We start from the raw sequence: 72,089 nt of genomic DNA on the forward strand, positions 1-72,089 counted from the left end.
CACCTTTGTTCCTCGTTTCTTGTCTACAGGTGACATCCGTGACCGTTCCCGAGCTCCGTGATGCCTCTCCTATGCCCAAGCTCGCTCCAGCCACCTCGAGATGCGTCGGCTCGCGACCTCACCTGCCCAGGCCATGGCTTCCCCATCCCTTGCTGTGAGCAATCCTTCCCGTACTGAACTTTGTGGTGCTTTCAGATCTGTTCTGGCATATAAGGATATTTGGAAGCGCACGTATTCAATAGCACGATCAGATGCCTAGCCGAGTTGGCTATCTCAGTAGTTCTGCACCTGCGAGATCCTGGGTTCGAGTCCCATGCGACCCAATTTTTGCGTGTGGTATTCTAAATTTATTCATACGCACTACACTTTGCCCGCAGCCACACTTAGGCCATGATACAGGGTCTAGTCTAGTGGACAGCGCCACTCTATGCAACCCACGCGACCACGGGATTGAATCCCTGGGATCCCTTTTATTTTTTTACGTTGTTTCCATCTTTTTGAGGGAGTATAGTTCACCCAATGCACATCATAGTAACTCTGCACTCTTTGGACCGTGCCCTGTTTCGGCCCATGTAGGTATTTTTTACACTTCCGATTTATTTTCCTCGTCACAAAAGCATTGATTTTAAAACTGCCATAGATTTTAAACTGTGCGGCGGATCGGAGCAAGCTGTATATGTAAAAGATGTAGAATTTTGCGCAGGGTAATATTTTCCAACTCTCATGCATATTTAAAACTATTAGGTGTGTTGTTTGCTTCGATTTGCGTGTCGACATGTTGAAAACGGTTTAGGTCGTAACTATTTGTCCGTAGCTCCGCTGGAGTTGTGCCATATATGTAAATGGACCAGAACGACGAGTAGAATCACGTGACCCACTTTGTTTTTGCCGTTTAACAAACATAAAATGTGATTAGGACAAATCTGGACATAAGTAGAATTTAACGCGTGGGGTCATTTCGGAGATGTTATATGACGTTTCCGACCTCATTTAAAATGCCTAGCTAGGTAGATTAATTGTGCTTCACCCTCGTCCCATGTTCAACAACATTTAATATAGTCGTGTACCTGAACGGGAGTGAACTAAATAATTCAACGTGGAGTTTCGTCGATATGCAACTCGTTGCATATCGAGCTTCACTTAATGTGTAGTGTTTGATTGTTGTGATTGTCATGCCTCGCATTAGACCGTTCATGCATCATATGTGTCTTGCATCGTGTGGTGAATATCGTGTGTTGATTCTTGTTTTCGTTTTCCTCCGTCTCGATAGAATTCCGTAAGCGTGTCGGATTGTGAGGACGCGTTCGACTATATCGGTTCGTCTGCTTCACGGAGTCACGGAGTCATTCTTCTTCCAAGCGGGATCTCAGGCAAGATGACCATTTACCCATATACCATTACTATCATTGCCATGCTAGTTATTTCGATGCTGTCGTTATGTCTCGTTGCCTACCACATGTTAAATATCAGTCTCTCAACAATGCCATGATCACCTTCAACCTGTTCAACCTAGCAAACCACTGATTGGCTATGTTACTGCTTGCTTAACCCTGTGTTAGCGTTGCTAGTTGCAGGTGCAGTTGCTTCCATGTGATAACATGGGTTCCTTGTGTTTATCACCCTATTAAATGCTATTTAATTTAATGCACCTATATACTTGGTAAAAGGTGGAAGGCTCGGCCTTTCTAGCCTGGTGTTTTGTTCCACCTTTGCCCCCTTAGTTTCCGACTACCGGTGTTATGTTCCATAAATGAGCGCTCCTAACACGATCGGGGTTGTTATGGGGACCCCCTTGATAATTCGTTTTAGATTAAGACTGGTCTGGCAAGGCCCAACTTTGGTACTACATTTGCCTAATAACCTAATAATAATGCATAGGGACCCGCCGGCACCCGCGGACTATTTTAATCAACCCCCGGGCCAGTGCTCCTCATGAGAGTTGGTCCCACCTGAGCGATGTCCGGCGCCCCTCTGGTCACCCGGAGGTTTAGCGATCCCGACGTCTAGCTCATCCGTTGTGTCCTGAGAACGAGGTACGCGACTCCTATCGGGATCGTCGACACGTCGGGCGGCCTTGCTGGATTAGTTTTACCTTTGACGAGATATCTTGTGCATCGGGATTCCGGTGATGCTTTGGGTAATCTCAGAGTTGAGGTTTTCCACTAGGGAATCCGACGAGGTCGCAAGCTTCGTGATTGAGGATTTCTATGCGGCTTGTGATAATTTGTTATGGACTAGTTGGAGCACCACTGTAGGGTTAAATCTTTTCGGAAAGCCGTGCATGCGGTTATGTGGCAACGTGGAAGCTTTGTTTAACACTGGTTCTAGATAACTTGAACTTAACTTAATTAAAATATGGCAACTGTGTGCGTAACCGTGACTGTCTCTTTCGTGAGTTCCTTCTCCGATCGAGGACACGGTGGGGTTATGTCTGACGTAGGCAGGTGTTCAGGATCATTAATTTGATCATCCGTAGTTCCCGTCCGCTATGCGTAGATCTTCCCCCCTCTTATTTCTTGTACTCGTAAGTTTAGCCACCAAATATGTGCTTAGCCGCTGCTGCAACCTCACCACTTAACCATATCTCACCCATTAAGCTGTGCTAGTCCTGATACCTTTGGAAATGAGATTGTTGAGTCCCCTGTGGTTCACAGATTACTACAACACAAGTTGCAGGTGCAGGTAAAGGTTACTTGACGCGAGCGCGTTGATTGTTCATTTGGAGTTTCTTCTTCTTCTTCTTCTTCTTCTTCTTCTTCGATTTAGGATGGGTTCCAGGCCGGCAGCCTGGGATAGCAAGGATGGACGTCGTTCTTCTTTTGTCGTTTGTTTTCGTCCGTAGACGGACCCTGCTCTTAATCTTGATGATTATGTAATGTACTGATGTGACTCTGATGTAGCTTGTGGCGAGTGTAAGCCAACTCTATATATACCTCTTCTTTTCAGTACATGTACTTGTAACGATATCCATTCTTGCGACACGACGAGATGCGCTTCTAACCCTGACGAGGCCTTTGTGCCAAATTGAGGATAGGGTCGCATCTTGGGCGTGACAAGTTGGTATCAGAGCAAGGACCGACCTAGGAGCCCCCTTGATTGATCGAACTTGGTCGAGTCGAGTCTAGTGAAAAAACTGATTTGAGTCTAGTTATATATCGGAGAGTAGGATTCTTTTTTCTCCTCTTCTATGCTCTGGTGAGGAATCTTGACGTAATAATTTATTCTACTTCTCTTCTCACTCAAAAAAAAATTTAGGATCACGCGGATATTTTTGAGATCTATATGATGCCGATGTGACGGAGTTCTGTCTTGGTGCCTCCTATCTGCTCTAAGTCTCAGGGGAGTTGAGCTCCAGGGGATTCTTGAGCACATCGTTATCATTCAGATTTCTTAGTATCTCAGAACGAAGGATGTTCGTAATTGCTTCAATACTAGTAGTGGCGAGATAACCCCGATGTCCCCAGTACTGGTGCAGATTGTTCGGGAGTACTGCCATACTTTGTATCGTTGTGATCACGAGGGTCTGTTGTAGATGAAGGTCCGAGATTCTGGTTGTGTGTTGACGGATGTGATACAGGTGACGGGTTAGTATAGGAGTTGTGTGATATTACTCCTTGTATCCGTGTACCAGATTGCATGACCAGATATTTCGTGAATTCATAGGTGGGAATTCAAGTAGGTGCTTATAGGACAATCTTCGAACAAATGCATGATGTTAGGTTGGGGTTCGACATCTAGTGGATTCGTTTGTTCACGGTCGACTTACAGCGGTACACGTTGTGTCTTAAAGAGTCCTTGTAGCTTGCTACGACTCGGGGACGCTTCGTATGTCGGGTGCACTGCCTTGCACTTGATGGCTACTGTAAAATCGAGCCCGTGCGATCCTGTCCATGAAAATATCGGACGAAATCTTTCTCATGAGTTTGTTCTGGCTTGTTTCATAATCCTCACCCTTTGAGTTGTTGAATTATGGTAATTCGAGTTGCTTCGATGTCAATGGTGATTTCAGATCTTTCCTAATCTGTGTTCTCATATTTTTATGTGAATGCAATTCTTTGCTCAATCAGATTGTCTTATCATTTCTTGTCAACCGGAGTCGTCGTGCTAATTCTTTTTCAACCGGTGTATTTCTCTTCAAGTAATCATATCCTCTCCTATTTTGCAAGATCATTCTCTCATTTTATTCCGAAGTTCATCTCATCCGTCCCAAGTTGTCTTTGTTTTTCCCCGCCCTCCCGCCCTTTTTCTTCAGTGATTGGATTTCATCCAACTGCATTTCATTTCAGTGATGCTTCCGCTATCTCTTCTTTCTTTCGTAACCGGTGATTCATCGCGAAGATTCTCAGGAGCTTCGTGCTCATCTTTATTCAATCTTGTTATCTTTCCGGTGAATTTAATTCAGTTGTCCTTGTTCATCATATCCTATTTATCCTTGTAATTCTTTCCTATGTTAAATTCTTATGAGCCTATCTTGTTTTTCATTCCTCTCTTTTCATCCGGAGCGTTGAAGATATTTCAATAGTTCCTCGTTTTCAATTCTTTTAATTATTTCGAGGTGCTAACCTCATCTAGTTTTCTTATACTGGTGCAATATCTCTCGTTCTAGAAATTGTTTCAACGGTGATTTCTTTGAGTGGGCCCATAACCCACAGGTTTTCCTAGGATCTTGTCTGGCTCTTGTAATTATCCGGAGATCGTTAATTCTTTTCAACTATGACGTAAGTATGAATTTCATCAGTCATATTCTTTCTTTAAGATCTATTCGAATTATTCTCATATTTGGCTCAACCTTGCATTCTTCTTTATTCCAGAGTGTCTCAGTTATTCGTGGTGTTGTTTCTCGTCATCATTCTCAGTTTGGAAATCTGAAGGAGTGTTTCACTCAAATCTGGGTCCATTCTCTAGTAGATTCATCATTTCAGCTTGGTGCCATCATCTTAATTGTTCCAATCATGAGTAATCCCTTTCTTCCTATCCGGTGCATTTCTGAGTTGTTTTCATTCTCGATCCTGCGAAGGCCATCATTTTAGAAGATTCTTCGTTCTCAGCTTTCAGCTTCATCCTCAATTCTTCTTAATTGTTGTCTCTTCGTTCGTCTCTCGGTTATTCAGGCGCCTTTTTCAAGTTTTCTCTCAGGTGGCTCATGAACTCTTCATTCTCATGTATGTCCATTAATTCTTGGTTTTCCCATTCAATTGTGAATTCTTACCGGTGCTTCCTTCAATCATGCCTCAAGTGGTTCTTATCTCTCTGCTAGAATAAGTGGTATGCTAAATCTGTTGCTTGTCATCAATTAAACTTGATGAAGGATAAGCATAACTTAATTCTTATTCTTGTTCTTCCTTCTTCCAAGAGATTTCAATTCTTCTTCCGGAGTGCCTCATGATATCAATTCTTTTCTCAAGTGCCTATCTTTCTTTTCCGGAGTTCCAAGTTCTTTGAAGTATCTCTTTGTGAGGCTTCTTCTAAATCTTGGCAAGGTCATAATATTATTCTTTTCTACCTTCATATCGTTGCATCTTTCATTCGTATATGGAGGTCCTTCATGGTGGTTCATCAAGGTTTCAATCCATTCTCAGGTGTTCTTCAAGATTCTGTTGGAGTACCTCAAGTATTCTTTCTCTTGCGTCTCCAGTGCAATTGTTCTTCCTTTATCCTTTGAGGTGGTATTATAGCATTCTTGTTAGTGTAGGAGTTTCGAAGAGATTTCCTTTCCAGAATGAGATAATTAAATCCACCAATTCTATGGTCATGAGATATTTCAACCCATGATTTCTTCATTGAGCTATCTTGGTTTGGATTTCACCTAAAGCTTTTCCTATGGATTGTTGCTATCATGGTGCTTGTCATTAATCCAAGTTCTCAATGTATCCTCTTGGTGTAAGAAATTTTTCATATCTTGTTTCTCCCAATCAACCCTTGTTTCTTTTAGTGGTTGGTTGTCACCTCATAAATGTTGTGATGATTTCCATAAGCCCACTACTATCTTGTTCTTTTCGTTGTTGTTTTTCCAACAACTTCGTCCAATTCTTCTTGCAAGGATGCTTGCCAAGTTCTTTGGAGTTAGTAGTTGTCATTCTTTTCTTCATTCTCTTCTTCCGTATGAGCTAGTCCCTATTCTATTGTTCCGGAGGCTTTGTGATGTTGCTCTTTTGGGTCTATCATCTTGTTCTATCAAGATCATGGTGTTCCCTTGCTCTATTTACTTGTTTGTTGTGAATATTGTCTAATTCTTCCTTCTTATCGAATTTTTTGTCCCATTTTCCTACCGAAGTGCTGCCGAAATTTTTCGTGAATTCTTGCTTGTTTCTCATATCTGTCCTCATCTCTTTGCAACCTTCAAGGATCGTTGATTTCACTCGTTTGTCAAAGAAGCGACTAAGTTTTTACCTCTTGTTCTTTCTCATCCTCTCCCTCTTTCATTCTTGGATCTCAAGGCGAGATCCTCTTGTAGTGTAGGAGAGTTGTGACAACCTGATGCCGACGTTCCAGAAGATTCCCCTTTCCTTTCCGTTTCCATCGTGTGGGTATTTTAGTTTGTCGCATCATCATCGCATCATTCGCACCATCTGCATTGCATCGGCATCTCTGTTGCCGCCAGTTTTCAAACTTGCATCCGTGTTAGTTGCCGGTTCTCGTCGTTGTCCGTTCGGAGCCCGACCACACACGCACGCGCCCGCGGCATCGTCAAACACTGTTTTAAAAGTGTGCGTAAAACTTTCTCTGATTGGGTTGAGATTTGACGTGCGGTCTTATTTTAATATCGCTAGACCACCTGTCGAATTTCGTCGCGATCGGAGATCGTCTGGTACCCGAACGGTCGACCGTAGCGGCACCGTATTCGGTCTATCGTCGGGCGTCTTTCGGTGTTTGAAACCCGGATGCCGGGCTGCCCGTTTTCCCTCTCATCTCAGGCTAGCCTCTCTGCATAGTGCACCGACCTGCACGCAATCCAGTCCGAAAACCTCCCGGAACCCGAGCCCGGCGGTCGTGACCATTGGATCCGGATCAACCCCGTTTTACCGCAAATCGTCATCGGTTTGTCCATTGCATTCCCTAACCTATTTATCTCGACCATCCGATCTAAATCGGAGGGTCCAGATGCCCCTATATCTAACCACTAGCTATATATAGAGCCAAACCTAGATTTTAGGAGGAATGTCCCATCCAAACACCCAGCCACCGCCACCCCTTGTTCCATCTCCCTCCTCGGGATCGTCCCGGATCCAATCCAACCAACCAGCTCGCCGCAGCTCCCTCCTCCCTTGATCTGGGGATCCCCGCTCCTTCCCACTGCCGCACCACCTCGAGCAGTTCCACAGTCAAGGCCGCGCCTTGCCCGAGCCGCAGCTCCTCCGCCCCGCTCGCCACCGTGCTGCGCCCCGCCTGCATCCTGACCTCCCCTCCTACGCTCCCTCTCCTTCCTCTGTCCGTTTGTCTCTCTCTCACCTTGGTTCTCTCTTTTCGTTTGACAGGGAATGACCAGGGCCATGGACAGGAGCATGTCGCTGCCTTGGAGCTCCATCGCCGGCCAGATGTGGTGCCCCTGAGAGCCGGATCCTCCCTTCCCCACCATCACCGACCAGCAGGTCCCCTGCAGCCCCCCCTTCGCCGGAGCTGCGCAGGACCCAGTCGCCTCTCTCTCCCCTGATGTGTTCCCCCGCTGCTCACCCTCTCTGAACACCTCTCTTCCTCGTTTCTTGTCTACAGGTGACATCCGTGACTGTTCCCGAGCTCCGTGATGCCTCTCCTATGCCCAAGTTCGCTCCAGCCACCTGGAGATGCGCCGACTCGCGACCTCACCTGCCCAGGCCATGGCTTCCCCGTACCTTGCTGTGAGCAATCCTTCCCGTACTGAACTTCGTGGTGCTTTCAGATCTGTTCTGGCATATAAGGATATTTGGAAGCGCACGTATTCTATAGCACGATCACCTGACTAGTCGAGTTGGCTATCTCAGTAGTTCTGCACCTGCGAGATCCTGGGTTCGAGTCCCAGGCGACCCAATTTTTGCGTGTGGTATTCTAAATTTATTCATACGCACTACACCTTGCCCGCAGCCACACTTAGGCCATGATACAGGGTCTAGTCTAGTGGACAACGCCACTCTATGCAACCCAGGCGACCAGGGGATTGAATCCGTGGGAGCCCTTTTATTTTTTTACGTTGTTTCCATCTTTTTGAGGGAGTATAGTTCACCCAATGCACATCATAGTAACTCTGCACTCTTTGGACTGTGCCCTGTTTCGGCCCGTGTAGGTATTTTTTACACTTCCGATTTATTTTCCTCGTCACAAAAGCATTGATTTTAAAACTGCTATAGATTTTAAACTGTGCGGCGGATCGGAGCAAGCTGTATATGTAAAAGATGTAGAATTTTGCGTAGGGTAATATTTTCCAACTCTCATGCATATTTAAAACTGATAGGTGTGTTGTTTGCTTCGATTTGCGTGTCGACGTGTTGAAAACGGTTTAGGTCGTAACTATTTGTCCGTAGCTCCGCTGGAGTTGTGCCATATATGTAAATGGACCAGAACGACGAGTAGAATCACGTGACCCACTTTGTTTTTGCCGTTTAACAAACATAAAATGTGATTAGGACAAATCTGGACATAAGTAGAATTTAACGCGTGGGGTCATTTCGGAGATGTTATATGACGTTTCCGACCTCATTTAAAATGCCTAGCTAGGTAGATTAATTGTGCTTCACCCTCGTCCCATGTTCAACAACATTTAATATAGTCGTGTACCTGAACGGGAGTGAACTAAATAATTCAACGTGGAGTTTCGTCGATATGCAACTCGTTGCATATCGAGCTTCACTTAATGTGTAGTGTTTGATTGTTGTGATTGTCATGCCTCGCATTAGACCGTTCATGCATCATATGTGTCTTGCATCGTGTGGTGAATATCGTGTGTTGATTCTTGTTTTCGTTTTCCTCCGTCTCGATAGAATTCCGTAAGCGTGTCGGATTGTGAGGACGCGTTCGACTATATCGGTTCGTCTGCTTCACGGAGTCACGGAGTCATTCTTCTTCCAAGCGGGATCTCAGGCAAGATGACCATTTACCCATATACCATTACTATCATTGCCATGCTAGTTATTTCGATGCTGTCGTTATGTCTCGTTGCCTACCACATGTTAAATATCAGTCTCTCAACAATGCCATGATCACCTTCAACCTGTTCAACCTAGCAAACCACTGATTGGCTATGTTACTGCTTGCTTAACCCTGTGTTAGCGTTGCTAGTTGCAGGTGCAGTTGCTTCCATGTGATAACATGGGTTCCTTGTGTTTATCACCCTATTAAATGCTATTTAATTTAATGCACCTATATACTTGGTAAAAGGTGGAAGGCTCGGCCTTTCTAGCCTGGTGTTTTGTTCCACCTTTGCCCCCTTAGTTTCCGACTACCGGTGTTATGTTCCATAAATGAGCGCTCCTAACACGATCGGGGTTGTTGTGGGGACCCCCTTGATAATTCGTTTTAGATTAAGACTGGTCTGGCAAGGCCCAACTTTGGTACTACATTTGCCTAATAACCTAATAATAATGCATAGGGACCCGCCGGCACCCGCGGACTATTTTAATCAACCCCCGGGCCAGTGCTCCTCATGAGAGTTGGTCCCACCTGAGCGATGTCCGGCGCCCCTCTGGTCACCCGGAGGTTTAGCGATCCCGACGTCTAGCTCATCCGTTGTGTCCTGAGAACGAGGTACGCGACTCCTATCGGGATCGTCGACACGTCGGGCGGCCTTGCTGGATTAGTTTTACCTTTGACGAGATATCTTGTGCATCGGGATTCCGGTGATGCTTTGGGTAATCTCAGAGTTGAGGTTTTCCACTAGGGAATCCGACGAGGTCGCAAGCTTCGTGATTGAGGATTTCTATGCGGCTTGTGATAATTTGTTATGGACTAGTTGGAGCACCACTGTAGGGTTAAATCTTTTCGGAAAGCCGTGCATGCGGTTATGTGGCAACGTGGAAGCTTTGTTTAACACTGGTTCTAGATAACTTGAACTTAACTTAATTAAAATATGGCAACTGTGTGCGTAACCGTGACTGTCTCTTTCGTGAGTTCCTTCTCCGATCGAGGACACGGTGGGGTTATGTCTGACGTAGGCAGGTGTTCAGGATCATTAATTTGATCATCCGTAGTTCCCGTCCGCTATGCGTAGATCTTCCCCCCTCTTATTTCTTGTACTCGTAAGTTTAGCCACCAAATATGTGCTTAGCCGCTGCTGCAACCTCACCACTTAACCATATCTCACCCATTAAGCTGTGCTAGTCCTGATACCTTTGGAAATGAGATTGCTGAGTCCCCTGTGGTTCACAGATTACTACAACACAAGTTGCAGGTGCAGGTAAAGGTTACTTGACGCGAGCGCGTTGATTGTTCATTTGGAGTTTCTTCTTCTTCTTCTTCTTCTTCTTCTTCTTCTTCTTCGATTTAGGATGGGTTCCAGGCCGGCAGCCTGGGATAGCAAGGATGGACGTCGTTCTTCTTTTGTCGTTTGTTTTCGTCCGTAGACGGACCCTGCTCTTAATCTTGATGATTATGTAATGTACTGATGTGACTCTGATGTAGCTTGTGGCGAGTGTAAGCCAACTCTATATATACCTCTTCTTTTCAGTACATGTACTTGTAACGATATCCATTCTTGCGACACGACGAGATGCGCTTCTAACCCTGACGAGGCCTTTGTGCCAAATTGAGGATAGGGTCGCATCTTGGGCGTGACAAGTTGGTATCAGAGCAAGGACCGACCTAGGAGCCCCCTTGATTGATCGAACTTGGTCGAGTCGAGTCTAGTGAAAAAACTGATTTGAGTCTAGTTATATATCGGAGAGTAGGATTCTTTTTTCTCCTCTTCTATGCTCTGGTGAGGAATCTTGACGTAATAATTTATTCTACTTCTCTTCTCACTCAAAAAAAAATTTAGGATCACGCGGATATTTTTGAGATCTATATGATGCCGATGTGACGGAGTTCTGTCTTGGTGCCTCCTATCTGCTCTAAGTCTCAGGGGAGTTGAGCTCCAGGGGATTCTTGAGCACATCGTTATCATTCAGATTTCTTAGTATCTCAGAACGAAGGATGTTCGTAATTGCTTCAATACTAGTAGTGGCGAGATAACCCCGATGTCCCCAGTACTGGTGCAGATTGTTCGGGAGTACTGCCATACTTTGTATCGTTGTGATCACGAGGGTCTGTTGTAGATGAAGGTCCGAGATTCTGGTTGTGTGTTGACGGATGTGATACAGGTGACGGGTTAGTATAGGAGTTGTGTGATATTACTCCTTGTATCCGTGTACCAGATTGCATGACCAGATATTTCGTGAATTCATAGGTGGGAATTCAAGTAGGTGCTTATAGGACAATCTTCGAACAAATGCATGATGTTAGGTTGGGGTTCGACATCTAGTGGATTCGTTTGTTCACGGTCGACTTACAGCGGTACACGTTGTGTCTTAAAGAGTCCTTGTAGCTTGCTACGACTCGGGGACGCTTCGTATGTCGGGTGCACTGCCTTGCACTTGATGGCTACTGTAAAATCGAGCCCGTGCGATCCTGTCCATGAAAATATCGGACGAAATCTTTCTCATGAGTTTGTTCTGGCTTGTTTCATAATCCTCACCCTTTGAGTTGTTGAATTATGGTAATTCGAGTTGCTTCGATGTCAATGGTGATTTCAGATCTTTCCTAATCTGTGTTCTCATATTTTTATGTGAATGCAATTCTTTGCTCAATCAGATTGTCTTATCATTTCTTGTCAACCGGAGTCGTCGTGCTAATTCTTTTTCAACCGGTGTATTTCTCTTCAAGTAATCATATCCTCTCCTATTTTGCAAGATCATTCTCTCATTTTATTCCGAAGTTCATCTCATCCGTCCCAAGTTGTCTTTGTTTTTCCCCGCCCTCCCGCCCTTTTTCTTCAGTGATTGGATTTCATCCAACTGCATTTCATTTCAGTGATGCTTCCGCTATCTCTTCTTTCTTTCGTAACCGGTGATTCATCGCGAAGATTCTCAGGAGCTTCGTGCTCATCTTTATTCAATCTTGTTATCTTTCCGGTGAATTTAATTCAGTTGTCCTTGTTCATCATATCCTATTTATCCTTGTAATTCTTTCCTATGTTAAATTCTTATGAGCCTATCTTGTTTTTCATTCCTCTCTTTTCATCCGGAGCGTTGAAGATATTTCAATAGTTCCTCGTTTTCAATTCTTTTAATTATTTCGAGGTGCTAACCTCATCTAGTTTTCTTATACTGGTGCAATATCTCTCGTTCTAGAAATTGTTTCAACGGTGATTTCTTTGAGTGGGCCCATAACCCACAGGTTTTCCTAGGATCTTGTCTGGCTCTTGTAATTATCCGGAGATCGTTAATTCTTTTCAACTATGACGTAAGTATGAATTTCATCAGTCATATTCTTTCTTTAAGATCTATTCGAATTATTCTCATATTTGGCTCAACCTTGCATTCTTCTTTATTCCGGAGTGTCTCAGTTATTCGTGGTGTTGTTTCTCGTCATCATTCTCAGTTTGGAAATCTGAAGGAGTGTTTCACTCAAATCTGGGTCCATTCTCTAGTAGATTCATCATTTCAGCTTGGTGCCATCATCTTAATTGTTCCAATCATGAGTAATCCCTTTCTTCCTATCCGGTGCATTTCTGAGTTGTTTTCATTCTCGATCCTGCGAAGGCCATCATTTTAGAAGATTCTTCGTTCTCAGCTTTCAGCTTCATCCTCAATTCTTCTTAATTGTTGTCTCTTCGTTCGTCTCTCGGTTATTCAGGCGCCTTTTTCAAGTTTTCTCTCAGGTGGCTCATGAACTCTTCATTCTCATGTATGTCCATTAATTCTTGGTTTTCCCATTCAATTGTGAATTCTTACCGGTGCTTCCTTCAATCATGCCTCAAGTGGTTCTTATCTCTCTGCTAGAATAAGTGGTATGCTAAATCTGTTGCTTGTCATCAATTAAACTTGATGAAGGATAAGCATAACTTAATTCTTATTCTTGTTCTTCCTTCTTCCAAGAGATTTCAATTCTTCTTCCGGAGTGCCTCATGATATCAATTCTTTTCTCAAGTGCCTATCTTTCTTTTCCGGAGTTCCAAGTTCTTTGAAGTATCTCTTTGTGAGGCTTCTTCTAAATCTTGGCAAGGTCATAATATTATTCTTTTCTACCTTCATATCGTTGCATCTTTCATTCGTATACGGAGGTCCTTCATGGTGGTTCATCAAGGTTTCAATCCATTCTCAGGTGTTCTTCAAGATTCTGTTGGAGTACCTCAAGTATTCTTTCTCTTGCGTCTCCAGTGCAATTGTTCTTCCTTTATCCTTTGAGGTGGTATTATAGCATTCTTGTTAGTGTAGGAGTTTCGAAGAGATTTCCTTTCCAGAATGAGATAATTAAATCCACCAATTCTATGGTCATGAGATATTTCAACCCATGATTTCTTCATTGAGCTATCTTGGTTTGGATTTCACCTAAAGCTTTTCCTATGGATTGTTGCTATCATGGTGCTTGTCATTAATCCAAGTTCTCAATGTATCCTCTTGGTGTAAGAAATTTTTCATATCTTGTTTCTCCCAATCAACCCTTGTTTCTTTTAGTGGTTGGTTGTCACCTCATAAATGTTGTGATGATTTCCATAAGCCCACTACTATCTTGTTCTTTTCGTTGTTGTTTTTCCAACAACTTCGTCCAATTCTTCTTGCAAGGATGCTTGCCAAGTTCTTTGGAGTTAGTAGTTGTCATTCTTTTCTTCATTCTCTTCTTCCGTATGAGCTAGTCCCTATTCTATTGTTCCGGAGGCTTTGTGATGTTGCTCTTTTGGGGCTATCATCTTGTTCTATCAAGATCATGGTGTTCCCTTGCTCTATTTACTTGTTTGTTGTGAATATTGTCTAATTCTTCCTTCTTATCGAATTTTTTGTCCCATTTTCCTACCGAAGTGCTGCCGAAATTTTTCGTGAATTCTTGCTTGTTTCTCATATCTGTCCTCATCTCTTTGCAACCTTCAAGGATCGTTGATTTCACTCGTTTGTCAAAGAAGCGACTAAGTTTTTACCTCTTGTTCTTTCTCATCCTCTCCCTCTTTCATTCTTGGATCTCAAGGCGAGATCCTCTTGTAGTGTAGGAGAGTTGTGACAACCCGATGCCGACGTTCCAGAAGATTCCCCTTTCCTTTCCGTTTCCATCGTGTGGGTATTTTAGTTTGTTGCATCATCATCGCATCATTCGCACCATCTGCATTGCATCGGCATCTCTGTTGCCGCCAGTTTTCAAACTTGCATCCGTGTTAGTTGCCGGTTCTCGTCGTTGTCCGTTCGGAGCCCGACCACACACGCACGCGCCCGCGGCATCGTCAAACACTGTTTTAAAAGTGTGCGTAAAACTTTCTCTGATTGGGTTGAGATTTGACGTGCGGTCTTATTTTAATATCGCTAGACCACCTGTCGAATTTCGTCGCGATCGGAGATCGTCTGGTACCCGAACGGTCGACCGTAGCGGCACCGTATTCGGTCTATCGTCGGGCGTCTTTCGGTGTTTGAAACCCGGATGCCGGGCTGCCCGTTTTCCCTCTCATCTCAGGCTAGCCTCTCTGCATAGTGCACCGACCTGCACGCAATCCAGTCCGAAAACCTCCCGGAACCCGAGCCCGGCGGTCGTGACCATTGGATCCGGATCAACCCCGTTTTACCGCAAATCGTCATCGGTTTGTCCATTGCATTCCCTAACCTATTTATCTCGACCATCCGATCTAAATCGGAGGGTCCAGATGCCCCTATATCTAACCACTAGCTATATATAGAGCCAAACCTAGATTTTAGGAGGAATGTCCCATCCAAACACCCAGCCACCGCCACCCCTTGTTCCATCTCCCTCCTCGGGATCGTCCCGGATCCAATCCAACCAACCAGCTCGCCGCAGCTCGCTCCTCCCTTGATCTGGGGATCCCCGCTCCTTCCCACTGCCGCACCACCTCGAGCAGTTCCACAGTCAAGGCCGCGCCTTGCCCGAGCCGCAGCTCCTCCGCCCCGCTCGCCACCGTGCTGCGCCCCGCCTGCATCCTGACCTCCCCTCCTACGCTCCCTCTCCTTCCTCTGTCCGTTTGTCTCTCTCTCACCTTGGTTCTCTCTTTTCGTTTGACAGGGAACGACCAGGGCCATGGACAGGAGCATGTCGCTGCCTTGGAGCTCCATCGCCGGCCAGATGTGGTGCCCCTGAGAGCCGGATCCTCCCTTCCCCACCATCACCGACCAGCAGGTCCCCTGCAGCCCCCCCTTCGCCGGAGCTGCGCAGGACCCAGTCGCCTCTCTCTCCCCTGATGTGTTCCCCCGCTGCTCACCCTCTCTGAACACCTCTCTTCCTCGTTTCTTGTCTACAGGTGACATCCGTGACTGTTCCCGAGCTCCGTGATGCCTCTCCTATGCCCAAGTTCGCTCCAGCCACCTGGAGATGCGCCGACTCGCGACCTCACCTGCCCAGGCCATGGCTTCCCCGTACCTTGCTGTGAGCAATCCTTCCCGTACTGAACTTCGTGGTGCTTTCAGATCTGTTCTGGCATATAAGGATATTTGGAAGCGCACGTATTCTATAGCACGATCACCTGACTAGTCGAGTTGGCTATCTCAGTAGTTCTGCACCTGCGAGATCCTGGGTTCGAGTCCCAGGCGACCCAATTTTTGCGTGTGGTATTCTAAATTTATTCATACGCACTACACCTTGCCCGCAGCCACACTTAGGCCATGATACAGGGTCTAGTCTAGTGGACAACGCCACTCTATGCAACCCAGGCGACCAGGGGATTGAATCCGTGGGAGCCCTTTTATTTTTTTACGTTGTTTCCATCTTTTTGAGGGAGTATAGTTCACCCAATGCACATCATAGTAACTCTGCACTCTTTGGACTGTGCCCTGTTTCGGCCCGTGTAGGTATTTTTTACACTTCCGATTTATTTTCCTCGTCACAAAAGCATTGATTTTAAAACTGCTATAGATTTGAAACTGTGCGGCGGATCGGAGCAAGCTGTATATGTAAAAGATGTAGAATTTTGCGTAGGGTAATATTTTCCAACTCTCATGCATATTTAAAACTGATAGGTGTGTTGTTTGCTTCGATTTGCGTGTCGACGTGTTGAAAACGGTTTAGGTCGTAACTATTTGTCCGTAGCTCCGCTGGAGTTGTGCCATATATGTAAATGGACCAGAACGACGAGTAGAATCACGTGACCCACTTTGTTTTTGCCGTTTAACAAACATAAAATGTGATTAGGACAAATCTGGACATAAGTAGAATTTAACGCGTGGGGTCATTTCGGAGATGTTATATGACGTTTCCGACCTCATTTAAAATGCCTAGCTAGGTAGATTAATTGTGCTTCACCCTCGTCCCATGTTCAACAACATTTAATATAGTCGTGTACCTGAACGAGAGTGAACTAAATAATTCAACGTGGAGTTTCGTCGATATGCAACTCGTTGCATATCGAGCTTCACTTAATGTGTAGTGTTTGATTGTTGTGATTGTCATGCCTCGCATTAGACCGTTCATGCATCATATGTGTCTTGCATCGTGTGGTGAATATCGTGTGTTGATTCTTGTTTTCGTTTTCCTCCGTCTCGATAGAATTCCGTAAGCGTGTCGGATTGTGAGGACGCGTTCGACTATATCGGTTCGTCTGCTTCACGGAGTCACGGAGTCATTCTTCTTCCAAGCGGGATCTCAGGCAAGATGACCATTTACCCATATACCATTACTATCATTGCCATGCTAGTTATTTCGATGCTGTCGTTATGTCTCGTTGCCTACCACATGTTAAATATCAGTCTCTCAACAATGCCATGATCACCTTCAACCTGTTCAACCTAGCAAACCACTGATTGGCTATGTTACTGCTTGCTTAACCCTGTGTTAGCGTTGCTAGTTGCAGGTGCAGTTGCTTCCATGTGATAACATGGGTTCCTTGTGTTTATCACCCTATTAAATGCTATTTAATTTAATGCACCTATATACTTGGTAAAAGGTGGAAGGCTCGGCCTTTCTAGCCTGGTGTTTTGTTCCACCTTTGCCCCCTTAGTTTCCGACTACCGGTGTTATGTTCCATAAATGAGCGCTCCTAACACGATCGGGGTTGTTATGGGGACCCCCTTGATAATTCGTTTTAGATTAAGACTGGTCTGGCAAGGCCCAACTTTGGTACTACATTTGCCTAATAACCTAATAATAATGCATAGGGACCCGCCGGCACCCGCGGACTATTTTAATCAACCCCCGGGCCAGTGCTCCTCATGAGAGTTGGTCCCACCTGAGCGATGTCCGGCGCCCCTCTGGTCACCCGGAGGTTTAGCGATCCCGACGTCTAGCTCATCCGTCGTGTCATGAGAACGAGGTACGCGACTCCTATCGGGATCGTCGACACGTCGGGCGGCCTTGCTGGATTAGTTTTACCTTTGACGAGATATCTTGTGCATCGGGATTCCGGTGATGCTTTGGGTAATCTCAGAGTTGAGGTTTTCCACTAGGGAATCCGACGAGGTCGCGAGCTTCGTGATTGAGGATTTCTATGCGGCTTTTGGTAATTTGTTATGGACTAGTTAGAGCACCCGTGCAGGGTTAAATCTTTTCGGAAAGCCGTGCCCGCGGTTATGTGGCAACGTGGAAGCTTTGTTTAACACTGGTTCTAGATAACTTGAACTTAACTTAATTAAAATATGGCAACTGTGTGCGTAACCGTGACTGTCTCTTTCGTGAGTTCCTTCTCCGATCGAGGACACGGTGGGGTTATGTCTGACGTAGGCAGGTGTTCAGGATCATTAATTTGATCATCCGTAGTTCCCGTCCGCTATGCGTAGATCTTTCCCCCTCTTATTTCTTGTACTCGTAAGTTTAGCCACCAAATATGTGCTTAGCCGCTGCTGCAACCTCACCACTTAACCATACCTCATCCATTAAGCTTTGCTAGTCTTGATACCTTTGGAAATGAGATTGCTGAGTCCCCTGTGGCTCACAGATTACTACAACACAAGTTGCAGGTACAGGTAAAGGTTACTTGACGCGAGCGCGTTGATTGTTCATTTGGAGTTGCTTCTTCTTCTTCTTCTTATTCTTCTTCGATCTAGGATGGGTTCCAGGCCGGCAGCCTGGGATAGCAAGGAGGGACGTCGTTCTTCTTTTGTCGTTTGTTTTCGTCCGTAGACGGACCGTGCTCTTAATCTTGATGATTATGTAATGTACTGATGTGACTCTGATGTAGCTTGTGGCGAGTGTAAGCCAACTATATATATACCTCTTCTTTTCAGTACATGTACTTGTAACGATATCCATTTTTGCGACACGACGAGATGCGCTTCTAACCCTGACGAGGCCTTCGTGCCAAATTAAGGATATGGTCGCATCTTGGGCATGACAATATCCATATGAAGCGCGTGCTTCATATGGATAATGTTGAATCTGTCATAGTTGCTCTAAGCCTACCACATGTCGATAGCTTGTGACAAACAATGTCTATGAAGAAATATAAATTAAAATAAATTCAAAAGTGATCATGTTTTGTTATGAGACATATGACGAAACCCACTAGACGACAAATTACACACGTGTACTACTCCTGATTTTGTTTCACACTCAATTGAAATCCATCACCCCCTGGATGATTAGGGATGTAAATGGTAAATAAGTGGCACCCACAAGTTCCATTTATTTAGCTTTTTCTAGCTTCATAGTTCAGTTTTCTCGAAAAAAAACAAAATTTTGGACTACTACATAATAAGCGGGTTTAAATGAAACTAAATGTGACCCAGTTTCCATCCCTATGAATGATATAACCAAAGGCAAAGTGAACTACTTTGATGTACGTTATTCTCATGCCATTGAGGATGCCGAGGTTTGTTTATTTTCATGCTATCTACGTAGACGACTTAATATTTCTTAATGCGTGCCGTCAATGTTCCTCATCGGATCATTATAATTATTTTTCCACGGGTATTACATGGACGGACGAACATGTTTGCGCGCATGGTACATATACCACATACCAAGTTCCACTTCAACATTTTGACCAATTTACCTGTTGATGATTGATTCGGATCCACCTTCACGTATGATGGCCTAATTAAGGCCCCCTGGCACACCATCACCAGTACCCTAGGACCACCGCACGTCTCGTGTTATTATTTTAAAAGAGGAAAAAAAACAGGATCACGCGAGCGAGACAAGAAGCACGGCGAGCCATTTCGAGCTCTCGGTTCAAACGCGGGGGTCGCCCACCGAAAAACGGTCTCCAAATTTCGAACCCTTCCAAGCGGGGGCAGCCTCGCCCGCGATCCCATCGCAGCCGTCCATCTCGACCCCCGATCCGCATCCCGTTACTACCCTACCCATACCCCACCCACACCCCCTCGCGCAAACCCAAATCCTTCCTCCCCCCCCCCCGCCCTTCCTTCCCCCTCTAGCCTGCGTGTGCGAGAAGAGAGAGGGGGTCTAGAACCTTCTAGAACGGCGAACACTAGGCCCAGCTCGCCGCGCAGCCCTAGGTAGGTAGGTCCGGTCGGCGACACGATCCGCGACCTGCGCCGGGGCGACGTCGCTTGTTTCGAGTTTTTTTCCTTCTGCAATCTCCCCAGGTTTCGAAATCTCCCGCCCGCGGCGGGCGGCCCTGGATCTCCCCCGCGGAAGAGGGTTCTAGGGGCTGCGGCGGCGGCGTCGCCTCACACCATTCGCCGCCTCGCGGCGCTCCTCGCCACCGCCGCCGCCACGTCCGCGTCCGCCGCCTCCGGGCTCAGGTGCGTCCAGCTTCTCCGGGAAAGGCTTCGGCCCCAGCTCGTTCGGGCTTTCTTTTCTTTCTGCTACGGGGGTTTGAGCCAGGCCCGTGGCGTTTGCGCAGAATGATGCGGGATCTCGACGCCGCCCGCCGCACCCCGGCCAGGGCCTCCGCCTCGGAGGCCGGCAACGACGAGAACGCGCCGGGCGACGGCTCGGACGCCGCGGCCGCAGCGCTCCTCGGTGCCGCGGAGTCCCGCCCCCCTCTCCTCGTCATCCAGCCGCAGGTGTCGGGGCTGAAGCGGAAGCCGGAGTCGCCGGCGCCCACGCCCTCCAAGCTCCCGTTCCGGACCCCCGAGAAGGCCGCCGCGCGGAGCCGGTTCGGCTGGGCCCCGCCCCGCGCCGAGGAGCTGCCGCCGCGGATGGGCGCGACCACCATGACCACCCCCCGTGCGCATCGCGGTAAGGCCGTGCCGGCGGCTTCCTCCGAGGGCGGGTCCACGCACAGCACGCCCACGAAGAGCGTGTCGAAGCCGGCTTACAGTGTGGGGCCGAGGCCGGTGACGAGCGGTGGCGCCCGGGGCCCAGGATCGGGCTTGGGGTGCTCAATGGCCGTCAGGGGTGCGCCCGCGTCGTTTGGGCCGGCGACGGTGGTGAGTTCTGTGGAGGTGCCCCAGTTCGAACTGCGGGAAGATCCCTCCTTCTGGATGGACAACAACGTGCAGGTATGCACTCTGATTTTTGTTGTTCCCTAGTGACACCATTTATTCGTTGCTTGGTAATATGTATACATTGTGTCTACTCATCATTTAGCTCAAGTAGTACATTTGTGGCTAGTGATTGATAACTACAGAATTTCATTTGGTAGTCTGAGTCCCAACGTATGAACGGGGAAAAAGGAACTACCTTTTTGCTAGTTTTCTTCCGACTTAGGTATAGTAGAACTTGAATTTTTCCTCAGTTAACAGTTATGTACTAGATGACCGCAAGAGAAGTTTGTTGAGTTGTTTCTCTTTTGTTTCTTCCCTTTTGCGCTTTCTTGGACGATTATCCGTTCACATTTAAAACAAGGCATGGATGCATGTGAGCTTTAAATTGTGAATCAGTACATGTGTTGGAGAGTCAGCCTCACCATCCACATGATTCCAAATACAGAAAAACGTCACCCTACACCTTATTTACATTCATTCTTTATTCTCCAGGTTGTTATCCGTGTCCGCCCTCTAAATAACTCGGAGAAAACTCTGCATGGTTATAATCGGTGTTTGAAACAAGAAAGTGCCCAGACTATCACATGGATTGGTCAGCCAGAAACCCGTTTCACCTTTGACCATGTTGCTTGTGAAGGAGTGAACCAGGTCAGCTTGAGAACGATTTGATTTCATTCTTTGATTCTATTTCTCAGATTGTGGTTAACGGATGAATTTGAAATTGGCAGGAAGTACTTTTCCGTGTTGCTGGCTTGCCAATGGTTGAGAACTGTATGGCTGGATACAACAGCTGCGTCTTTGCATATGGGCAGGTAGTTCGCAATGTCTTTGTTTTATTTGTTGACCATGAGGATTTCATGCTCTTAAACCTTTTAACTGATTGCAGACTGGAAGTGGAAAGACGTACACGATGCTTGGTGAAATTAGTGATCTAGAAGTGAGGCCTAGTCCAGAACGTGGAATGACACCACGTATTTTCGAGTTCCTGTTTGCGAGAATTAGAGCGGTAACAGACTCCTCATGCATAACATATTCATTAGTGTCTACTGCATGAGCAAGTATCTCATCATGCTGCGAATGTTGAACCTGTTATGTGTGCAACCCAAAACTGTAGGAGGAAGAGAGCAGGAGGGATGAAAAGCTCAAGTACAACTGCAAGTGTTCTTTTCTTGAGATTTACAATGAACAAATTACAGATCTTCTTGACCCTTCGTCCACAAATCTTGCAGTACGCTTTCACGCTATTGTTAAAGGGAATACCTAATTAGTGCAACACTATTTTTTGTGATTTTGCTAAACATGAAACCTAATGTGCAGCTTCGGGAAGATACAAGGAATGGAGTATACGTAGAAAATCTGACTGAACTTGAAGTTGGCTGTGTCAATGATATCATAAAACTTTTGATGCAGGTAATATAGTTATTATTGATTTATTTTTTCTTGTGAATGTCTCATGGCATACTGCCAATGAATTTGAGCTAATCGGTTTTTTCTGAAACCTATTTCAGGGTTCTATGAATAGGAAAGTGGCTGCTACAAATATGAACCGTGAGAGTAGCCGCTCCCATAGCGTGTTCACATGTATTATTGAGAGTACATGGGAGAAAGATGCTACAACTAACTTTCGGTTTGCAAGACTGAACCTAGTTGACCTTGCTGGGTCAGAAAGGTAGGCAGACAATATACTCTCTTGTGTCACAGTTTATTGTGCTAAGTGAACTATCAGTTCCTTAATATATCTACCTGAAACAGGCAGAGAACATCTGGTGCTGAAGGTGAGCGGCTGAAGGAAGCTGCTAATATTAACAAATCGTTATCAACACTGGGGTTCGTATCTAACACTCAAAACTTTTAGTTGAATAATTATTTCAACATGGTGTTGCTATTACTCATCCAAGTGTCCTTAACTGAATTGTGAATTGCAGTCTTGTGATAATGAGTCTAGTTGATCTCACAAATGGGAAGCAAAGGCATGTTCCTTATAGAGACTCAAGATTAACGTTTCTTCTCCAGGTAGCAATCTTGAGATAACATATTATTGTGTTCATTATTGTTGCTTTCCCTTGTGTCCGAGTAATTATTCTACTCCCACTTTCACATATAGGATTCACTTGGTGGAAACTCCAAGACCATGATCATCGCAAATGTCAGCTCTTCATTGTGGTAATGAATTTTGGATTTAAACCCGACCTAACTTTGATAGAGCTTGAGATGCATTTTGGTATCCTCTTACTTTTTTTGCGTGTGTGTTTAAATAGTTCTGGCAATGAAACACTCAGTACCCTCAAGTTTGCTCAGCGTGCAAGGCTCATTCAAAACAATGTAATTATCTGCCCTTTAAGTCAATTTTCATTTCCAAAATATCTTCGGTGACTAGCCATTTGCAATTCTCACCTCTTAAAATTTGAAGGCTGTTGTGAATGAGGACGCTTCAGGAGATGTTCTAGCTCTGCAGCATCAAATTCGTCTTCTAAAGGTAATGTCTGCAGAATTTGAATCCCACTTCCAGTTCAATATAACATCACCCTAAACTAAAAGAAGGTCCTTGTTTCAGGAGGAGCTAGCTGTCCTCAAGCGCCAACATGTTACTAGATCTTTACCATTCAGTACTGATATTTGCGGAAGAACTGGAGGTCATGGTGATGATGGTAGTGATCAGATGAGTGTGGATGAGGAAAATGTCAGTGCCCAAGGCATAAAGTCTTTGGAAGATTTAAGAATTTCAAATAAGCAGGTAACCTGCCTTTGTCTGGATTTCCTTAAATTCTCTCTGTGCGTGCGCTTCTATGTCTCTCTGTGTGAAAATTGCTGATAAATAAATTACCTTGCAGATGAAATCACTGGAAGAAACACTAGCAGGAGCTTTGAGAAGAGAATCAATGGCAGAATCCACTATAAAGCAACTTCAAGCTGAAATTGAGCAGTTGAACCGATTGGTAAACTTTTAGCAACAGCAAACAAGTGTTGTAAAACCTATCTATACATTTCTTAAGGGGACATTCTGTAATGATTCTCGGTATATCTTAGGTTTCTCAAAGAGAGGAGGATACAAGGTGCGCTAAGATGACGTTGAAATTTCGAGAAGATAAGATTAACCGGATGGAGGCTCTTGTTCATAACAATTTGCCAGCAGAATCATATCTACTTGAAGACAACAAAACTTTGTCACGAGAAATAGAGTTGCTTCGTGCAAAAGTGGACAAAAATCCAGAAGTAACCCGTTTTGCACTAGAAAATATCCGTTTATCAAACCAACTCAAGAGGTATATATATTCTATACCAGCATGCACCCATATTTGTTGTACTGTACTAAAACGTTTTATTATGTACCTGTAGGTATCAGCAGTTCTGTAACGAAGGGGAGAGGGAGGTTCTGTTGGATGAAGTTTCCAACATTCGAAATCAGGTTTATATTAACCTTCATTTTGTAATTCTTATGAGTGCTGTAGCAGGTTTCTTTAATTAGCATTCCTTGTGCTGACAGGTCGCGCAAATGCTTGAGGGCAGGGTGTTGACTGAGCAGCAAAATAAACTTTCAGCTAATTTTGAGGTTTAGTACCTGAGTAGCTTTTCTCCCTACATGGATTTTTCCAACAAATCAGCTCATACTTCCATCCTTATTTATATGTTCAGGACGCAGAACATCACTCTAATCTACCAAGTGAGCCTGAAACTTTGCCTAAGGAGGTACCCATCCCCCTCTAGATAATAATTTCATCCTTTTCTTATGGTTATGTTGCTTGAAACTGCAATGGCCAAGCACACCATGTGTTAATGGTCTCAATCCCTTTTCAGTTGACAAGAGCCTGTCAAGAATTGGAAACCTGCAGGAGTGAGCTACAAGGTTGCTTGGAATCAAATGAAAAACTAACTAGGTAATTGTACAGTCAATAAGTGCTAGCATGCGTTTTCCATGCTGCAATTTCTTTTTTTGAGCAACTAAATTGCTTCACAGGGAAATAGCTGATCTACAAAAAGAATTGAGTACCATCAAAATGACAAAGAGGGAGGAATGCCATAATGTATTTGAGGTATGAACAATAGCTTCTCTGATGTATCTGATCTATGCTCTCATCATATTCTACAGAAATCATGCTATCCATTATGCTTATTGAGAAAATGAGAAAAACTGACATTATGTTTTTTCATTCTATATGGGCACACTAGTATGGTTCTAATGCACGTGCAAAAGTGGAAGATTGTTCTGATGAGGCTTTCATGGCCAACACAGACGATATATTAAACCTGCAGCTGGAGTTGGACATACTTAAAACAATTCTTGCAGAAGAGAGGACAGTTCGTGGAGAGGTAGAGGAAAAAACTACTACCTTAAGTGATGAGCTGAAAGCAGCAAATTTACGTATCCTTCAAGCTTGCAAGCAGAGTGATGCCATAGAAAGTGAACTGAACGATGCAAGATCTGTTATTGAAGCTCTTGAGTCGCAGCAGATTTTGTTGATAAATGAACTAGATGAATTGAGAAAGAATAATCAGAAAAGCTTCGAGATTCTAAAAAAGAGGGGCAGAGAAATCTCAAGATTAAATACTGAGATTGACAACCACCGTAGACAGGGCCTGGTGGCTAGCGGAGAGCCCAAAACACAACTTTTGAAGTGTATTGAAAATGAAGATTCACCTCTGCAGAGAAAGCTGAAAAGGATGCAAGCTTCACTTGAGAAGGCAAATGACTTAAATACAAGGTACCAAAGAGATCAGGCGTCTGATAGTTCTGCTGAGCAAGAAATGGATGAAGTCCGTAGACAGGTTGAAGTTGAAACTACTGAGGTGATTATGTGCTTGCAAGAAGAGCTTATGTCGCTCCAACAACAGTTAGATGCTAGTAACAAAAATGAGTTGTTGGCCAAACAAAGCCTAGATGAGCTTCAACTCGAAAGGAAAGAGTTGAATGACAGGCTATTTGAGGTGATGAAAGAGAATGAAAGCCTTTCTGAACTAACTAAGGAAAAAGAGAAGAAAATTCATCTTTTGACCAATGACCAGGAGAACTTACAAGAAGATCTCATATCGCTCCAACAACAGTTGGATGCTAGTAACAAAAAAGAGTTGTTGGCCAAACAAAGCTTAGACGAGCTCCAACTGGAAAGGAAACAGTTGAATGATAGGCTACTTGAGGTGATGGAAGAAAATGAAAGATTTACTGAACTAATTGAGGGAAAAGAAGAGAAAATCCAGCTGTTGACCAATGACAAGGAGAGCGTACATGAAGAGCTTTCATCTCTCCAACAACAGCTAGATGCTAGTAACAAATACGAGTTATTGGCCAAACAAAGCCTAGATGAGCTTCAACTGGAAAAGAAAGAATTGAATGACAGGCTACTTGAGGCGATGAAAGAGAATGGAAGCTTTTCTCAACTATTTGAGGAAAAAGAAAAGAAAATTCAGCATTTGACCAATGACTGGGAGAACTTACAAGAAGAGTTTCTATCGCTCCAACAACAGTTAGATGCTAGTAACAAGAATGAGTTGTTGGCTAAACAAAGCTTAGATGAGCTTCAACTGGAAAGGAAACAGTTGAATGATAGGCTACTTGAGGTGATGAAAGAGAACGAAGGCTTTTCTGCACTAACTGAGGAAAAAGAAAAGGAAATTCAGCTCCTGACCCGTGACTGGGACAGATTAGCTGCTGACATTGGAAGCTTTCTCGTTGAGGGAAATGCTTCTCTTGATGAAGCTTCTGGCCAGGTAGCTTTTATTTCGGAGTCCTTTCCTCAAAGAAGATGGGTTGAGGATCAAGTCCAGAAGATGTGTCAGGGTATATCTGACAGAGAGAAGTTACTCGAAGAGCTCCAAAGCCGGCTGAAAGAGGCAGATGGTATAAAATGCGACTTGGACCTGAAGTTAAGGTCCTTAAGAGGAGCAATGGAGGCAATAAATGAGATGCATCAACAGGAAAGGAATGACCAAGAAAAAGCTGTTGCCCTTTTAAGGTCGCAGGTGTCTGAACAAGGACAAGTGAACCAGCAGCAACTTGAACAATTTCACAGAGTAGAGCTTTTGTTGGATGAATCCATTGGGACATTTGTGCAGAAGGAGGTTCTTGAACAAAACTATGTATCATCACTGAGGGGGATGGAAGAAGAGATTCATCAGCTCAAGACTCAATTAGACCAGTCAAAGACACATATAGCTCATTCATTGAGTCAAACCAAGGACAAGGAGCAGACATTTGAGAAGCTAAAAAATGAAGAAAATACCATTCTGTTAAGAATGTTATCAGATGTTCTGAAGGCAAAGGGTATTATACATGAGTTTGATGTTGGATTCAATACATTGGAGTCATGCTTTTCTGTGGACCCTGAAGAAGTTGTTTGTCAAAATTCAGACCTGAATTTGGAGGATCGGGTAAGATAATGCTCTTGTTATTTGGTATCAAGGTGAACCAAACAATCTACTATTTATGTCAGTAAGTTCCTACCGTTAATTGATATGTATCTGTTAAGAGTGTCGGTATTAACAAATTCATGGCATGACCTTGTTTTACTCCATGCTTTAGGCTGAACTTAAAACATTTGGAGCCCTTGAAGCTGGAGAGCAGTGCAATGCTGACGCCCTTTGCCAACTCAGTAAGGAGATGGAGTCTGCAGTTTATAAATTGCAGACGCTGCAGTCTCAGATGGCCAAGCTTCTGCAAGAAAAGGAAAACATGAAAGAATGCCTTCTCCAGAGTCGAAGAACTGTTCAAGATCTGAATTCTGAGGTCCTTCAACTGAAGTCACAGATGATTGATCAACAGGCGCGCTATGAAGCTAGAGTGGAAGAACTGGAAATAAAGATTCAGGGAAAGGACAATGACGTTGCAACATCACTTGTTTCATGGCATAAAGAGATAGAGGTAACACTTATAAATGCCCAACATCCTTAAAGGCCATTAGGCATCCATTGAAAATCATTTTCTGTAAATCTTTTGTTGGTTTTCGGAAAAACAGATTAGGCTTCAATAGGGTTTGTAAAATAAAATGAGCATCGACAGTAGACTTGTTTCTACCTCGCCCAGAAATAAATAATGCAGTAGGCTTGTTTATCTTTGCAGTAAAAGAAGGTCTTACCCAAAATGTACATGCAGGGGTGTGGTATTAATTTGCAAGAAGTAGTAGTTAGGTGGATTCTGTTTAAGAAATTGCAAAAGCTTTGCATCTCAATGCATCAATAGATTGAAAAATCTTTTACCCAGTGATGAAATGTGGATTATGCGAAGGTGCACCTGCTTGATTCAATGCAGCACTATACTTCTGCCCTGCAATGCCACGATGAATTTTGTTATTTAATTTTTATGTAGAAGCAGCTGTTTGTAGTTACATTTGATTTCTCGACTTGGTCAACCTTGATCCCTTGTTTTCAACTGTGATCATTCTTTCAGGCACTTGAATCTGAGCTCTCAGAGACCAAAGTTCTTGCACAGCAGAAATCATTTGAGGCTTTTACTCTTATAGCCAAGTTTCATGATGCGCAGGCAACTATAGCTGATGCAGACTCTACAGTTAAGGCACTGGTGGAAGCGAATGAAAATGCAAAACTCCTAGCAGAGAAGTACAAACAAAAGGAAGCTTCTTATATCGTTGAAAAGAATGACTTGCTAAATGAGGTCAGTAGTTTGAAGATGATGCTGGATGTGAAAGGACAAAATTACCTGGATATGGAAAAGAAACTCGAATCAAGCTTGCTTGAAGCAAATGAGGTAGCTCTTGAACTGGAAGATGGCATCAGATGTCTGAAGAATTTGCTATCGGAGAACCTTGAGTTTGTTTCTTCAGATGTTAAATGGATGAAGTCAAAACTTCGTCAGTTCACAGAGTTAGCAAGAACTTGGTTGGAAGAGAACTGGTTAGAGATAATTGGAAAAGATTGTGCCGTGTCTGTGTTGCACCTCTGCCATATGGGGATTTTGTTGGAGAGAATTACTGGGCTACATGCAGAAAATGGTTTCCTTCAGCGTGGGATCTGTGAATCTAATTCTTTGATATCTATGCTGAGACAGCACAATGATAAAGCAAAAAATGAACTGGAGATGTGCAGTGTTCTCAAAGGAAAATTACTGCTTGACATCAACCACAGTTTTGGTCGTGTTGCAAAGAAGGAACAAGAAGCAACTGAACTGAGCTCAAGACTGGATTCTTTTGGGAAGAAAGTTCTGCATTTGCAAGCACAAGAAGAAGCAATGTTGGCACGCTCAGATTCCATTTATAACGAGCTATCTGCGTTGACTAAAGAGATTGATGCTACCAACAGGAGTTCTTTGGCAGCTGAAACCAAAGAAAAGGAAGAGCTGCACAACCAATTGGATGAGGCTTTGTTTCTCAACGGAATGTTGAAGGACACAATGCTTGAGGTTCTGAGTCTGTCTGAAGTGAACAGTGTTATACCTGCAGAGGATATGAAAGGGTGCAATGAATTTGAGTTGTGCAGTTGGTTTGTAAACTACCATCATGATTCGATCATGATCAATGCAATTGCAAGTGATATTGAATTTATTGTTTTGGCTTCAGAAGTGGAGCAAGAAAAAATACAACTGCAAACACAAAATCTTATGTTTACCGAAGTACTTGAAGGATTGAAGACAGAAGCAACTCTGTGGAAAGTTGACCAGGATTTGGGTAATCTTGCAATTTACTCTTTACATGAGGAGAACAGTAATACAAGGATTGATTTGGAGAACCTAAAGCGGAACAAGGATGAAGTTATGGAAAGCCTGCTTGCAACGCGTGAGGAAAATTCAAAACTTCGACATGTAGTTGATTCCTTGGAGTCCAACATCAAATCCCTGCAAACAGATCTAGATGGGAAAGTCAAAGCTCTGATGGAGTTGCAATGCTCCCATGCAGCCTTATGTAAAGAGCTTGAGTCGAAAGCTGAGGTCATTGAACTAGGAATTTCAAGAGAAAATGTTTTGAGGTCCGAGAATGATTTACTGAAACATGAAAAGTTGGATATTCTGTGCAAGGACCGGAGGATGCTTCATTTGGTTTCTAATATTGATATGGAGAAGTTATCGTACTCCTTCCAAGCATATTTGGATCAAATTAACACAGAAGTGGAAAAACACATTGATGAGCAATTGACCACAGTGATGAAGTTCTCCAATGACTTAAACTTGGTTCAATTGTCTGTTGAGGAGTTGAGCACCCATAATTCCTTTTTACAGTCTGAACTAGCAAGGAAAGATGAATTGGCAAAGGGCTTATCATTTGATCTTAGCCTATTACAGGAGTCAGCGTCGGTTGCAAAAGATCAAGCAGATCAACTTATTGAGTTGACTGAAGCAATTACCTCATTACAACATGAGGTTGCTTCTAAATCACATGATCTTGATAATCTTGTTTCTGGAAGCCAACTACTAGAAGCTCAAGTCATGAAGAGTAATGAAAAGATTTTGGTGCTAGAGGAGCAGCTAGCAAGTACAGTTGGTGAACGAAATGCAGTTTCTATGGAAAACACTGAGTTGAGATCTCAGCTCAATCATATTGAACAGATCGGTTACTCTATGAAAGAGGAGTTAGCCCATAGAAGTAATGCCACTGAAAGAATGGAAGAAGAGTTGATTGAGCTGAGAAATTTACTTGATGAAAGGAACATCTTCCTTCAACATTTGCAAGATAACTTCTCCAAGCTCTCGGATGAGAAGCAATACTGTGACTCTCAGGTGCTTCTCTTGAGAGAGAAGCTGGAGATGGCTCAGGCAGTGGCAGAAGAAAGTGAAGCAATTGCTACGGAGGCCCGACAGGTTCAGCTACCTACTTGATTATTGTTTTTCTCTCTTAATATTACTTGCGTTATTCTTCTTGTGTAACCTACTTGATTATTGTTTTTCTCTCTTAATATTACTTGTGTAACCCTTTTGTTGTACTTCTACAGATAGCAGATGAAAGGAAGACATATGCTGAAGAGAAGGATGAAGAAGTCAAGCTATTGGAGAGGTCAATTGAGGAGCTCGAGAGTACCATATTTGCTCTGGAGAACCAGGTGAGCTGTCTACTTCTATTTCAGTATTGATTCTTACTTACTGCAGTAACTTCTTGTGACAATAGCAATGGTTATTTCTCTTAAGGTGGGCAACATCAAGGATGAAGCGGAACGACAGAGAACACAGAGAGAAGAATTAGAAGTGGAGCTGCAGAGAGTCAGGCACCAAATGTCATCTGTACCATCATCTGGGAAAGTAAAGAGCTTTGGGGAAGATGGAATGGTTGATTCATCTGATTCACTCAGGTTGCATGATAACTATTTTTTACCAGTTACAATTTTTGCAGTTGTTAGTTCATTTGTTAGGTGTTTGCACCTGCTGTCTTGTTTTACATTTGTTTCCCTGTTTTTTTTTCTTGATGAAAAACAGAGCACCTGCCATGGTTCTCGAAAAAAAAGATAACACTTGGCTTAACTTTCTCCTGCAGTCACTCAAGAGAGATACATACCGAGCTACTAAGTGCTCTGGAGAGTATCAAAATACTTCAAAAGGAGGTTGCTGAAAAGGAATCAGAGGTAATAATATATTCTCTAACCATTTTAGAAATACTTTAGTTGTTCAAACTTCAGACTATGGTGGTCTGCTATCATCCAGGTTATCCAAATATTGACGGGTTTGCTATGTGCTCTCTTATTCTTATAGATTGCTCAATGCAAGTCGCACATATCGGAGTTAAACTTACATGCTGAGGCAGCAGCTCGTGAATATAAGCAGAAGGTAAGCAATCTCATTTGTCTGATTTAGTTTCATGAAGTGAAGTTAACCACAATTTTCAAGGATGCTAATGAAAAATGATCTGGTTAGTTCATGGAGCTAGAGGCTATGGCACATCAGGTTAATACTGACAATCCATCAACAAATGCTTGCTCCATGAGACCGGAGAAGATTAGCTCGAAACCTCGAGGTTCAGGCTCCCCATTTAAATGTATTGGATTGGGCTTTGTACAACAAGTGAATTCTGAGAAAGACGAAGATCTTAGTGCTGCAAAACAACGTATTGTGGAACTCGAGGGCATAGCAGCTAGTCGACAAAGGGAGGTGAGATTTCTCTAAAAAAACACTTTATTCTGTCGACTCTGTTTTGTAGTTTTACTAACTTATCTTTTTTTCTATGTAGATATTCATGTTGAATGCGAAATTAGCTACAACAGAAAGTATGACACACGATGTGATTCGTGATATGTTGGGGGTTAAGATGAACATGACAACTTGGGCGGTAGGAACGCATATTCTCTTAGTTCTAAACATATACTCCCTCCATCCCAAAATTCTTGTCTTAGATTTGTCTAGATATGAATGTATCTAAGTCACGTTTTAGTATTTTGATACATCCATTTCTAGACAAACCTAAGACAAGAATTTTGGGACGGAGGGAGTTTATTTCAATGTATGCATCTAAACCACTTATGTTTTGTAAACATGTTCCTATGGTATTGTAGACACTAGTTGACAAACAGCAAAAGATAAGCACAAAAGAGTCAGTTGCTTATCAAACTGAAGAATCTAAAGAGGTAACTACCACAGTACCTAAAATTTTCATGCAACTTGTCTTATCTCTTGAACTGTGTTTAAAACTAAGTATTTATCAGTCCAATGAGCTAATGAAGTTGAAGCAGCAGCTTGATGAATTCATTGAAGAGAGACATAGGTAGATACTTTTCCATCTACTATGACTTCCTTATGATCTCAATAATAGGTTATATGACATACATGTCAATGTTCTTGCAACAGTTGGATTGATGAAATAAACCAAAGACAATCAGAACTTGGAGCTGCCCGTATAACTGTAGAACAATTACGGCAAAAAGAACATTTTATGGTAGCTGAAGTTGACTTGCTGAAGGTATGGCAATTAAGGTTTCCACTAGAAACGAAAATACATATTTCTTTCTCTGTTGCTATGGTAGATGTTTGCTTGTTATATTAATAGTCTGATACATTGTAGGCTGAGAATGCAAACTACAAAACGATCATTTTTAATCTTGAAGATGAAGTAAAGAAGCTTACCAGAAAACAGAATCTCCAGCTGCGAATTAATCACCATGTCAAAACTAAGGTATCCAGTACTTCTAAAGCTTGTTTGGTATTTCTGAACATTGGTGTTTCAGTGTCTGATCATCTTCCGTGCATTTTTTACTTCTCGATAGGAAGAGAATGTCCTTCTGAAAAAGCATAATGAAGAACTAAGTGCAAAGCTGCAGCAGCTAGGGGCCGTTGTTACCCGCACAAAAGAAAAGCTTGCCCGCTACATGGTCTCGGATGGAAAAGATCCACATGAGCAGATTGAAGAGGAAGAGCTTTTGAGGAAGAAATTAGAGGTGGGTTTACTTTGTTTCCATCTGTCAAGAATTATGGTGTGTACAAGGACACTGATATTCTGCTTGTTTACATGTTAACAGGAAAGTGAACAAGATAGAAGCAAACTGGCAGAAAATCTATCGAGTCTGTGTACCAGTGTTCTAAAGGTATGGATATTTCTGCTAAGAGGCAAAGCAGCGTCCTCACGTGGTTGATGTGAGCTTGCCACATTACATGACCAAACATGAACCTTACTTACTGTTGCTACAGGCAGCTGGAGTTAGAAACCATGAGTCTGAAGCGAGTCTTGTGAAAGCAATGGAAGCCCTAAATCAACTCCAGTGCTGCATTTCATCCTTGGAGAGCGAGGTTGAAGATCTTCGAATAAAGGTAAGTAATGTGCGATGGGGCGAAAACCATTTTCATAGCGACCTAACTAAAAATATCCTTTTATTTACTGACAAAGAAAACATCACCTCCTGCAGTGCAAACTGCTGCGTGAGAAAGCTCGACTAACCAGTCTTCGGAGTGACTCGTCCTCTGCGAGCTCGGGCGCGAACGGGAGCTCCAGATCGCCAAGCGTGTGCAGATCTCCGAGCATTTCGTCTTTCCGATGAGGCGGCACAAGTGTACATAATACGTAGTTTGTTACTGGTTAGTCATCAGCTAACACCTATCGGTAGGTCTCGTACGCATCTCCTAGTACAGTTGAAGGGAAGATGGGAATCTAGCAATCTCCATTGCTGATGTTTGTATCTGTTAATCTGCAGCTGAACGATGTACATTCTATTAATGAAATCCATTGCAACCATCCTTTATGTGTCATATCGTCTGTGACTGTGAGCTTATATTTTGTCTGTTTGGCTCTATGCTGCTGCGGGCAAGGGTCTTTTGCTTGTGTCGCTTGATCAACATTGCGATAAGGTGGCGCGTGTGCACACGTACATACATTTTGGATTTTGGAGCTCCCTAAGTTTGGAGCTCTCACGGTTGATTGAGGTGCATAATTTTGGATTTTTTGCTTGTGATTTTAACTGGGCCGTCCGTGGGATGGGTCCCTTTGGTCAGGGCATAATTATTCAAGCCCATTGCTAGGGATCATCTGGATGATGTTCAGATAATTTCAGCCGCCCAGCCTGCCGTGCGATCCAGCCCAGAGAGCAACTACTTAGCAAGCACTCCCTCACAAACATTTCAGCGATCATTTTCACCCGCCGTCACTTGACGCGTTTTCGGTCGTCGCGCTCTGAGCGTTCCTTTCGAATTTTGTTATTTTTCTATTTTTTCGCACACGTTTTCGTCTTTTTTTTTCCTTTTTTTGTGTTCCGTTTTTTCACCGGACTTTCGTAACTTTTGGACGGAAAAAAAATTCAATTTTCTTTTACGAAAAAACCGTGTTTTCTGTTTTTTAAGTGAAGAAACATGTTTTCTGTTTTTTTGCGAAAGGCACGGTCGTGCCTCTCGGAAAGGAAAAAAACGCGTTTTCTGTGTTTTTTTGTGAGAGACACAGTTTTGCTTCTGCGAAAGGCCCGTGTCTTTCGGAAAGAAAAAACGCGTTTTCTGTCTACCTTGTTGCGTTCTATTTGCTATCACTCTTATTTGCATCTGTCAATCTATCCTTACTTTACCCAAGAGGGATTGACAACCCCTTTACGCGTTGGGTTGCAAGGATTTGATATTTGTGTGCAGGTGCCGCTTATGTAGTCTTGTGGATCTTCCTACTGGATTGATATCTTGGTTTCTTAACTGAGGGAAATACTTGCCGTCACTGTGTTACATCACCCTTTAAGCCGAGTCACAAGATATTGGGCGCCGTTGTCGGGGAAGATCAAGTGCAATTACATTATTTGTCATTTGCCTCTCCGTGCAATTATATTATTTACCATTTACCTATCGTTTTCCTCTCCCCCACTTCACAAAAAAATGCCTTCTTATTTGCCATCTTTCCCTTGCCGTTTTCTTACGGGATCTCTTGTTTGCTTGCGTTCTTATTTGTGTAGTCACGATGACCTAAGAGAACACTAAGTTGTGTGATTTTTTCCAATACCAATAACAATGATTTTATTAGCACTCCTATTGCCCCTCCCGCCATTAGTGCCGAGTCTTATGATATTAATGCCGCTTTGTTGAATCTTAATATTAAAGAGCAATTTTCTGGTAATCCTAATGAGGATGCCGCGTCCCATCTAAACACTTTCGTAGAATTGTGTGATATACAAAAAAAAGATGTGGACACTGATACTGTCAAGCTAAAATTATTTCCGTTCTCTTTGCGTGGTCGTGCTAAAATCTGGTTTTCATCTTTGCCATGAAATAGTATTGATTCTTGGAATAAGTGCAAAGATGCTTTTATCACAAAGTATTTTCCTTCCATGAAAATTATTTCTCTTAGAAATCAGATTATGAATTTTAAACAACTTGAGCATGAGCATGTTGCCCAATCTTGGGAAAGGATGAAATTGATGATAAGAAACTGCCCAACTCATGGTTTGAATTTGTGGATGATCATACAATTTTTATGCGGGATTGAATTTTGTTTCTAGAAATCTTTTAGATTCCGCTACTGGTGGTACTTTTATGGAAATTACTTTGGGTGATGCTACTAAATTGCTTGATAATATTATGTCTAATTATTCACAATGGCATACTGAAAGGGCTCTTATTAGTAAAAAGGTCAACTCTATTGAAGAAATTGATGCTTTGAGTGAAAAAGCATGCTCCTATTGATCCTAATGATGTGCCTTTGTCTACTTTGATTGAGAAAAATAATGATTCTGTAGATGTGAATTTTCTCTCATGAAATAATTTTAATAACAATAATGCCTATAGGAACAATTTAATACTAGGTCGTATCCTGGAAGTTCTTGAAATAGTTATGGTAATTCCTATGGTAATTCTCATAATAATAATGCTAGGATACCCTCTGATCTCGAGAGTAATATTAAGGAACTTATCAATGCTCAAAAGGCTTTTAATACCACGATAGAAGAAAAGTTGAATAAAATTGATGATATGTCTAGAAGCATTGATAGAATTCCGCATGATGTAGAAAATCTTAAGAATATTTTTTTCCTAAGGTTGATATTAATGAATCAATTAAAGCTTTATATGTTTTCATAGATGAAAGACATTTTTTAGAAAGAGCGTCTCCCGATTGCTTTCATAAAAATGATGAAGAGATTAAAATGATTGGTGTTTCCTCTATTGATTCCCTCTTTAATAATGTTAAAATTAATGATGAGGGAACTGAAGAAGTGTCAACTGTAGCTAGAGGTTTCCATGATTTGGGGGGTGAAAATCTTATTGAAAAAATTGATAAAAGTGGGATTGAAGAGGTAAAAACTTTAGCTAGCGATGCACCCACTATTTCGGATTGCAAAAACTTTAATTTTGATAGATGCTCCTTGATTGAGTATATTTCTATGTTGCAATCTATGATAAATTCACCCAATGCCTATGAACAAAATAATGCTTTTACTAAACATATTTCGGAAGCAGTGATTAAAACTTTGGAACAAAAGTTGGAGATAGAGATTTCAATTCCTAGAAAATTACAAGATGAATGGGAACCCACCATTAAGATCAAAATCAAGAATTTTGAGTGCTATTCTTTATGTTATTTGGGTGCTAGTGTTTCCACAATTCCGAAATCTCTTTGTGATGTGCTTGATCTTACCGATATTGAAGAGTGTTCTCTCAATTTGCACTTGGCGGATTCTACTATTAAAAAACCCGTGGGAAGAGTTAATGATGTTCTTATTCTTGCAAATAGGTATTATGTGTCCATATATTTTATTGTTCTTGATATTGAGTGCAATCCGTCTTGTCTAATAATTCTTGGTAGACCGTTCTTGCGTACTATAGGAGCTGTGCTTGATATGAAAGAAGATAATATTAAATTTCAATTTCCACTATGAAAGGGCATGGAACACTTCCCTAGAACTAAAACGAAATTACCATATGAATCAATCATGAGGGAAACCTATGGATCAATCGCTAAGGATGACATCTCGTGAGGACATCAATACCATTATTACACCCACAACCCCAACTGCTATACATCCTGGACCAGTTACTAGAGCTCGCGCACGCCTATTGAATTACCAGGTACTTCCGTTTCTTGGAAATCCTTCGAATATTCATGAAAATATGATGCTGCCTAAGTTAGATATTTTTGTTGTACTTATGAGTGAAGGACCTAGCATGGACAAGAAGGATATTTGTTGGAGCGGGATCAAGCATGGAGAAGAAGGTGCACGCGCGATAAAGAACAATGGAGATTTCACTGGTGATTTTTGCACTTTGAAGCCATCATAAGAAGAGCATGAAGGCTTGGATGAAATACTAAGACGCCACTTAATAATTTTTGTCCATAGGCTATTATAGGTGTTGCACCACCTTATTTTTGGACCAGGCCCATGTAATTTCTAAATACCATATCATAGACTATTTTTGGAGTCTGTATGTGTGGGGAAACTGAGTTAGGGTCGGTTTCGGACCCCTCCTCCAAGGGGTCACGAAATTCCTCCTCTATTCCCCCATATATACAACCCTTAGGGCGCCATTAGACTTGGGTTTTGTTTAGATTACAAGTTCTCCATAGCTGCAACTTCGCGTTCTTCGTTTGTGTTCCACGACCAGACAAAGGCGTCAAAGAACCCCACTTTCATCAATAAAGCTTTCCTTTTATATTCGCAATATCTAGATTGCAATCTTAGTTTCTTGCTTGTTCTTCGTTTGCATGCAGGAAACAAACCTTGATGGTCAGGTTGATCGTGCTTCGGCTTGGTCAATAACCTTTTAGAGTTGGTTTAGCGATTGCTAAGGCACGACGTCCTCACACGTTCGTAGTCGGATCGCCAAAGTCTACTCCACCAAAAATGATAACCACCATCTCATCGAAAGACAGGAACAACTTTGCCTCTATCAATTGGTATCAGATTTCTAGGTTGCTCGGAGAGATTTTATCAATTTTTCGTAGTTAGATCATCATATCCAAACCAATATGAGCCTTTGCATAATCTTTTCAGTATTTTGCTTTGTTGAATTTGCGGTTACATCGTCGTGTCGAGTGGCCGGTCTTAGTGTCTAGTCTTTTAGAGTTTCGAGTTCTGTTCACAAGTTGTCATGCCGCCACCGCGCCATCTTTCATCGCTGCCATATACCACCACCATGCTACCATCATCATTCCTGTCATATACCACCACCACGCCACCATCATCCTTGCTGCCATATATCACCACCACATATCCACCACCAATCCTAGTCCGAGTCCTTTATGTATTAGGTTAATTTCGAGACCCTCTTGTTTTCGCGTTTCCATACATGAGTAGTTTCGGGAAAAAAAGTCTGGCACGCTTTTCAGATCATTTTTAGGCCAAAATTTCGGAGGGTGAATTTTTTCCCTATCCTTTTGTTAGCCTTTTTAGAGAGTTTTGAGACACTCGCCACCATAGTAATTTTTGTCGTAATTTTTGGTCGCCGCAGCCCCGAATTGCTCTAGAAAAACAATTGTCAACAATTTTTTTGTGCCTATCCTGTTTTTAGTCCTTCGGAAGAGTTTTGAGACACTCGCCATTATAGTGATTTTCTGAAAAAAGAGCGCACAAAAAAGCGCAAAAAAAAGAAAAAAAAAGAAAATCAGACTGGCTCTTCCTTTGATTACGTGTACCGTCGTGATTTTGTTGGTGTTCTAGGTCGCGCCTCTAGTACGGTCTAGCCTAGGACCAGCACGGTATCGTCGTTGAGCGTACTTTCAACTTTGCATCTCTGAACTGATTATTGCTGACCCTTTTTGCTACCAGATTATAAGCCTTCCCAGTTCCACATACATATACATCGTGTGTTTCACACCACGTGGAAATCGCTCTATCCAAGCTTTGAGAGTTTTGGCTACACCGGTTGCCGATCACCACCTGCTGCTGGGTAAGAACTGGTAAGAATTTGAGATTTTCTTAACAGATTTGTGACACACCACCACCACCACCACCACCACTTCCTAGTAGTTTGTAGGTTCATATTCTTCTGTGTTCCTATTGCTGCTAACCATGCCAGGATCACAAGACGACGAGATCGAGTTGGAGAGCCTGACCAACCGGGAGATCCATGGTAAATTTCAGCAAATGATGGCTGACCAGGTACAAGATTTCATGACCACCCTTGGAGAGGCCATGGAGAATCTAGACGGTTTGGAGAAGACATTCGGCACCAAGATGGACGCCAAGTTTAATGAGGTGCTTGCCCGTCTACCACCACGAGCTACAGCTTCCGTCCGTCTCCAACAACAACAACAACAAGGCCCGAATTTTGTTGGACGAGCATGACGTGTGCCTTCCGACCAAGTTCAGAATTCTCGTGTTGTTGCTCCTGCTACTACTACCGAGGTTTCTGTGGCTGAGCAGAATGAGGATTATGATGGTGATTACGATGATGAGGGAGAGGTTGCTCCAAATCATCACCAATGATGACACCACCACCACAAGCCACATGTCGTCCACATGGATACAATCGCAATGGTAGGGCTGCACAGCTACCTCACGTACTGGATCATGACCATCTCCCTAAACTTAAATTGAATAATCCTACATTTGATGGCTGATATGTTCCTGATATATATCTTACTTGGGAGTTAGAAACAGAGCAACATTTTACATGCTTACAATTTCCTGAGGATAGACGTGTTGCTGCCGCTGTTTGTTCGTTCACTAGTTTTGCTTGTGTTTGGTGGTCTGAACATTATCGAATACATCATGCTAATATTCCAACTACTTGGGCTGTTTTGAAAACTGCTATGCGTACTCGTTGGGTTTCACCATATTATCAACGTGAATTACTTTAAAAATTGTAGCGCCCAAGACAAGGAAAAAATTATGTAGAAGAATATTATCAGGAATTACAAACTGGCATGATTAGATGTGGTATTGTTGAGGACAATGAAGCTATGCTTGCACGTTTTATGGGTGGATTAAATAGAGATATTCAGAATATTCTAGAGTATAAGGATTATAACACTATCACTCGTTTATTCCATCTTGCTTGCAAAGATGAACGTGAAGTGCAGGATCGACATGCATTAGCGAGAACTAACTTTTCTACAGGTCGCACTTCCTCATGGATGCCAAGAACCTCATCTACTTCCACACGTCCTCCTGCATCAGCACCACCTACTTCAACCACCAACTCCAATAGAGATACCAGGAAACAGGCCCTACCCTACCCTCCACCAAGAGCACACCTTTCAGTCCAGCACAGAGCTCTTCTTCATCCATGTCATCCACAGGGCAAATACATGAGGTTGCCTGCAGTCGTTGCAAGGGTGGAGGTCATTATGCAAGAGAGTGCCCATCCAAGTGTGTGATGATTATTACCGAGGATGGTGGATATGACTTCACTAGTGATTATGACGGGGAGACTGTGGCTCTTATTGCAAGTGAAGAACAGGGTGTACATGATACTGAACAAGAGACACAATACATGGCTTCTCATTACGCTGATAGGTATGAATGCTTAGTTGCTCAACGTGTTTTAAGTGTGCAGGTAACACAAGCTAAGAAAAATCAGAGGCACAACTTGTTCCACAAAGGGAGTTGTGAAGGAACATTCTGTTCGCGTAATCATTGATGGAGGGAGTTGCAACAACTTAGCTAGCATGGAGATGGTGCAGAAGCTGTCTCTCACCACCAGACCACATCCTCATCCTTATTACATCCAGTGGTTCAACGAGAGTGGCAAGGTTAAGGTAACACGTACTGTTCGTGTGCATTTTATCATTGCTACATATTCTGATTTTGTTGATTGTGATGTGGTACCCATGCAAGCATGCTCCATTTTACTTGGTAGACCATCGCAATTTGATAAAAATTCCGTACACCATGGTAGGAAAAATCAGTATACTCTTGTTCATAAGGATCAAAATATAACTTTGCTTCCTATGTCTCCTGGACATATTATGAAAGATGACATTGCTAGAGCTAGTAAAACAAAACATGACCTACATAAGAGTGAAAATCAGATTGTAGCAAAGGAATTTGAGCAACACAATAAGCCTACTATACCCTCATCTAGTGTTGCATCTGAAATAAAACTGAAGAGTGGTTGTTTACTTGCCACTAAATCTAATATTACTAATTTGGATGTTACTACATCCGTTTGCTATGCTTTCGTATGCAAAGAGGTATTATTTTTATTCGAGGACATGCCTCCTTCTTTGCCTCCTGCTGTCATTAACCTTTTATAGGAGTTCACTGACATCTTTCCACAAGATGTGCCTCCAGGATTACCACCTATTAGAGGGATTGAGCATCAGATTGACTTAATTCCCGGTGCATCGCTACCCAACCGTGCACCATACCGCACCAATCTAGAGGAGACGAGGGAGATTATGCGTCAAGTACAAGAGCTGCTCGACAAAGGTTATATACGCGAATCTCTTAGTCCTTGTGTTGTTTCTATTATTCTAGTGCCAAAAAAGGATGGTACATCGCGTATGTGTGTTGATTGTAGAGGCATTAAAAATATTACTCTTCGTTATCGTCATCCTATTCCTAGGCTAGATGATATGCTTGACGAATTAAGTGTCTCTACAATTTTCTCCAAAGTTGATTTGCGTAGTGGATACCATCAAATTCGCATGAAATTGGGAGATGAATGGAAAACAACATTTAAAACTAAGTTTGGATTATATGAGTTGTTAGTTATGCATGTTGGGTTAACTAATGCACCTAGCACTTTCATGAGATTAATGTATGAGGTTTTACGTGCTTTCATTGGACGATTTGTGGTAGTCTACTTTGATGATATACTGATTTATTGTAGATCTTTGGAGGAACACTTGGATCATTTGCGTGCTGTTTTTATTGCTTTATGTGATGCACGTTTGTTCGGTAACCTTGGGAAGCGCACCTTTTGCACCGATCGAGTATCTTTTCTTGGCTATGTTGTTACCCCATAGGGAATTGAAGTTGATAAAGCCAAGATTGAAGCTATTGAGAGTTAGCCACAGTCCAAAACGGTCATAAAAGTGAGTAGTTTACTTGGACACGTCAGGTTTTATAGGCGTTTTGTGAGAGATTTCAGCACCATTGTTGCACCTCTCAATGAACTTACAAAGGTGGATGCGCCTTATGTTTGGGGTACCGCACAGGAAGAAGCCTTCACGATTTTGAAAGATAAGTTAACACATGCTCCTTTACTCCAACTTCCTGATTTTAATAAGACTTTCGAGCTTGAATGTGATGCTAGTGGAATTGGATTAGGAGGTGTGTTATTACAAGATGGTAAACCTGATGCATACTTTTCTGAAAAATTGAGTGGGCCTAGTCTTGTTCGGACTTTGGAAACATGGCAACATTATTTATGGCCCAAAGAATTTGTCATACATTTTGATCATGAATCATTGAAACATATTAAAAGTCAAGCAAAACTGAACCATAGACATGCTAAATGGGTTGAATTCATTAAGACTTTCCCATACGTCATTAAACACAAGATGGGTAAAGAAAATGTTATTGCAGATGCATTGTCTCGTCATTATATTATGCTTTCACAACTTGACTTCAAAATATCTGGTTTGGAGACCATCAAAGATTAGTATGTGCATGATGCTGATTTCAAAGATGTGTTGGAGAATTGTAAAGAAGGGGAGCATGGAAGAAGTTCATCATTAATGATGGATTTGTGTTTCGTGCTAACAAGCTATGCATTCCAGCTAGCTCTATTCGTCTTTTCTTGTTACAGGAGGCGCATGGAGGAGGATTGATGGGACACTTTGGCGTAAAGAAGATAGATGACGTACTTGCTACACATTTCTTTTGGCCAAAGATGGGATGGGATGTCGAGCATTTTGTTGCTCGCTGTACGACATGTCAAAAAGCTAAGTCACGACTCAATCCTCATGGTTTATATATGCCTTTGCATGTACCTAGTGTTCCTTGGGTGGATATATCTATGGATTTTGTTTTAGGTTTACCTCGAACAAAGAAGGGGAGGGATAGCATACTTGTTGTCATGGACAGATTTTCAAGAATGGTATACTTTATACCATGTCATAAAAGTGATGATGCTGCTAATGTGGCTAATTTGTTCTTTCGTGAAATTATTCGCTTGCATGGTGTGTCAAATACGATTGTTTCATATCGTGATGCTAAATTTCTTAGCCACTTTTGGAGATGTTTATGGGCTAAGTTGGGGACAAAACTGCTTTTTAGTACTACATGTCACCCCCAAACTGATGGACAAACTGAAGTATTCAATGGATCATTGTCTGCTATGCTTAGGACTGTTTTGAAGAAAAACCTGAAAACGTGGGAAGAATGCTGGCCCCATATTGAATTTTCTTATAATCCTTTGGTGCATTCTACAACTAAGATGAGCCCTTTTGAAGTTGTGTATGGTTTCTTACCTCGTGCACTATTGATTTGTTACCTCTTCCATCTTCGGAGAAGGTTAATTTTGATGCTAAAGAACGTGCTGATTTGATATTAAAGATGCATGAGTTAACTAAGGAAAACATTGAGCGTATGAATGCTAAATATAAACTTGTTGAATATAAGGGTAGAAAACATGTTGTCTTTGCACCTGGAGATCTTGTTTGGTTGCATTTGCGTAAGGATAGGTTTCCTGATTTGTGCAAGTCAAAGCTAATGCCACATGCGGATAGTCCTTTCAAGGTGTTAGAGAAAATAAATGATACTACATATAGACTTGAGGTGCTTGCAGATTTTGGGGTTAGTCCCACTTTTAACATTGCAGATTTGAAGCCATATTTGGGTGAGGAAGATGAGCTTCCATCGAGGACGACTTAAGTTCAAGAAGGGGAGGATGATGACGACATCAACACTGTTATTACACCCACAACCCCAACTGCTATACATATTAGACCAATTACTAGAGCTCGTGCACGCCAACTGAATTACCAGGTACTTCCGTTTCTTGGAAATCCTTCGAATGTTCATGAACATATGATGCTGCCTAAGATAGATACTTTTGTTGTACTTATGAATGAAGGACCTAGCATGGACAAGCATGATATCCGATGGAGCAGGATCAAGCATGGAGAATAAGGTGCACACGCGGGAAAGAACAATGGAGCTTCCGCTCGTGATTTTCGCACTTTGAAGCCACCATAAGGAGAGCATGAAGGCTTGGACGAAATATTTAAGATGCCACTTAATAAATTTTGTCCATAGGCTATTATAGGTGCTGCGCCACCTTATTTTTGGGCCAGGCCCATGTAATTTCGAAATACTATATTATAGGGTATTTTTAGAGTCTGTATGTGTGGGAAACTGAGTTAGGGTCGGTTTCGGACCCCTCCTCCAAGGGTTCAAGAAATTCCTCCTCTATTCCCCCATACATACAACCCTTAGGGCGCCGTTTAGTCTTGGGTTTGGTTTAGATTACAAGTTCGCCATAGTCGCAACTTCGCGTTCTTCGTTGGTGTTCCACGACTAGACAAAGGAGTCACAGAACCCCACTTTCATCAATATAGCTTTCCTCTTATATTCGAAATATCTAGATTGCAATCTTAGTTTCTTGCTTGTTCTTCGTTTGCGTGTAGGAAACAAACCTTCATGGTCAGGTTGATCGTGCTCCGGTGTGGTCATTAACCTCTTGGAGTTGGTTTTTCGATTGCTAAGGCGCGACGTCATCACACGTTCGTAGTCGGATCGTCAAAGTCTACTCCACCAAAAACGATAACGACCATCTCATCAAAAGACAAGGAAAACTTCGCCTCTATCAACATCACCTAAAATCTATCCTATATGCCTAGCTAGGGGCGTAAAATGATAGCGCTTGTTGGGAGGCAACCCAATGAAATAAATTTATTTTCGTTTTTGTTTTCTGTCCTTGAGTGGTTGCACAAGTATGCTACTATTATAATTTTGTTTTTGTGTTTTATTTAGTGTTTGTACCAAGCAAAGCCTTTGGGATCATGTGGGGGTATTAGATGCTTTAATCCTGCTGTAAAACAAAAACTTTTGTGTCCAGTAGAAAAATTTCTAAAAATCACAGAGACATCAAAAGTTTCTGAATTTAGTACAAAAGATTAATATACAAATTCCCTACGGTTTCCTATTTTTTCAGAATTTTTGGAGTTACAAAGTATAAGTAAATTTTGAATATTTACATACGTGTGTTTTTAACAAATTCTGTTTTCTTTGTGTTATGTGCTTATTTTAATGATTCTATGGTTTATATCGGGGGTCATAAGCCATGGTAAAGTTCGAATACAGTAGGTATAATGCAAAATTTTTTTGGAATGGGTCTTCATCAGTACCTATAGTAAAGTTTGATTTCATTATACTATCGGATCTCATAAATTTTTGTTGTGTTTTGTGTGATTGAAGTTTTCATGCTTTGAGTGAGATAATGATGGATGATGGAATAAGGAGTGACAAAAGACTAAGCTTGGGGATGCGCCATGGCACCCCAAGGCAATCTCTAAGGAGTACCAAGCAGTTAAGCTTGGGGATGCCCCGGAAGGCATCCCATCTTTCTTCTAGAAACCATCGGTAATTTTACTTGGAGCTATATTTTTATTCGTCACATATCATGAGTTTTGCTTGGAGCGTCTTGTATCATTTGTGTCTTTGCTTTATTTTCTGGTTAATTTATCATAATAAACCTTGTTGGACACACCCATTTGAGAGAGTCAAATTATGCTATGATTTGTTAGAATCGCTCTTTATGCTTCACTTAATTTTTTTGAGCCATGGAATTGCTCAAGTACTTCACTTATATCTTTTTGAGCAAGGTGGTGCTGTTATTTTGAAGAAAATTACTCTCATGCTTCACTTATTTTAGTTTGAGAGTTTCTGAAATATTAAAGAAATCCTCTCTTGCTTCGCTTATATAATTTTGAGAGTTGAAAATTTTAAATAAACTTGTGCTCTCTTGCTTCACTTATACTTGTTTGAGAGCTTGTTATTTGCATTGGCAATTTGGTTTAAATAAAAATTAGTTCCAAAGTGATGAATGTCTAGGAAATATATAATAAAAACTTTCATGAAGATCATTGGATATTAAACTTGATTCTTTTCAATAGTTTTACGATATGAAGATAGTAATATGTGAGTCATGTTGATGAGTAATTATGCTCTAGTAAGAATATTGGTGTTAAGGTTTTTGATTCCCTATGCACGCACATGAAGTCAATAATTATGCTATGAAATTACATGCTACTTGTGTTGCATTATTCAGTGTTAGTTATGTTTAATGTTCACTTATGATGATTTTCATTCCTTCATTGGGCGCTTCTCAATCTATTTCCTAGCCTTCACTTGTACTAAGCGGGAATAATGCTTGTGCATCCAAATCCTAAACCCAAAGTTGTGACAAATGAGCCCACCGTACCTACCTATATGTGGTATTTCAATGCCGTTCCAAGTAAATTTAAAAGTGCCAACTCTAATATCCAAAATAAAAGTTTGTTTTGTGTGCCCGTACCGCTCATGAAGCGGCGAGGGATGGCCGGTATCTTCCATGTTAAATAGGTTATTCTCAAGATGAGTGTTTATTCACTTGTCATTGCACGAGAGTATGGCGGTAAAAGGGATTCCCAGTCCAAGAAAGAAAGAAAAAAATATATTTTATGTTGTCAAATAATAAATTCCTTGAAAAGTGTTGGTATGGACGACACCGTGGATACGGCTAGCCGTGAAACGTGAAAGAATGATGGAAAATGAATAAACTTTATTTTCAGTTTGGGAACCGCCTATAATTTTTTATCATGGAGGATATTAGAAACTCTTAGTCGTTCTAGTTGACAGGAAAAACATGCCACCCTAAAAAAAATTATCTTTAAGTTTTTCACTTTGAGCTATGACACCTCTACAAATCCCTACTTCCGTGTGCAAAGGGCCTATCTATTTACTCTATGCAATTTTTATTTTTGAATTTGAGTCTTCATCTTCTCTTATAAAGCCCAAACTAAGGAACACCATTATCACACTTGAGCATTGGATTTAGTTAATATTTGAGTGTGTTACATGAATGGATCAATGATAGAGCATGATTAGCCAGGGATAACGTTCTTTAGCGTTCATATTTTGAAAGACCTAGTTGCTTCTTGATATGCTTGAGTATTGGAATCTTCATGTCAAACTATAGTCTATTGCTTTGCATCATCTAAAATTCCATATGTCCATGCCGATAGAAAAATAATATGATGAACATGTGAGGCAGCATTCCACAATCAAAAATTCCGTTTTTATCATTTACCTACTCGAGGACGAGCAGGAATTAATCTTGGGGATGCTGATACATCTCCAGCGTATCTACAATTTTTTATTGATCTATGATGTTATATTATAATTCTTGGATGTTTTATAACCATTTTATAGCAATTTTATATCATTTGTTGGGACTGACCTATTGACATAGTGCCTAGTGCCAATTGGTGTTTTTTGTTGTTTTTTCCTTCGCAGAAAATACATATTAGATAAGGTCCAATTGCCACAAAACTTTATGGAGATTTTTTTGGGCCAGAAGGAAACTTGTGGGCCAAGATTGAGCAGCAGCCAAGGCCGAGGGGGGCCACCAGACACCACGACACGCGAGAGGCTGGTAGTGCAGCATGGTGTCTAGTGGGGCCCTCTGGAAGCTTCTCCATCTCCTGTGGGCTCTATAAATACCGTAGTATTCAAAAAACCCTAGAGGAGTCGACGAAAAATTGTTTAAGTCGCCACAAGTTCTAGAGCCACGAAAACCAATCTAGAGCCCGTTCGAGAGAGGAACACGATCACAGAGGGGTTCACCATCCTCATTGGTGCTCCTCCGATGATGCGTGAGTAGTTCATATCACACCTACGGGTCCATAGGTAGTAGCTAGATGGCTTTCTCTCTCGTTTTGTTTCTCATACAATGGTCACTTGGAGATCCATATGATGTAACTCTTTCTTTTGCGGTGTGTTTGTTGGGATTCGATGAATTGTGAGTTTATGATCAAATATGAAAACATATTCATGCTTGATTATTATAGCCTCGTATTTCTTCTCCGCTATTTGGTTTTTGTCTGGCCAACTTGATATTTTATCTTGCAATGGGAAGAGGTGCTTTGTGATGGGTTCGATCTTGTAGTGCTCAATCTCAGTGACAGAAAGAGATATGCCATGCATGTATCATTGCCATTAAGGATAAAACAATGGGGTCTATTCCTACATGAATAGATCTTGTCTACACCATGTCATCGTTCTTAAGGCATTACTCCATTTCTCCATGAACTCAATACACTAGATACATGCTGGATAGCGGTGGATGCGTGGAGTAATAGAAGTAGATGCAGGTAGAAGTCAGTCTACTTATCTTGGATGTGTTGCCTATATACATGATCATTGCCATGAATACCGTCATAATTATTTGCTATTCTATCAATTGCTTAAGAGTAATTTGTCTACCCACCGCTTGCTATTTTTCTCGAGAGAAGCCACTAGTGAAACCTATGGCCCTCGGGTCTACTTTACATCGTCTGTTTGCAATCTCTACTTTGCTATTTGCTTTTCTACTTTATTTGCTCTCTTCTTTCCAGATCTATATTATCAACAAACCCAAAAATACCTTGCTGCGTTCTATTTGCTATCACTCTTATTTGCATCTATCAATCTATCCTTACTTAACCCAAGAGGGATTGACAACCCCTCTATGTGTTGGGTTGCGAGGATTTGCTATTTGTGTGTAGGTGCCACTTACAGAGTCTTGTGGATCTTCCTACTGGATTAATACCTTGGTTTCTTAACTGAGGGAAATACTTGCCGTCACTATGCTATATCACCCTTTAAGCTTGGAGGGAGAACCAACACACCTACGAGGAGTCAGGAGACTATTGGAAATATGCCCTAGAGGCAATAATAAAGTGGTTACTATCATATTTTCTTGGTCATGATAATCATTTATTACCATGCTAGAATTGTATTGACCAGAAACTTAAATACATGTGTGGATATATAGAAAACACCGTGTCCCTAGTGAGCCTCTACGAGACTAGCTCGTTGATCAAATATGGTTAAGGTTTCCTAACCATAGACATGAGTTGTCATTTTATAACGGGATCACATCATTAGGATAATGATCTGATGGACAAGACCCAACCGTAAGCATATCATTTGATCGTATCACTAAGTTTATTGCTATTGCTTTCTTCATGTCAGGTATTTGTTCCTAAGACCATGAGGTCATGCAAATCCCTGACATCGGAGGAATGTCTTATGTGTATTAAACATCACTTTGTAACTAGGTGATCATAAATGTGCCCTACAAGTATATCCGAGGATGTCTGTTGGGTTGGCATGGATCGATACCTGGATTTGTTACTCCATATGACGAAGAGGTATCTCTGGGCTCTCTCGGTAATACAACATCACCAGAAGCTTGCAAGCAATGTGACTAAGGATTTAGTCATGTGATCTTGTATTACGGAACGAATAAAGAGACTTGCCGGTAATGAGATTGAACTAGGAATGGAGATACCGATGATCGAATCTCGGGCAAGTAACATACCGATGGACAAAAGGAACTGCATACGTGATTGACTAAATCCTTGACACTGTGGTTCGACCGTCAAATCTTCGTGTAATATGTAGGAACCAATATGGCCATCCAGGTCCCGCTATTGGTTGTTGACCACAGAGGTGTTTTGTTCATGTCTATATTATTCTCGCACCTATAGGGTATGCACACTTAATGTTTGATGGCGATATAGTATTATTGGGTTATGTATGTTGGTGACCGAATGTTGTTCAGAGTTCTAAATGAGATCCCGGACATGACAAGGAGCTCTAGAATGGTTCAGAGTTAAAGATTTATATATGGAAAGTTGTTTTCAGGGTTCCAAAAAAGTTTCAGTTTTTTGGGTATTGTACTAGGAAGCTTCTAGAAGGTTCCGAAAACTTTCAAAGGAGTACAAAAGTCCACCAAGGGTTCCACCACGTCCCAAGGGTCAGCATGGGCTGAGGAGAGGCGCCCTAGCCTTATTGGGCCAGGCGCACAAGTCCCTCAAGGCCCATGCATTTGGGAAAGGTGGAAAGTCCACCTGTGTATGGAAAGGGGGGAACTGGACTAGGAGTCCAACTCCTTCCCCTTGGTGCGTCAGCCCGAGGGCTTGAAGGGCTGGCCACCATGTCCCTCCATGTATATATAGTGGGGAGGGGGTGCCCCCAAGAGTACACACCAGCCCCTTGGCGCCTCGCTATCTCTCGTTGCTCCGTTTATCCTCCATCCTCGTTCTAATAGTGCTTGGCGAAGCCCTTCTAGACTAGTTCCACCACCACCTCCACCATGCCGTCGTGCTGACAGAGAACCCATCTACTACTCCGCCCTCACTCGCTGGATCGAGGAGGCGGACGATGACCCACAAGTGAGGGCATATATCGTAGTCCTTTCGATAAGTAAGAGTGTCGAACCCAACGAGGAGCAGAAGGAACTCACAAGTGGTTTTCAGCAAGGTATTCTCTACAAGCACTGAAATTATCGGTAACAAATAGTTGTGTGATAAGATAATTCATAGCGAGTAGCAAGTAACAATAGTAACAAAGGTGCATAAAGATGGCCCAATCCCTTTTGTAGCAAGGGACAAGCCTGGACAAACTCTTATATGAGGTAAAGCGCTCCCGAGGACACATGGGAATTTCTGTCAAGCTAGTTTTCATCAAGTTCATATGATTCGCGTTCGCTACTTTGATAGTTTGATATGTGGGTGGACCGGTGCTTGGGTGCTGCCCTTACTTGGACAAACATCCCACTTATGATTAACCCCTCTCGCAAGCATCCGCAACTATGAAAGAAGAATTAAGACTAAGTCTAACCATAGCATTAAACTAGTGGATCCAAATCAGCCCCTTACGAAACAACGCATAAACTAGGGTTTAAGCTTCTGTCACTCTAGCAACCCATCATCTACTTACTTCCCAATGCCTTCCTCTAGGACCAAACAATGGTGAAGTGTTATGTAGTCGACGTTCACATAACACCACTAGAGGAAAGACAACATACAATGCATCAAAGTATCGAACAAATACCAAATTCACATGACTACTTATAACAAACTTATCCCATGTCCTCAGGAACAAAAGTGACTACTCACAAAGCATAATTATGTTCATGACCAGAGAGGTATTGAATAGCATCAAAGATCTGAACATATAATCTTCCACCAAGTGATCCAACTAGCATCAACTACAAAGAGTAATTAACACTACTAGCAACCTTACAAGTACCAATCGGAGTCGCGAGACGGAGATTGGTTACAAGAGATGAACTAGGGTTTGGAGATGAGATGGTGCAGATGAATATGTTGATGGAGATGAGTCCCCTCCGACGATAGGAGTGTTGGTGATGACGATGGCGACGATTTCCCCCTCCGGGAGGGAAATTTCCCCGACAAGACGGCCGTGCCGGAGCTCTAGATTGGTTCTGCTCAAGTTCCGCCTCGTGGCAGCGGAGGCTCCTTCCGAAAGCCTCCTCTTGATTTTTTCTGGGATGAAACCCTCCATATAGCAAAAGATGAGCGTCGGAGGGGCAACAGGGGGCCCACAAGCCACCCAGGCCCGGCCAGGGGGGTAGGCCGGGCCTGGCAGGCTTGTGGCCTCCTGGTGGCTCCCCTCCGGTACTTCTTCCGCCCAGTATTTTTTATAAATTCCAAAATAATTCCACGTTGATTTTCACGGCTTTTGGAGTTGTGCAGAATAGGTGTCTCAAACTTGCTCCTTTTTCAGACCAGAATTCCAGTTGCCGACATTCTCCCTCTTCATGTAAACTTTATAAAATAAGAGAGAAAAGACATAAGTATTGTACCTTGAAGTGTAATAACAGCCCATAAAGCGATAAATATCAACATAAAAGCATGATGCAAAATGAACGTATCAACTCCCCCAAGCTTAGACCTCGCTTGTCCTCAAGCGGAAGCCGAGATCAACAAATATGCCCACATGTTTAGAGATAGAGGTGTCGATAAAACAAATTATGGACATGCAAGCATCATGATCATAATTAGAACAACAATATTGTCATATAATCTCTTATGCTAAAGTGACAATTCCTTCACAGAGTAAAGTATGGATCAAGAACCTTATTGAGAAATAACAACCAATAGCCCTTAATCATTGAAGCTATTGCAATTTATCATAACATCGGAAGGAGTCAAATAAGAGCTTGTAAAGCAAATCCACATACTCAATCATCCTTTCGTCTTCTACAATTTCTAAAACTCACATGGTACTCATGAGATCAAAGTTTCAGTTGGACACAGAGAAAGATAGGGGCTTATAGTTTCGCCTCCCAACGACTTACTTCAAGGGTAATGTCAACAATAATAATTCATGAGTACTTACTTCCAAGTTGACATATGAATATAGATCTTTCCCTAGCACATGCCGTTAACCAAGATAAAGGCGAAATAAGGAATTGGTGTCGATCACCATGACTCTTTTAAGGACAAAAAGGTAAAGGTACAAGATAGGCCCTTCGCATCGGGAAGCAGAGGTTGTCATGCGCTTTTGAGGTTTGGATGTGTGACCTCTTAGTGTGAATGAACGTCACTTTATATTGCCTCCTGTGATAAAGAACTTTATTATGCAGTCTGTCGCTTTTATGTATTCCTCATCACAGGTTCATACAAAGCTTATTTTGCACACACTAATAGATCATACATATCTAGGGAGCAATTTTTATTGCTTGCACCGATGACAACTTACTTGAAGGATCTTCTTCAATCCATAGGTAGGTATGGTGGACTCTCATGGCAAAACTGGGTTGAAGGTTTATGGATGCACAAGTAGTATCTCTACTTAGTGCAGAAGTTTTGGCTGATATGAGGTGGAAGCAAGCTTCACATGCCAAGGGATCTCTAGTCATATAACATTGTTCAGAACCAAGCAAACATAATTCATCTTCCTTGTCCAACATCTACTTCTAAGCATGTAATAGTTTAATGAGTGTTCACAATCATAGATGGTTCCCAAGATGATATATTTATATGTGAACCTTTCCTTCTTTATTACTTCCTATTAATTGCAACATGACCAAGGTCTATGTTTGTCCACCTACAACAAGTTTCAATCAACATTCTTCTTATATGTGAAGTCATCACTTCCCATAAGATCATTACATGATCTTTCATGCTATTGTTCTTTTATTATTATTTTCTTTGGATCATGGCATGAGGCAAGGCCCTTAACTAGAACACACTTTATTATATGACTGACGAACTCGATTACATCAGGGGTGACACAAAGCAAAACTCAAGCCTAGAACATACTAAGAGCTTTATTCTACTAGAAAAAGATAAAAACAAAAAGGATCGAACTAAGAAAAAGGTAAAAGCAAAATATGTGATGGTGATACGATATCGGGGCAACTCCCCCAAGCTTGGCACAAGCCAAGGGGATTGCCCATACCCGTGCTCAGTTGTTTTCCTTCAAAGGTGATGGTGGTGGAGCTGTTGTGTAAGTGCATCTAGTGCCCCTTAGTGATTTTAGTGGTTTGAAGACTTATAGGTTAAGTATCTAATGTGTTTATAAGTGTACACAAGATCTATAAGTCATTGAGGAGTTTGAGATATTTGAAGAATATCGACCCCTAAAAATATATGTCTTCAGTTGAAGAAATTGGTCTGAATCTGAAGAAATGAATCGCGAGGAATCTGCGATGAAATTGATATTCCTCATGAAGATATTGATATTGAGAAGATCGGTGGTTCCTGAAGAAAATCGTTTTGAAGAAATTGAAGCGTGAAGATTTATGTTTTCTGTTTTACTTTCTTCGCATTTTGATGAATAGGAACACCGTACTGTTAAAGGGGGTCAAAGTAACACTATGGAATGAATTTCCTCATGATGCTCAACCCAAGCCGAATCCTACCAAAAGCCTCAAGTGAGGAATATGAGTGACATGAGGACTCTCACAGCTGAGGGTCCCGACCGTTTCGATAACCACGCCAAGTCACTGGTCTTATCCACTCCAACGGTCATATTATTTAAGGGCATTAGTGTCAAATCATGCCGGGATGCTCCCAGGCTATAAATAGCCGCCCCACAACCACTAGCTGGTTGGCTGCTCCGTTAGAAACTGACACTTGTCAAAAGAGCAACCCAATTCCTCAGAGCCTTTGAGAGTAATTCATCAGTGAGGAAATACACCACCCACCTAAACCACAAACCAAACCAAGTGATTGAGCATCACTGAAGAAGTTGTTCCTGTGTGGGACTGAAGCCTTTTACCTTTGAGGATTGTGCATCCTCCAGACGGTTAGGCGTCATGGTCTAGAGCAATCCAGCAGTCAATTGTGGATCGCCGGGTGACCGAGTTTGTGAGGGTTTGGAAGTCTGCCCTGAAGACTTACCACGAGTGTTGGGCGAGGACTATGTGTCCTTAGCTCAAGGAGAATACGGTAGGGACTGTGTGTCCCGGGACTGGGTGTCCTTTGGTTTCAATACCAAGCCGCTCCAAACCAGATGTACAACTGTCACATCAGTTGGAACTGGGTCATCAACAACAGTCTTCACCAAGAATCGGGTTCTAATTCCTCAACTCTTTACTTTCTCTGTATTATGTGTTGATGACTTTCACTGTGACTGTTTGAAGAATTTGCTGAAGACTTTCTCCGATTTTCCTCAACCCCAAATTCTTCACAATAGTTAATCATCATCTATATTCCGCGTGCCTGCTTACTGTGCAATCTGTTTTCACAATCTTCACTCTGTAATACTGCTGTTGTGAACGTTTGCACGTCTGATCCTTAACTGTTTCCGCTGTAAGTTAGTCATCAGTGAGAAATTTCCTCAAAAGGAATTTCCTCAGTGATGAAATTCTAAAAATCTCCTATTCACCCCCTCTAGTCGATATAACGCACTTTCAATTGGTATCAGAGCAAGGTACTCCCTTGTTCTGTGTGATTTTGGTTTAACCACCTGGAGTTTTAGTTATGTCGACTGCAGGCATGTTCAAGGTGACTGCACCATGTCCCACCTACGAAGGGAAGAACTTTCCTTTCTGGAAGAACAAAATGCAACTGCATCTACAAGCTATTGACAATGATCTCTGGTATATTGTGGAAAATGGCGTCCCCATCGTTTCTGCTAGTGTCTCTGCAGCTGATGTGAAGAAATTCAAGCAACTTGATTCTCAAGCGAAGAACATCATGTGTGGCTATCTGAGCCCGGGCCAGTTTGGTAGAGTAAGTGCTTTGGGCTCTGCAACACTGATCTGGGAGAGACTGTGCATGGTAAATGAAGGAGTATCAACCCAGCGTGACTCTCGTGTTGATATTCTTCGCAATCTCTTCAATCGCTTCAAGAGACATGACAATGAATGCTGCCAAGACACCTTTGATCGCCTCACTGATATATCAAATGAACTGCAAGCACTGGGAGCTCGAGACATCACTGATCACGAAGTTGTGAAGAAACTGCTGAGATCCTTGGATCCTTCATTTGACACTCTAGTTCTGATGATTCAAGAAAGACCAGACTACAAGATGCTAGATCCAGCTGATATTCTTGAAAGGCTAAATACTCATGAATTCCAGCAAGAAGAAAAGAGAGATCTATATGGACAAAGCTATTCCAGACCACGTGCTCTGAAGGCTAGAGCAATTTCCTCATCTGAAGAAGAAACATATGATAGCAGTTGTGACCCTGAAGAATTTGGACAGGAGCTCGCAATGCTTGTGAGGAAATTCCAGAGATTTACACGCCGAGGTCAGTTCGGTAAATCATCAAGAAGAGACATGAGGAAATCAGAATCTGCATCTGAGGACTACAAGAAACGGACCTGTCACAAATGCAAGAAATCAGGTCATTACATTGCTGATTGTCCCCGCTGGGGAAAGGAATCAAAGAAGAAGAAATACATGGATGACAGTTCTGATGACTCGAAGAAGAAGAAGAAATCTTCAAAATCCTCATCTTCAAAGTCCTCTTCACACAAGAAGACTAGCTTCAGAAAGGCTCGGGCACTTATTGGCAAGGAAATGGATTCCGAGGCAGAATCAGAGGAATGTGATGAAGAAGAAGGCTCTGGAGAAGACTCAGAATCCGGACAGGCTAGTCTTGCACTAGCAACCACTTTCGTCAGCAAGTCAATCTTCAATCTTGAAGAAAATGATTGCACCATCCATACTGATGACTATGCTGATGACATCGCTCCAACCTATTGCTTCATGGCAAAAGGTTCAAAGGTATCAAATGACGCCTCCTCCTCTGATTCAAGTGACTGTGAACATAATGATTATAAGAAACCCAGTTACAGTAAACTTGCTATCATTGCCACTAAACAACAAACTGCTATGGAAAAGCTTCAAAAACTGCTAGACAAAAGTGATGATCTGTTGAATGATGAAATGAATCTTAATCAAATCCTCGCTGATGACATGAAAAATCTTCAGTCTAGATTTGATATTCTTCAGGATCGTTATGATACTCTCCTCACTGATCATGAAAAGCTTTCCTACGAATTTCTTTAAAGGAAGCTTGATCTTGAGAAACTGAGGATGTCTCATGATGATCTTCGCACGGAAAATGATTCATTACTAGCTCAACAGATCAGCGCTAGTCAAGTTGAATTTATTCCTCCATGTCTTAAATGCATTGAAGGAGAAACTGCTAATTCCTCACCAGAATCATCAAATGCTACAAATTCTTCAACTGCACCTGTTGTGTCTATCTCCTCATTTTAGGAAAACACAAATGTTACTGATGAAAATGCAGGGTTGAAGGAATTGTACGTGACAGGCATGTACAAAATCCTCAAAGGACACCAAACCCTTTGTGATGTGCTCAAAAAGCAGATCTTGAACAGGAACCGGAGGAAAGAAGGAATTGCCTTTGAGAGGAAATTAAATGCTGATGGAACTTATTGGAAACCTGAGCAGTATCCCAAAACCTCATGGGTTGCTGCTACTGGGCCTCCTTTTGATCCATCTAATCTAACTGGCTTCTCATGTGAATTATCCTATTCCTCGGATGAGTCATTTGACTCCAACTATAAACTGTTCAAAAATCAATCTGGTGAAGTATTTGCAAGATATGTTGGAACTAATTGCAGGAATGGCCCTCCTCTGAGGAAAATCCGGGTTCCCAAAAGATGTCTTGAAAATCTTCAGGTGAATGTCCTCATGACACCACCTTTGAAGAATCTGAACCCCAGATCAAATTCATCAGGAGGACCAAAGTCTTCAAGAGGATCAAAGTTCTCAATTGGTCAAAACTATGCTCGTACCCATGCTTATGCGTCTAACATGCAGGGAAACTACAAGGAGTATGAATATGAGCACTACTCCTCAAATCATTATGTTCATAAATCCTCAAACCAGTTCTCTGCATACTCATATGAGTACTTTAACCCCCCTACTGCTAAAAGAAGTGCATTAGCTTCAGTGCCACCTTTCTCATATGGTGCTCGCAGGATGATGAATGCTTTGCCACCCCTTCAGATGTGGGTGGTGAAGAAATCAAACTAATTACTTCTGCAGGACATGTCTCCATATGAAAATCATCATCTGAAGAATTTGCTCGAGACCTGAGAAACGCTTGATAGGACGCAGGCTAATGATTGATGGAATAGAAATATTTCACACGTCCTTACATTTCTGTTATGATGAAATCACTGAACTGATGAAATTAGTACCATATTCTTCAAATCTGAAGCATATGAGATGGTAAGCTGTACTAATTCATCTGCAGGATGACAAACCCAAAAATACTGAGTGGGTTCTCGATAGTGGCTGCACACATCACATGACTGGTGATAAAAGCCTACTGATGAATATGCCACTAACTCCATCACTTCTGAAGCAAATCACTTATGCTGACAAAGGTAAAAGCAAGGTATTGGGACTTGGCAAAGTAGCTATTTCCAAGGATAGGCATATGGACAAAGTGATGCTTGTTGAATCCCTTGGTTTTAACCTCATGTCAGTCTCGATGCTTTGTGATCTTGATATGATTGTTATCTTTGGTAGATATAGATGTGTAGTCATCATGGAATCTGACAGATCCAAAGTCTTCAAAGGTGTAAGAAGAGGGGATTTGTACATTGTCGATTTCTCTACAGGTCCTCAACCAGCCACTTGCTTACTAGCAAAAACCAATGCAGCGACTCACTATGCCACACTAACCAATGCAGCATCTTTATTTATTTGGAGCGACTCACTATGCCACACTAACCAATGCAGCATCTTTATATGGCTTCGTCATAGTTGATGATTATTCCAGATACACTTGGGTGCATATCATAGTGTATAAAACTGAAGTGCAGGAAATCTTCAAACGATTTTCTTCAAGGGACTTGACGAACTTTGGCATCAAGATCAAACACATCAGGAGTGATAATGGAACCGAGTTCAAAAACACTGGTCTTGATGATTATCTTGATGAACTTGGTATTACTCACGAATTGTCTGCTCCTTATACTCCTCAACAGAATGGTGTCGTCGAAAGGAAGAACAGGACTCTGGTTGAAATGGCAAGAACTATGCTTGAAGAATACCAGACTCCTCGTCGCTTCTGGCCTGAAGCAATTAACACTGCATGTCATATCATCAAAAGGGTATATCTTCACAAATTCCTCAAGAAAACCTCATATGAACTCCTCACTGACAAGAAACCCAATGTAAGTTATTTCAAAGTCTTCGGTGCAAAATGCTGGATTAGAGATCCTCACCATAGCTCAAAATTTGCACCTAAAGCACATGAAGGTTTTATGCTCGGTTATGGAAAGGACTCGCACACCTACAGAGTCTTCAACAACTATCACAACAAAGTTGTTGAGACTGTAGATGTGCGGTTCGATGAAACTAATGGCTCGCAAAGAGAGCAATTGCCTTCTGATCCAGATAAGCTGTCTCCTGAGGAAGCAATCAAGCTTAAGCCTACTGAAGACATTGTCCCTATTGAGGAAATTGGTGAAGAAATAATTCCCATCGCTGATAAAAACCAAGAAGATGCTCCTGAGGAAATTGCAACAACCCCACTTCCTCAGCCCAGACAAAATTCTCAACCAGCTCATCCGAGGATTGCAAATGAAGTAGAACTTGACAAAATCCTCAACGACATCAATGCGCCAGGTCCTCTCACTCGCTCAAAAGCTTCACACTTAGTTAACTTTTGTGGGCACTTTTCCTTTGTATCCATCACAGAACCCTCAAAAGTAGCTGAGGCTTTTCTGGAACCGGAGTGGATCCAAGCCATGCAAGACGAACTTCTTCAATTCAAGCTGAATGACGTATGGGAGCTCGTCAAACGACCAGATCCTCGAAAGCACAACATCATCGGCACCAAGTGGATTTTCTGAAACAAGCAAGATGAGGACGGTCAAGTGGTGAGGAACAAGGCACGACTTGTATCCCAAGGCTACACCCAGGTTGAAGGAATAGATTTCGATGAAACTTTTGCACCTGTTGCTAGACTTGAAGCTATTCGAATTCTACTTGCTTATGCTAATCATCATAACATCACCTTATATCAAATGGATGTGAAAAGTGCATTCCTCAATGGTAAGCTTGAGGAAGAAGTATATGTTGCTCAGCCCCCAGGTTTTGAGGATCCAAAGAATCCAGACAAAGTCTTCAGACTCAAAAAGGCTCTGTATGGCCTCAAGCAAGCCCCTCGAGCATGGTATGATACATTGAAGGAATTCCTCATGAAGAAAGGCTTCAAACCTGGTTCACTCGATCCAACTCTTTTCACAAAATCTTATGATAATGAGATGTTTGTATGTCAAATATATGTTGATGATATCATATTTCGCTGTACTGACAAAAGATACAGTGATGAATTTGCCTACATGATGAGTGAAGAATATCAGATGTCCATGATGGGGGAGCTAAAATTCTTCTTAGGTCTTCAAATTCGTCAACAAAGCAATGGAATCTTCATATCACAGGAGAAATACCTCAAGGATGTTCTGAGGAAATTCGACATGCACGAATGCAAAGGTGCCAAGACTCCAATGCCTACCAACGTTCACCTCGGCACTGATGAAAATGGTAAAGATTTCGATCAGCAGGTATACCGTTCTATGATTGGCTCTTTATTGTATCTATGTGCATCTAGGCCAGATATAATGCTTAGTGTTTGCATGTGTGCACGTTTTCAAGCAAAACCAAAGGAATCACACCATAAGGCTGTGAAACATATTCTTCGATACTTAGCTCAGACACCAACACTAGGATTATGGTATCCCAAGGGCTCTAATCTTCATCTGGTAGGGTATTCTGATTCAGACTATGTTGGTGACCGTGTGGATCGCAAGTCAACTTCTGGCACATGCCATTTCCTCGAAAGATCACTAGTTTGCTGGTCCTCAAAGAAGCAGAACTGCGTATCACTCTCCACTGCCGAAGCTGAGTACATTGCTGCTGGTTCTTGCTGTGCTCAATTGCTATGGATGAAGCAAACCCTCAGGGACTACGACATCAACATGAAGAATGTGCCTCTTTACTGTGACAATGGGAGTGCTATCAAGATTGCCTACAACCCAGTGCAGCACTCGAAGACCAAGCACATCCAGATTCGTCATCATTTTCTTCGGGACCATGTCCTCAAGGGCAATATCCTCATCGACCATGTGAAGACTGATGATCAACTGGCTGATATCTTCACTAAGCCCTTGGATGAGAAAAGGTTTTGCAAGTTGCGGTGTGAGCTAAATATCTTAGAGTCTTCAAATGTTTTGTAAAAACATGCACACATCCTAACACTTATGCAAAGTTGATGACTTAGATGTGCAACACATGATGAAACGATTTTCTTCAACCGATGAAGAAACTCACTCTGAATGTGAAGAAATTAACGAAGAAATTGATTCTTAGGGCCCTACGACAATTGTACGCGGCGTCTGTAATCAACATTCTTATATGGTGGTTAACGCCACCGCCCAATGTGAAATTCCTCAAGTTGATTTTCTTCAAATGATCAATTTCCTCACAATGCATTTTTCTTCAAAATAGCTGTTCTTCATTGTGATGATCTATTACAAAATCTTCAAAAACACTTGATGACTTTCATTTGCCTAGGTAGACTGTGATTTCTAGTCCTCAACAACATTCACTTATTGCTATTTCTTCAAGTTGATGTTTCTGCTAAGTGAATGTGATCGGACCCGACTTTCCCTCTATGCTATACTTATCCAGTCTATTCAATTCTTCATATGCGTTCTACTTGAAACTTTGTTCAAAATCCTCACTGCATCCTTGTCAGCTGATGATTTTGTAACGAAAATCCTCAAATCTTCAAAAATTGTTTTCTTTAAAGGAACAGTAACTAAACCCCCACTTCCCACGATCGGATAACCACGATCTCCACTATCTCCACCGCATCGTACGGGAGCTACACGTGTCCTGCGGAGACGTAGAGGCAGGGGCTATTTGGTCCGAAACTTTCGCGCCAAACAGTAACTTTCGGGCTATAAATATGTCCCTATCCCCCTCGGTATCATCTTCTTCGCCTCATCGCTCTCCTGCCACAGCACACTCCACCGAACCCTAGCGCCATCGCTGGTAGTCTTGTCGCCGGTGAGGAAGAGCTTCACTGCCTCAACCTTTTCGTCGCCAGGATCACGCCGGAGTCGGACCATCTACGTCTGCCGCCGCCGTAGACGTCCTGTGCTGCCAAGTTAGGGTGCATTGGACACTCGACCGAAGAGCCTCTCCAACACCACTTTCTGTGTTCTTCGCTCGCACTTTCTAGGGTAAATATACCCCATTTTTACAGCAGATTAGATCTAGAATTTTACCTCTCCCATGTGAAATCTGTTTTTTTCCTCAAGATACGATGCACACATGATTCCTCAAACACTACCTATTACCGCAATCACTGATGAACTAGCTAAGCATCTAAGATTTTCACGAGATTCCTCAATTGTGTGAATTTTCGGATCTGTACAACTCTCGAACCCAAGAACAGTATGCTTAGACAAATTCCTCAACCACTGGTTATATTCCTCAAACTGTCAAACTTTTTCATTTTCTTCAAATCTGAGAACGCATATGACCTCTCCAAATTCCTCGCAACTATACTCTGTTCACAGGTATACACATGTCAGCTGATGAATCTCTCGGTTCTCATCACATTAACTCATTTGCAGTGTTTCTGGAAGAAACTCTTCAAGGCTCATCAGAATCCTCAAGAGTTCAAAATCATCAACAAATTCCTCGATTGAAGAAAATGGAGGAAGAGAGAAAACAGAAGGGAGGAAAGAAACTGGAGCAGAACACAACTGCAGATATTCCTGAGGACATATACATGGACTATTGCATGCCTGATGAAGAACCTGAGACAATGGCCAAGAGAAAGATTAGGCTGCAGAAAATTGAGCGCAGATGGGCAAAGGAGTGGAAGGAGTACAGGTTTGTGACTCCAAAATATGCGAAGAAATTCGCTTTGAAGCCTCCTGGCAGAAGGGCCCCACTTGAGGATCATCAAGTAGCACATCCCTCAAGTCTCATGACAATTGATGACTACCCACATGAGAAAGAAAAGCATCTGGCCAAGCTCAAGAGGCAAGCAGAAGCAGCAGTGAAGAAATTTAATGAATCCTCAGCTGCTGCCTCCGGTGCTGCTCATTCCTCAGCAGCAGAAACCTCAGGCTCAGAGATTCCTCAACCACAGTCTGTGCCAACAAAGCCAAAGGCTCCAAAGCCTCAAGAGAAGTCTGCACAGGCTTCCGTCACAAAACCCTCAGCTCCAAAACCCTCAGCTCCAAAACCCTCGGTTCCAAAACCGTCAACGCCAAAACCCTCAGGACCCATCTCATCTACGCCAAAATCCTTAGCTCCACCTCCAAAGCCAGTACAGAAGAATGTCGTGAAGCCTACGACAGCCAGCTCCAGCTCCTCACTCCTAGCTGCAACAAGCTCGGAGACAAAGTCTTCAACACCTCTCGTGAAGAATTTGACAACTGCTCAACCTGCACCACTGCCCAGTCCCAGCAAAATCATCGCAGTCCCGTCTGGATCAGAGGGAAGTGATGACTATGACAATGAAACCCTGCAAGCCATCATAAGAAACAAGCAAGAAAGGGTAGCACAAGCATCAGGTAGTGCTATTCCTCTGGCCATGGACCCCAAGGTCCTCCTCGACTTCATCAATGTATGGTATGAAGACCCAAACACACCCATTAATGATTTGAAACTTCCTCCTGGCGTCAGTCACATGGTGACCACCTTCATAAATGAAGCCAAGTGGAAGGAACAGAAGGCCAGGCAGGCAAAAGTTGCAAAGGCCAAAAAGGAGAAATTCCTCAGGAAAAATCTCCTCAAGCTGACGACTGAAGCACTGGTGTCAACCCAGGCAGAGCTGCAAGTCTTAACTGACAAGTGTGACAAACTGTCAGACCGCAAAAGCATCAAGCGCAATTTCATCAAGCTAGCCACTAGTGCTGTTGATGACTACAACAAACGACACCCACCACTAGCACCAACTCCTCAGCCCCTGGTTGAGCAGCCAGAAGATGCATCTCCTGATGAGGAGGAAATTCCTCAAGCTAAGGAACAACACCAAGAGCGCAGTGCTGATGAGCCGGCCATTGAAGAAATCAACACCGAGACTGCTACTGATGAAACTGCAACCCCTGATGAAACTGCTCCTGTTCCAGCTGCTTCATCAAAGCAGGCTGATGACTCTGTTCCAGCTGGTTCCTCACTACCAGCTGAAGAATCTGCAGAAAGAACACCTTCACCAAAAGCTTCAAAGGTGAAGAAGATAATCCCGTCTGCATCAGACGCAAAGAAGACAAGAGTTGCTGAGAAGGAAGCAAATAAGAGAAAAGCTTCCTCAGCATAAGAAAAGATTGAGGCAAAGCGCCTCAAGGAAACTGAAGAATCTGCCCCTCTGGACCGGTGCCTCTAAATGTTGCACCTTCATATGAAATGGTCGTCATCGGTGACCAAACTACAAGGGCAGATGAGGAAATGAAGGATGTTGCCTCTGAGGAACATACTGATGAGGAGATCCAGATTGATGACAGTCCTAAACCTCATGTTCCTCAGACAGAGACTGCTCAAGCTTCAGCTGCAGCAGCTGATGAATCTGCTTCTGCCACAAAGCTAGCTGAAGAAAGACAAGCTGAAGAAAATGTCCATTCTGAGCAGGCTCCTCACTCTGAACAGGCTGATCAAACTCCTCAAGCTGAGAAGGAAGAAGAAATTCCTCAGCCTGAAGCTCAGCCAGAGCAAGAAATACCAGCTGATGAAATTCCTCAACCTGAGGAAAATGCTGAAGAAAATGTTCCCGCCCCTGACAATGACTTCATTGTGCTCAACCCAGAGACTGCCATGGTTGTTTCCCCTCCCATTCCTCAGCACAATATCAAGCCAGTTCAGCGCCAGCCATTCTCGAAGCGGCCAAAGTTTCAGTAAGAATATTTCTTTGAGGAACGCATGTATTTCATCGAAGAGAACCCTTATGACAAGCCTCAAATGAGGCATCTGAAGTTTTGGACAAGGACTCAGATGAACTACTATGCTTTAGTGCTCTGTGGACGCAACAAGATATTCCAGCACACGCACATTCCTCATGAGGAGATTGAAGCAATACCCTGCCTGGAACCAGTCCTCAGTGTACTCCATGATGCAGGTTTGCTCCCTGTGTGCTCAGATATATCAGACTGGAATAGTGAACTTATTCTTAAGTTCTATGCAACTCTGCACATCTCTGGCAAGACTGATGACATCAACACTTGGGTGTTCGACTGGATGACCCAAAACACTCACTACAAGGCTCCAGCGTCTGAACTCCACAGAGAACTGCCCGTACCAATTCCTTCAGACGGGGCAGTGAAACTTTATGGTGAGCGTGAGCTGCCAAATGGAATGATGGAAGTCCTCATGAAGCCTTTGGCTGCAGGAAAACCCTCAAGAACCACATTCCTCGTCCATGAGCTCAAGTACACACCTCGGTCTGTCTACCGCATTCTCTGCAGTGTGCTAGCGCCAATCAAAGGCCATGACGATGAAGAAGATGTTGTAGGCCTCATGAAGAATATCCTCTTCAACATCATTCACGGTATTCCTATGAATATCCATGATTTCTTCTTGAGGACTTTGGCTGACAATGCAATGTGCCCCTATGATCACAAGATTTATGCACCATGGATCATGAGATTCCTCAGGACAAGGACAGGCATCAACTTCCACGCTGATTTCCAAAACCATGTTGGTTATATGCCTCCTATCCGGGTCAACAAGAAGACTTTCGAGCCTATTGAGGGAAAAGGAAAGTCTGTGATTGACGAAGGCAGCAGGCCCCTTGATGGCCAGTTTAAAGAACCAGACGCTTATTCTTCATGGGACGATACTGAGACTCGTCCACCCAGCCCTGTTCCTCCTCGCGTGCTAAACACCAGAGAGCTTCTCCTCAGTCTTCATCAGAAGGTGGATCGCAATCACAAATGGGTCAAACGCCAGTTTGGTGCCATTTTGAAAACCCTCACTGAAACCCAGAACTCTGTGAAGATTAATCATCACTATCTGCATGAGGTTTTTGATCGCACCTGGGCTACACTTGCACATCTGAAGACCCAGACTGATCTTGAAGAAATGAACTTTGAGCAGGACTTTGACTGGTCATGGCCTCCCAAGAAGAAGTTCAGGCCCATTCTAGTACCAGACCTTGAAGATAGCTCCTTCTCCTCATTCCGCACCGCTGAGTCTGATGAGGAACAACTCGACACTACAACAGGCCCAAGGAAGAAGACTACACCCAAGAAGCGTGAAGGATCTTCATCAACCGCCAAAGAATGAAGTCTTCACGAGCGTTAGTCCTCAGTTTGTCCCTTTTTGTCACTTGATGACAAAGGGGGAGAAACTTGAGAGTTAATCTTCAAACGGGATTTATTTTTGGGGCATATGAACTATATTTAAGTTACAAACTCTTGGCTCTTCTGAAGTTTTTATGTAATGAGTTGTAACTTAAGCCCGATGGTACTGTGACGCTTTTGAACGTTTTTCTTCGCATGCTTATTCCTCAAGTTTTAATGCAAGCATGCTGGAATTCGTCAGATACCATTTGCCATCATGCATCTTCATTTTCTTCATATGATATGCTATATGTATGCATGATTTACAAGATTCAGGGGGAGATCTCCATGATATAAATCATCAATGTGCATCTGCTATAAAAGCAGAATCCTCAAGGTATGCACATCTTCAGGGGGAGTCTCTGTGAATCTTGTCTTCAAATTCCTCAATTGAGTATTTACACTCCACATTTTTATTCCCTGTTGAAGACTTAACCTAATTGTCATCAACCACCAAAAAGGGGGAGATTGGAAGTGCATCTAGTGCCCCTTAGTGATTTTGGTGGTTTGAAGACTTATAGGTTAAGTATCTAATGTGTTTATAAGTGTACACAGGATCTATAAGTCATTGAGGAGTTTGAGATATTTGAAGAATATCGACCCCTAAAAATATATGTCTTCAGTTGAAGAAATTGGTCTGAAGCTGAAGAAATGAATCGCGAGGAATCTGCGATGAAATTGATATTCCTCATGAAGATATTGATATTGAGAAGATCGGTGGTTCCTGAAGAAAATTGTTTTGAAGAAATTGAAGCGTGAAGATTTATGTTTTCTGTTTTACTTTCTTCGCATTTTGATGAATAGGAACACCGTACTGTTAAAGGGGGTCAAAGTAACACTATGGAATGAATTTCCTCATGATGCTCAACCCAAGCCAAATCCTACCAAAAGCCTCAAGTGAGGAATATGAGTGACATGAGGACTCTCACAGCTGAGGGTCCCGACCGTTTCGATAACCACGCCAAGTCACTGGTCTTATCCACTCCAACGATCATATTATTTAAGGGCATTAGTGTCAAATCATGTCGGGATGCTCCCAGGCTATAAATAGCCGCCCCCCACAACCACTAGCTAATTGGCTGCTCCTTTAGAAACTGACACTTGTCAAAAGAGCAACCCAATTCCTCAGAGCCTTTGCGAGTAATTCATCAGTGAGGAAATACACCACCCACCTAAACCACAAACCAAACCAAGTGATTGAGCATCACTGAAGAAGTTGTTCCTGTGTGGGACTGAAGCCTTTTACGTTTGAGGATTGTGCATCCTCCAGACGGTTAGGCGTCATGGTCTAGAGCAATCCAGCAGTCAATTGTGGATCGCCGGGTGACCGAGTTTGTGAGGGTTTGGAAGTCTGCCCTGAAGACTTACCACGAGTGTTGGGCGAGGACTGTGTGTCCTTAGCTCAAGGAGAATACGGTAGAGACTGTGTGTCCCGGGACTGGGTGTCCTTTGGTTTCAATACCAAGCCGCTCCAAACCAGATGTACAACTGTCACAGCAGTTGGAACTGGGTCATCAACAACAGTCTTCACCAAGAATCGGGTTCTAATTCCTCAACTCTTTACTTTCTATGTATTATGTGTTGATGACTTTCACTGTGACTGTTTGAAGAATTTGCTGATGACTTTCTCCGAATTTCCTCAACCCCAAATTCTTCACAATAGTTAATCATCATCTATATTCTGCGTGCCTGCTTACTGTGCAATCTCGTTTTCACAATCTTCACTCTGTAATACTGCTGTTGTGAACGTTTGCACGTCTGATCCTTAACTGTTTCCGCTGTAAGTTAGTCATCAGTGAGAAATTTCCTTAAAAGGAATTTCCTCAGTGATGAAATTCTAAAAATCTCCTATTCACCCCTCTCTAGTCGATATAACGCACTTTCATGTTGCAACCTGGGTTTGATCCTCCGTCTTCCAAGTCATAGGTGTTCCATCATGGAAAGATGATCGGGTCTCCGGAATCCTCAAATATGCAGCCAACCGTATTGATTTAAATCTATATTCATACTCACAGTTTTGGTTTTGCAGGTCATAGATCTGGGCTTGGAGTTGATCAATTCTGTCATAGAGCCTGGAGAGGTGCTTCCCGATGTCATTGGCATCGATCTTGTGCTTGTTGGTGAACTCCGTGATCATCATGTGGTTGGCATTGAATCCGCGTTCCACCATCCCTTGGCACTTGAAGACTTGCTGCTCCATTGCTTCGAGCCTCGCCTCCACGCTTCGAGTCTTATTGGCCCCCTCAACATCACGGATGTGCAGCACCCCCTCATGCATCTCGATAGATTGAGGGTGTTGCAACACTCCCACGAGGTAGGGATTGATGACCTTCTCAAAGAACTTGTCCTTCGGGAACTTTTGGGGACGTCATAGCGATCTAGATCTGTCTGCGCAGAAGCTCGAAATGAAAACAGAGGAGATTTGCATGATACGAGGGTCAGACCTTTCGGGAGAATATATAATGATTTTTTCCCGACCAAAAGGAGTACTCCGCAAGAAAACGGAGTCCGGGAGGCACACGAGGTGCCCACAAGCCACCCAGGCCCGACGAGGGGGTAGGCCGGGCCTGGCAGGCTTGTCGCCTCCTCATGCGCTTTTCGGACTACTTTTAATTTTTCTATTTTTCTAAAAATTCCAAAATGGAAAAAAATTGCTACTGGAAAAGTTTTGGAGTCGGTTTACTTACCGAATCACATACCTCTTTGTTTTCGGAGTCTAAAACAGGCTGATAAATGTCCCTTATGTACTACTCCGAAGTTATGGTATTAATAATATTGCTTTCAACATTTACGGGAGTACCTAAGATATAATGCTTGATTATTTTCCCATTTACAACTCTCGGAAAATTACCTTCCTTGTTGTTAATCTTTGTGGCACCGGAACGATATACTTCCTCAACAATGTAAGGACCTTCCCATTTGGAGAGAAGCTTGCCTGCAAGAAATCTTAAACGAGAATTGTATAGCAAGACATAATCACCTACATTGAACTCACGTTTCTATACCCTTTTATCATGCCACCTCTTAACTTTTTCTTTGAACAACTTGGCATTTTCATATGCCTGAGTTCTCCATTCATCGAGTGAGCTAATATCAAATAACCTCTTCTCACCAGCAAGTTTGAAATTAAAGTTGAGCTCTTTGATTGCCCAATAAGCCTTATGCTCTAGCTCAAGAGGTAAATGACATGCTTTACCGTAAACCATTTTGTACGGAGACATGCCCATGGGATTCTTATAAGCAGTTCTATAAGCCCACAGTGCATCATCAAGCTTCTTAGACCAATTCTTTCTAGACCTATTAACAGTCTTTTGCAGAATTAGTTTAATCTCTCTATTGCTTAGCTCTACTTGACCACTGGACTGAGGATGATAGGGCGACGCAATTCTATGGTTGACATCATACTTAGCAAACATTTTACGGAAAGCACCACGAATAAAATGTGAACCACCATCAGTCATCAAATATCCAGGGACTCCAAATCTAGGGAAAATAACTTCTTTAAGCATCCTGATAGAGGTGTTGTGATCAGCACTACTAGTTGGGATAGCTTCTACCCACTTAGTAACATAATCAACAACAACTAGGATATGAGTATACCCGTTGGATTTTGGAAAAGGTCCCATATGATCAAAACCCCAAACATCAAATGGTTCAATGACATGTGAATAATTCATAGGCATTTCCTGACGTTTACTGATATTACCTATTCTTTGACATTCATCACAAGACAAGACAAACTTACGAGCATCCTTGAAGAGAGTGGGCCAATAGAAACCTGATTGCAATACCTTGTGTGCAGTTCTATCTCCCGCATGGTGTCCTCTGTAAGCCTCGTAGTGACACTTCTGTAGGATCTGTCCCTGTTCATGCTCAGGTACACAACGTCTAATAACACCATCTACTCCTTCTTTATAAAGGTGAGGATCATCCCAAAAGTAATGTCTCAAATCAAAGAAGAATTCCTTCTTTTGCTAGTATGTGAAACTAGGTGGTATATATTTAGCAACAATATAATTTGCATAATCAGCATACCACGGTGTACTACGTGAAGCATTGATGACATTCAATTGCTCACCAGGAAAGCTATCATCAATAGGTTGTGGGTCATCAAGAACATTCTCCAACCTAGACAAGTTATCTGCTCCGGGGTTCTCAGCACCCTTCCTATCAACAACATGCAAATTGAATTCTTGTAGCAAGAGAACCCATATGATAAGTCTAGGTTTAGCATCTTTCTTTTCCATAAGATACTTAATAGCAGCATGATCAGTGTGAATAGTCACCTTGGAATCAACAATGTAAGACCTGAACTTTTCACATGCAAACACGACTGGTAAAAATTCCTTTTCAGTAGTAGCATAGTTTCTTTGGGCACTGTCTAGAGTTTTACTAGCATAGTGAATAACATTCAACTTCTTATCAACTCTTTGTCCTAGAACAACACCAACAACATAATCACTAGCATCACACATAATTTCAAAAGGTAAGTTCCAATCAGGTGGTTAAACAATAGGTGCAGTTATCAAGGCCTTCTTAAGTATTTCGAAGGCTTCCTCACAATCATCGTCAAAAACAAAAGGAATATCCTTTTGCAAGAGATTGGTAAGAGGCCTAGAAATCTTAGAGAAGTCTTTAATAAGCCTTCTATAGGAACCAACATGACCAAGGAAACTTCTTATACCTTTAATGTCTGTAGGGCATGGCATTTTCTCGATCGCATCAACCTTAGCCTTATCGACTTCAATACCTCTTTTAGAAATTTGATGTCCTAAGACAGTGCCTTCATTAACCATAAAGTGTCACTTCTCCCAATTCAAGACAAGGTTGGTATCTTTACATCTCTGCAAAACTCGATCAAGGTTGCTGAGGCAATCATCAAAAGAAGACCCATAAACGGAGAAGCCATCCATGAAAACCTTAACAATCTTTTCACAAAAGTCAGAGAATATAGCCATCATACATCTTTGAAAGGTAGCAGGTGCATTACATAAGCCAAAAGGCACACGTCTGTAAGCAAAGGTACCGAAAGGGCAGGTAAAAGTGGTTTTCTCCTGATCAGATTGTGCAACAGGTATTTGGGAGAAACGAGAATAACCGTCTAGAAAGCAGAAGTGTGTGTGTTTGGACAATCTTTTTAGCATTTGGGCAATAAAAGGCAAAGGGTAATGATCTTTCCTAGTGGCCTTATTCAATTTCCTAAAATCAATTACCATCCGATAGCCAGTAATAATCCTCGGCGGGATCAATTCATCTTTGTCATTAGGGACAACGGTAATACCTCCCTTCTTAGGGACGCAATGCACCGGACTTACCCAATCACTATGAGCAATAGGATAGATAATACCTGCTTCCAGGAGCTTTAGTATTTCTTTTCTTACTACCTCTGTCGTCTTAGTATTTAATCTCCGTTGATGATCAGCAACTGGTTTGGAATCAGGATCGGTTTTAATTTTGTGCTGGCATAGAGTGGGACTAATTCCCTTAAGATCATCAAGAGTATATCCAATAGCAACACGGTGCTTCCTCAGAGTTTTCAATAATTTCTTTTCTTCATGCTCTGAAAGGCTAGCATTAATAATAACAGGATATATCTCTTTCTCATCAAGATAAGAATACTTAAGAGTATCAGGTAACTGTTTTAGCTCAAACACAGGATCACCCTTTGGTGGGGGTGGATCTCCAAGCAGCTCAATAGGCAAATTATTCTTAAGGATAGGATGTTGTTTAAAGATAACTCTATCTATCTCATTCATTTCATCCAAATGCATATCATTTTCATGCTGAAGCAAATAATGCTCTAAAGGATCAGTATGAGGCACAACAATAGAAGCTAGAGCAATAATTTCATCCTTACTAGACAACTATTTTTCATGAGGTTGTCTACCAAACTTGGAGAAATTGAACTCATGTGACACACCTTCAAAGCCAACAGTGACAGTTTGCTTCTCACAGTCAATATGAGCATTGACAATATTGAGGAAAGGTCTGCCAAATATGATGGGACAAAAGCTATCTTGTGTGGTAGCAAGAACAAGAAAATCAGCAGCATACTTAGTTTTACCACACAAGACTTCAACATCTCTAACAATTCCCAAAGGGAGATAGTATCTATATTGGCAAGCGGAATAGTGACATCAATAGGTTCCATCTCGACAGGTGCAATCTCATCTTTAATTTCATCATATAAAGATTGAGGTATTGCACTAACACTAGCACCCACGTCACATAAACCATGATAACAATGAACTCCTATCTTAACAGAAAGAACAAGCGTGCCAACAACATGCCTATGTTTGTCTCTAGCATGAGGTTTATCAATTCTAGCAGCATCTTCACAGAAGTGAATATCATGGCCATCAACATTGTCGGATAGGAGATCTTTGATAATAGCAATGCTAGGTTCAACTCTAATTTGCTCAGGGGGTATAGGTGTTCTAATGTAGCCCCTACGTATCACAGTTGAAGCTTTAGAATGATCCTTTATTCTAATAGGAAAATGTGGTTTTTCAATGTAAGCACTAGGAACAATAGGATCATTATAAGCA

The 72,089-nt window shown here is 42.4% G+C and overlaps 1 protein-coding gene across 1 annotated transcript; it reads left to right on the forward strand.

Annotated features, from left to right (window-relative positions):
* Positions 1-19,895: 19,895 nt before the first annotated feature.
* Positions 19,896-33,568, forward strand: LOC123395132 (kinesin-like protein KIN-12F). Its single transcript, XM_045090067.1, has 37 exons — positions 19,896-20,495; positions 20,973-21,128; positions 21,209-21,292; positions 21,367-21,486; positions 21,595-21,708; positions 21,798-21,890; positions 21,989-22,149; positions 22,233-22,307; positions 22,406-22,493; positions 22,585-22,643; positions 22,739-22,802; positions 22,891-22,956; positions 23,035-23,214; positions 23,312-23,416; positions 23,508-23,743; positions 23,817-23,886; positions 23,965-24,030; positions 24,114-24,167; positions 24,276-24,355; positions 24,436-24,511; positions 24,648-26,843; positions 26,995-27,333; positions 27,859-30,219; positions 30,351-30,458; positions 30,544-30,704; positions 30,887-30,974; positions 31,102-31,176; positions 31,264-31,497; positions 31,577-31,675; positions 31,899-31,970; positions 32,049-32,107; positions 32,191-32,302; positions 32,405-32,515; positions 32,607-32,777; positions 32,859-32,924; positions 33,028-33,147; positions 33,243-33,568. The coding sequence occupies exons 1-37, from the start codon at positions 19,896-19,898 to the stop codon at positions 33,372-33,374; spliced, it is 9,051 nt and encodes a 3,016-aa protein (XP_044946002.1). The 3' UTR covers positions 33,375-33,568.
* Positions 33,569-72,089: the final 38,521 nt, after the last annotated feature.

This window comes from Hordeum vulgare, chromosome 5H (genome assembly GCF_904849725.1).
Source record: "Hordeum vulgare subsp. vulgare chromosome 5H, MorexV3_pseudomolecules_assembly, whole genome shotgun sequence".
Taxonomy (NCBI): domain Eukaryota; kingdom Viridiplantae; phylum Streptophyta; class Magnoliopsida; order Poales; family Poaceae; genus Hordeum; species Hordeum vulgare.

Excerpts from the sequence above, each read along its gene's own strand:
- LOC123395132 (XM_045090067.1), top strand. The coding sequence starts at position 19,896 with ATGATGCGGGATCTCGACGCCGCCCGCCGCACCCCGGCCAGGGCCTCC. Across the intron at positions 23,417-23,507 it reads TTGAGCAGTTGAACCGATTG|GTTTCTCAAAGAGAGGAGGA; the intron begins GTAAACTTTTAG and ends GGTATATCTTAG. Across the intron at positions 31,676-31,898 it reads TGAACATGACAACTTGGGCG|ACACTAGTTGACAAACAGCA; the intron begins GTAGGAACGCAT and ends ATGGTATTGTAG.